The 72,089-nt window shown below is 33.6% G+C and overlaps 1 protein-coding gene across 4 annotated transcripts; it reads right to left on the bottom strand.

Moving 5' to 3' along the window:
• Positions 1–11,948: 11,948 nt before the first annotated feature.
• Positions 11,949–54,531, bottom strand: LOC149534955 (adenosine/AMP deaminase family protein). 4 transcript variants are annotated; one of them, XR_016357822.1, is made up of 11 exons: positions 54,362–54,531; positions 46,959–47,029; positions 44,297–44,388; positions 44,154–44,213; positions 43,798–44,031; positions 43,578–43,654; positions 43,393–43,462; positions 43,110–43,223; positions 42,882–42,977; positions 12,473–12,577; positions 11,949–12,397 (listed from the first exon to the last, which is right to left on the bottom strand). XR_016357822.1 is itself a non-coding variant. In XM_089806715.1 (11 exons), the coding sequence occupies exons 1-11, from the start codon at positions 54,439–54,441 to the stop codon at positions 12,267–12,269; spliced, it is 1,101 nt and encodes a 366-aa protein (XP_089662841.1). In that variant the 5' UTR covers positions 54,442–54,531; the 3' UTR covers positions 11,949–12,266. The 4 variants fall into 4 exon arrangements, 3 of the variants coding, with proteins under 3 accessions (XP_089662841.1, XP_089662842.1, XP_089662843.1); XM_089806715.1 differs by having other exon boundaries at positions 42,911–42,977; XM_089806716.1 differs by having other exon boundaries at positions 12,527–12,577; positions 42,911–42,977.
• Between the last annotated feature and the right edge of the window lie 17,558 nt (positions 54,532–72,089).

Raw genomic sequence — 72,089 nt, 5'->3', positions numbered from 1 at the left:
CTGAGAAAAAGACTCACAATAACATGCTGATAAATATAGCATCTGTTCTAAGTTATGAAGAGTTTGATGACATCAAGGATTGCAAAACTACCTTTGAAATGTGGAACAAGCTGAAAGAAATCTATGGAGGAGATGATAATGTGAGAAGAGCCAAAGCAGAAAGCTTGAGAGGACAATTTGATCAAATGAGGATGAGAGAGGATGAAAACATTGCAAAGTATGTTGAAAGGATTGAAGCATGTGTTAGTGCAATCAAAGCATCTGGAGGAGACAGTTATAAGTAAAGTTCTTAGAACTCTACTTTCCATTTATGCAATTAGAGTCTCTACAATTCAAGAAAGGAGATGTGAGGCAAATCATAAAATAAATTTAGAGGCCATAGTTGGAAGATTGAATGCATTTGAGCTAGACAACTATGACAATTATGTTTTAGCTGCCAAGAACGTTGAATCAGCATTTGAAACCAAGCTTTCACTCAAAGAAAAAGGGAAAAAGATGAAAGATCGACAATCAAACAGTGATGAATTAGAACAAAGTTCAGACAATGATCTTGAAGTGGTTGAAGCTTTACTAGCAAGAAAATATTCAAGAGGCAAGGGGAAATACAAAGGTAAAGTTCCTCTAATCTACTTTTCTTGTGAATAAATTGGACATATTGCTGCTAGGTGCCCAAATAAGCAGAACAAGGATGAGAATAAAGATCACAAGTACAATGGCAAGAAAGACTTCAAATCAATCAAGGATAAAGGTAAGAAAACATATTTTATGGCTAAAGATTCTAATGATTCTGATGATGAAGAAGAAGATGAAATTGTCTACATTGTTGTGAAAGATGAGTCTAATAATGATGAGGAAATGGCACTCATTTCTCATATGAGCATAAATGATACATAGATCATAAATAGTGGTTGTTCTCATCACATGACTGGTGATAAAACTAAGTTTGAATACTTTGAAGACTATGATGGTGGCAGTGTAAGATTTGGTAACAATGAACCTTGTTGTATAAGAGGAAAATGAAGAATCTCACTAACCAAGGAACTTGTATGTGATAATGCATATTAGGTAGAAGGACTAAAGCATAATTTGATGAGTGTGGCACAACTACTCAATAATGGATTCAAAGTAGAATTTATGCATAGAAAAGCAAGAATGTTGAATGGCAAAGGAAAGCTGATTGAATCAGACACTCAAACAAAAGGTAACTTATTTTATCTTGAACTTGGTGAATGTTCATGTTTCATTACTAAAATTGAAGGAAGTTGGTTATGGTATAGGAGGTTGTTTCATGTAAACTTTGACAACTTAATAAAAATCAATAAATTCATAAAAGTAAGAGGTATCCCTAACATAAAGAAACCTGAGGTTGGTCTATGCAAGAATCTCACTAACCAAGGAACTTGTATGTGATAATGCATATTAGGTAGAAGGACTAAAGCATAATTTGATGAGTGTGGCACAGCTACTCAATAATGGATTCAAAGTAGAATTTATGCATAGAAAAGCAAGATTGTTGGATGGCAAAGGAAAGCTGATTGGATCAGACACTCAAACAAAAGGTAACTTATTTTATCTTGAACTTGGTGAATGTTCATGTTTCATTACTCAAATTGAAGAAAGTTGGTTATGGTATAGGAGGTTGTGTCATGTAAACTTTGACAACTTAATAAAAATCAATAAATTCATAAAAGTAAGAGGTATCCCTAACATAAAGAAACCTGAGGTTGGTCTATGCAAGAATTGTCAAATTAGTAAAATGGGAAAGACTAGTTTTAAAGCAAAAACTATCATACTGAAGAAGTTTTAAAAATTGTGCATACTGATTTGTGTGGACCTATTGGCATTGAAAGTTATACGGGTGAAAAATTCTTCATTCTATTTGTTGATGATTATTCAAGAATGATGACTGTCATGTACCTAAGAGACAAATAAGAAGCATTTGAAAAGTTCAAATGGTATTTGGTCAGAGTAGAAAAAGAAACAGGCAAAAGAATGAAATGCTTAAAGTCTGACAAAGGTGGTGAATTCATTTCACATGAGTTCAATAACTTTTGCATTGAATGGGGAATCAAAAGACAAGTTTCAACACCTGGAACTCCTGAACAAAATGGAATAACGGAAAGAAGGAACAGATCTATCATGGATTGTGCAAGAACCTTAATGATTGAGAAAGACATTGCTATCAAATACTGGAAAGAAGCTACAGCACTGCAGTTCATACATTGAACCGAGTACAACTGAAAAAGGACTCATTCAAAACACCCTATGAGTTGTGGTATGGCTACAAACTCAATGTAAGTTATCTAAAAATATTTGGAAGCAAATGTTACATTTTGAAAGAATCTAGAAAAGGTAAATTTGATGTAAAAAGTGATGAAGGAATATTTTTGGGATACTCTTGCAAAAGCAAAGCATATAGATGTTTGAACTTATCTACTCACAAAGTCATTGAAAGTGCACATGTGAAAGTTGATGAGTTTGCAAAAAGAACAGAAGAAGAAAGCAAAAAGAAACCTGAAGACTACAGAAGATTTGTTTACATTGAACCTGATACAATGTCAAGTATACCTATTAATCAGGAATCCTCAGCTCCAAAGTCTTCATTAACCGAGTCATAAGAAGTTCAAACCGAGTCAATACCTACCAAGCTGCAAGAACCCGAGTTGCAGACAGAAGCTATAAAGTTAGTATCTACCGAGCCCGAGCAACCAAAATCAGAACCAGAAGTTGAGACACAGAAGGATAACAATGCAAGTCATTCAAAAGGCAAGGAGCTCGTGTTAGCCAAGTATGTCAGAAAGCATTATGCACCAGATTAGATCATTTGAGATAAATCAGAAGGAACAATGACAAGAAGTAAGTTGAAAGGCACTTGTTTACTTGCTGATTTTGAACCTAGAAATGTCAAATATGCACTAGACCATGAAAGTTGGATTGAAGCTATGAATGAAGAGATAGAACAAATAGAGAAAAACAAAACATGGACTCTTCTGCCAAGACCCAAAGACAAAAATGTGATTGGAACAAAGTGGGTATTTAGAAACAAACTAAATGAAAATGGTAAGGTATCAAAGAACAAAGCTAGATTAGTATGCAAAGGATACTCTCAAGAAGAAGGTGTAGACTATAGAGAAACTTTTTCTCCTGTTGCAAGATTGGAAGGTGTCAGAACCTTACTTGCATATGTTTCATTCAAAGAATTCAAAGTTTATCAGATGGATGTTAAAGTCAACATTTCTCAATGGCATATTAGATGAAGAGGTTTACATTGAACAGCCTAAAGGTTTTGTTGATCCAGACAAGGACATGGTCTACAAATTGCATAAAGCATTATATGGTCTGAAACAAGCCCCTAGAGCATGGTATGAAAGATTGCATAACTATCTTATTCAGATTGGTTTTCAAAGAACAAATGATAACAACAGTTTGTACATAAAGGAAGGATCAGATAATAAGATTGTTTTGGCAGAAATATTTGTAGATGATACTTTGTTCACAGGAAATGATGATCTTTGCAAAGAATTTTCAGAACAAATGAACAAGGAATTTGAAATGTCAATGTTTGATGAAATAAAAATTTTGTTGGTCTTCAAATTCAACAGAATAAGAATGGCATCTACATCACTCAATCTAAATACATCAAGGAGATACTGAAAAAGTTCGTCATGGAAGACTGCAAACTAGTTGGGACTCCTATGTGTACTGGATTAAAACTGACCAAGAATGATGAATCAAAGGAAGTGGATCAGACATTGTATAGATCTATGATTGGAAAGTTGCAATATGTAGTGCACACAAGACTAGACATTGCCCTTGCAATAGGAATTGTAATAAGATTCTCAACAAAACCAAAAGAAAATCACATGATGGCAATCAAAAAGATCATGAGATACCTAAAAAGAACTGAAGAATATGGATTATGGTATAAACTTGAAGGAAATCTGGATTTAAAGGTGTTCACTGATGCAAATTGGGCAAGAAATATTGATGACAGAAAGAGCACAAGTGGAGGAGCTTTCTTTCTTGGAAAAAAGTTGGTTTCTTGGACAAGCAAAAAGCAAAATTGTACATCTCAATCCACAGCAGAAGCTGAATATGTTGCAGCAGCAGTAAATTGCTCAAATATTGTGTGGTTTAAACAATTATTGGAAGGTATGAAGCAAGAAATCAAAGAACCTGTTGTTATGTTTTGTGATAACACAAGTGCAATTAATATCTCCAAGAATCCAGTGATGCATTCAAAAACCAAGCATATTGCCATAAAGTATCACTTTGTTAGAGAATTGGTACAAGAAAAATAAATAAGATTGAAATATGTCCATACAAAGGAACAAATTGCTAACATATTCACAAAACCTTTACCTAAGGATGCATTCTTGTATCTAAGAGGTAAGTTAGGGGTCATTCCCCTATCTGAAGCTCACTAAAATGCAGCTTTAGTGATGCATCAATGGGAATAGAATTGAAAATCTATCAGTTGATGCAGCAAACCAATGAAAACATTGCATATGAATCAGTACATCAGGTACAATGCTATTCAACTATTTTGAGTTGTCTTTGGCATGTGTTGTCAAAGAGGGAGAGTATACTATTATATCTTTCTGTAATTTACAAAATATAAGAGTTTGTATAAAAGGGAGAGATTATTATGAAAGAGGGAGTTTGTTGTATTTAAAAAGAAAGTAAAGTATTATGTCAGTAAAAGACTTGTTTTCAAATTTCATTCTACTATGACATGTTGTGTTGCCATCAATGCCAAAGAGGGAAATTGTTGGATACAATTGTTCAAATTGTGTGTTGTCTTTGATGTCACACAAATGTCATATCAGTCATCAGATAGTGTTTACCGAGCTCAAAAGATCAGCAAGGCAAAGGACAGTGTCTATCGAGCTCAGAAGGTCAGCAAGGCAAAGGACGGTGTCTACCGAGCTCAAAAGGTCAGCAAGGCAAAGGACAATATCTACTGAGCTCAAAAGGTCAGCAAGGCAAAGGACAATGCTTACCGAGCTCATATGGTCAGCAAGGCAAAAGGACAGAATCTACCGAGCTCACCCGATCATCAAAGGAAATGTGACTGAAGCAGTTCTTACCGAGCTCACTCGGTCATCAAAGGAGATGTGACTGAAGCAGTTCTTACCGAGCTCACTCGGTCATCAAAAGAAATGTGGCAAAAGCAGTTCTTTCCGAGCTCTCATGAAGGAATTCAGTTTTTACCAAGTAAACTCGATAGCCAAAGGATTTTACAGATATTGCAATGTTAACCGAGTTAAGAAGGTTAACTCAGGTAATTTCTGGAAGCAGTATTTACCGAGCAGGGTTGGCCAGTAAAGGATTTCACTATTTTATGAAATAACGTTTATTTGTTTAGAGTAATATCTGTAGCCGACTGATGTATGGTTTATTGGTAAATGTAACATGTAAATGGGCCGACTTGAAAATCTGAATGGTATAAGTAAGAGGTCAAGTCACGAATTCTAAGAGTATGGAAGTGGAATTAATGTAAAATAAAAATTGATTATTGTGGAAGCAAATTTGAAAGATGATCAAAGATCATTGAGGAGCAAGAGAGCCATATTTGATCAAGGAGGATCTAATGATGCTCAACAGAGACTTGTAACCAGCAAATTCAGTTGCATCTCGTTTAGGTCAATTCATTGTTGCTTTCTAACCATTATAACAGTGATTTCAAATCTCTTAACAGAGTTGGTATAATAGCCATTTTGTAAATCCTCTAACAAGGTGACAGTTCAATTGAATTGTTCTAAAGACCTCTAGCAAGGCCACTCCTAACAACATGATTAAAATCCTCTAACAGGGTCACACCTAACAGTATGTATTGTAACCTTTAACAAGGTTGGCTCCTAACAGGGCTCACTTCAGAAGAGTGAAAAATTGGTGACTAGTTACTTGGTGGTTTTTTCCATATTAGGTTTCCACGTTAAATCCGGTGTCTCTTGTGTTCATTTTGTTTTCAGTTACATGCATGAATGCCTGAAAAATAATTAATAGTTTAATTTACCGAGTTACAACATTTGTTTACCGAGTATCAGCAGTAACTAGATCTTTAAGACATCTAAGGGATTTGCGGATTAATTTTTGTAACTGATTCACCACCTCCCCCCCCCCCCTCAATTACCCTATCTTTATTCCAACAAAGTGGTCCGCCAACCTTTGATAGTCCTAAAGATTAGTGTTGATGGTTCTACAAGGAAAATCTTGGTCATGTTGAGATTGGAGGCATTGGCAGGTGTAGTGTTGGACAAGTTGTTTTTCTATTTTCTAGTTTATAAGAGGTATCAAATAATAACTATACAGAATCTTTTCGCTATCCTCTATGCACTAGAAAGAGTGTGCTCTCTTGGGTTGGTGCAAGATTGTGAATCAAATTCATAAGTAGTTATGAATATGCTAAGCAATAGCTTGACAATGTAGATTAACATCTAGTGGCAATTGTTGAATAGATCCTTTGGTAGAGAGACTCTTTTGAATCTATTTCCTTCTAGTATGTTTTGTGAGAATGGAGTGGGGTAACTAATTGTTTGGCTAGATAAGCCTTTGTGTGCCTTAATGAATGAAATGTTGAAGGTTGGGGTCAATTGCTCTAAATGTGTGCTACAATACTTATTAAGATCATGGGTGACATGGTCAATTAGTGTTGGTCCTTGTTGGAGCCTCTTTAGGTTGGTAAGTCTTGTTGTGGTGTAGGTCAATTACCCTTCTATTTATTGGTACGAACCATTGGATCGAAACCCTGAGGTGCTAATGAAGGCCATCCATCAGGATCATAACATCCCACCACGCTCCGCAATCTAGACTTTGGCTTGGATGTGCGCCCATACGGTGGGCCCTCCCTTGGCCATATGAGCCCTAGACAAACACTGCAATGCCGGCGTTGCCACTCACTCTAAGACTCGAACCTGGGTGGATGGAGGCTATGATACCACATGGTACGAACCATTGCACCAAAACCCCAAGGTGCTAGTGAAGGCCACCCACTAGGATCATAACATCTATATTGTTTTTCTAATTCAATAATTTTTTACCCTCTTTTCCAAAAATAACATCAAGGTGGTAACAGAGCCTATAATATGAGACCAACTTCAATTATTGAGTGATTGTATTCTCAAATCACTTATAAGTCACAAAGAATAGCTTTCCAAAATTAAAAAATAGTAATAAGATATTCCAAGAAAATTCTTTGGAAGGGAACTTGTTTACAAAATACCAAAATTCTGGAAATAGAATAACTTAAGTTGTTTCATAGCAATAAATACGAAGGGACAAAATAAACTCCCATCCACTACTTGAGAATAACCACCTTAAACAATATCATTGCTAAACATATTCATCTCACCATAAGTAAACTAAAAGCAATTTCGACATTTTAATCTAAAATCTATAAGACCTTGTAAATTTTAGTTGACAACATCATTTGTAAATTGAATATAGAATGAATTTTATTTTTTATATAAATCGTTCTAATTGGAAAGCTATTCATTAGGTTTGTTGGGGCTGAAAATAGTTTAAAAACATAAGGACATAAAAAAGTTTATCAACAAAGATATGGAAAATACCATGTTAAAAGTAGAAAAACATAATCACTTGAAGAGGCTTATCAACAAAGATATGAAAGCTACCATGGAATGTGCAATAAGCAAAGCATCTTATCTATAATTATATTTGAAAAATTCAAGTTTTACTAAAACTATTTTGAAATGATAACTAACAAGTAGTTTTTAGAAGGCTAGCTAACAACATATTGTAACAATAAGTAATAGAAGTCTACTGTAACAATAAGTGATAGAAGTCTTAAGTCCTTGTTCCTCCTCTAGATATGAATCTCAAGTCTTGCAAGGGAGGCTCTAAATGAAAGAGTAAATTGTATGTTCCCTTATTGTGATAGCCCTTTTAAAGTTTTGAGTTGGTTGGTGATTGTCTTTTCTATCACCGAGGTTGCCCCTCTACTAGGTTGGTAACCTGTTTCACCTAGGTCCGTTGTTTCTTTTAAGATAGTGCTTATTGAATATCTTTAGCATTGTACAAAGTTTCAAGCACCCTTCAAAACATGTTTTTCTTAATCAAAAACAGTAAGTAATAGAAGTCTCCATAGATCTAGTTGATACAATCCATAAACCTCCTTTCCATGTGAAAATCTCCTTATTTATTTCTAAGAAATGTTTATCTCTTAGTATGTTGGGCAACGCTTCAACACGATCTGGCCATCATGAAAGTGTCCCTATTTTAACTTTAGCCTTGTGTCATTAAGTTGGGAAGAGGATACAAGTGCCCTAACCACTCTACACAAGCACCACTAAGGTTTTCAACACCCTTTATGTGTTGAGTGGGTAAATTTGAAATAAAAGCAATAGAGATGTACACCATGTTTTTAACTAGAACATTGGTCAAACCTTTTTTTTCGATTGGCATGTTAGTTGGGATACTTTGTGGAGCTATTCAACAAGGACTCGAAAGTATTTAAAATGAGTTGGTAAGTTTAAGAAAGATATCAGCTTTGTTTCCAAGATACGAAAGAATTGGTGGGTTTCAAGTGTGTTCCTCATGTCCTTGGCTTCCACACTTACAAGCAAGATGGAGAACACATACAAGCAAGATGGAGAACACATATAATGGAAGTGCCAACAAAGAGCTTCAAAATTTAAACCTTAAGGGAAGTGGAGAAAAGCTTACTAATGATTCAAGCATATCAATGGCTCTTGCACTTAATCGTAGAATACAAAATGTTTTCTTTTTAGTCTATTGGAACTTTCCAATGATGTTAGAGAGTGCGAAACATAATTGAGATTCAAGTGTGTCCCTTACATTCTTGGCTTCTACCTTTTAGAATAAGATAGGGTGCACTCAATAGTAGTGATGGATAAGAGCTTTAAACCTTTTAGGGGACAAAAACAAACATATCACAAATTCAAGTATTCTGATGGCTCTTGTGATTAATCATTCAAGTGCTACTTTCTAGTCTCTTTGAAGATTACCAATGGTAGATTATTTTGCTATGCCAAAATGTTGGACATGAAATAGCCACAAAGAGATGACCTAATAATTCATATGAATCTTGCAAAATAATATGTGGTTCTATGAGTGTCAATAGTCTTCAAAATACAAATCTAGACAAAAAGAAGTCATTAACCCCTCTCCCCCACAAAGCCAAGTGAAATCAATCTTTCATACGACTTAGGCTTGTCCTCCACATACCAACAGCTTGCCAAACAACCTAAAGTTTATTGTAACTTCTCAATTAAAGTACAGATCCAAACTGAATCTAACATCAAATTTAGTTCCAGAGTTGTGCCATCATAATGGAAAATAGATATCTTGATGCCAAACTTCAATGTAGATTGTGAAAATGCTAGAAAGAAACGAAGAGTCGTAGGCTTCTTCTTGAACATGATTGCTATTTGCTATAAGAGTTAATTTTATCATTATGTTGTCAATTGTGTAGCTCTTCTGCAACAACCCAGACTAAAGTCTCGGTCTTGAATCAAACTTGAATTCTAAGGATGTACCGAGATTTTCAAAAAAAATCATAATAGCAACAAACAAAATAACCAAAAAAATAATACAAAGCTTGTTTATATTTTGGTTTTCTTTGTACAATAAAATATTACTATGACAATAAGAGGGTCAAAGCTTGGAGCTGCTCGAGAGAAACAAAAAGCTAATTGCATGAGGGAAAATATGAAAAAGTAGCCAACATCAAAAAAAAATACAGGAGCAACAGCAGGCATGTCATTAGAGAGTTGTAAAAAGGAAATTCTGAATTCTGAAAGAAAAGATCTTGCTGGCAAAGAAAAAATGTTGCATGCATAGGGAACTGTAAGAAAATTCTACAAGCAAGAAATGATTCAACACACTAGAAAGAGCTCGCATGCACTCAGGAAAATAAACAAGATGCGAAGGAACTTAGGCAGTGATCAGAGACCAGAGTTAAGAAGTATGTGCTGAAGTGTAAAGGCACTGCAGCAGGCAGAAAAATATGATCTAAATTAAGCGAACATCATGATCCAGCTAAAGAAAATTTCCTTATCATGCTGTAAAAATCAAGCCTACAAATCTTCACATTTCAAACTGCGAATTTCAGAATCAGTTTGTGAAAACATGAGATTAGATGAAACAATGAGCTGCAGATGATTAATAGTCATACTCAAAGCAACTATCAGCGAGCAGACTCATAAAATTTGGGTCATTCAGCCTTATGAGAAGAGTAGAAAAATTGGTCAAGCTGCTCAGTGGAAGCCTGAAACGGAGCCAAAACTAGAATTTAATGGCAGTGACTGCCATTCATAAGTGTGACAATCTGAAGTATAATTTGTGCAATATAGAGTATGTTCTGTCTAATACCCTCAACTGGTTATGGAGCTCGAATTTTTTGATAAATAAGTTGCACTCTGATCAACTCGAGAAAACTTTGCTAAGAGGATATTACTGCAACCACTGTACTGCTGTATTGAGTTTGCTTCCATAGACTTCAATATTTAATAACGCAGTAATAATCAGAAATGTGAAGTTGCATTCATTAAGATGCAACAGTTACAATCTATTTGAAAGAAGTCTCAAGACAGATAATGTAAAAATATTGACAATACAGGCATCACTGTAGTACTAACAAGAGTTTCTCAGCCTAGATCTTGCAATCTCAAACAAGTACTAATTGCAGCAGTATGATAGAACCTAGAGAGTACTGAAGCTGTTCCAACAATTTCAAGACCCTCAGTGAACTATGCACAGAGATACGCGGGTCAATTGAGGATGAGCCTGAAAAAGGTCGGCAAGATAATGTCCTGCAGTGTTCACTTACAACTCCCTTTCTACCATGTATAACAGGGATGATTGTCTAATCCAGCCCATGTGCAATGTCTGGTATTTGTAGTAATGTCATTTGCAGACAAGTCCTGCTAACTTCTGAATGCCAGCAATCCCAAACGATGAACTCACAGCTTTATCAAAACACAGCTATTGCCGCCAACTTCCTTCATTCTGTACGATACTCACGGTTAGGCTTCCTGTTAATGGGTTGGTCTTCCTTCCATACCACTCGTTTAGCATTAACAATATTTCAGTATAGTGACCAGATGTGTGTCCAAGATGCGGACAAGGTTATTTGAAGGGGGGTACATCCTTCAACAACAATGCTAGAAACAGCAGTTTGTTCCTGTGCAAGCAAAAGATGTTTTCTCTCTGACTTCGATACCTCCTCTCACACCCCCGCCCCTCCCCCCCGTCCTCCTAAATTCCTTTCTGAAATGATGCCAAGGTTCGTTACAAGGAAATGGGCATGCAAGCTCCTAAGGGAAATCGTGGCAGGAGCTGGTCGCAGGTTGGCAGACACATTACAACTTGGCTGCTGACATGTTAGAAGCATCTGCTTCCCCTAAGCAATCCAGTCAGCATACTCTGAACATGTCACCATGGGGTCCATTTTAGGATGAGTCAGACATAGTGCTTCCAAAGGATTCCACAACTTCATCCATAACATTCCACTCCAGCCCATCCGAATGAGTAATAGGCTGAGCCACATCTGAAATTAATCAAACTGGGCCAGGGAACATGACATTCTGGCCTCAACATAGGGACTCAACATAAATGTGGTTACAAAGCCAGAACTGAACTTGGCTCTTCCTATACCCAAAGGTCTCCCATTAAGAACAAAACAAAACAGGGAAGAAAACACATGAACCAAAAGAAACAAAGGAATTAAACCACCATAACTGATTGTTTCATACTTTTCCCGAGCATAGATTAAAGAGATGTACTGAGATGAAGAAGTGTGCCTAGATTTAACCAAGCACATGAGAAAAGCTACAGACGAATAGACAATACAAAAAATAATTCTCCTCTACCTAGCCCACGGTTACAAGCTTTATTTCGAAGTTAGATAACAAGTTTTTAGTTATTTCACAAAATTAGTACAGGAAACTAATCACATGCCGACAGAGCTTTGAACAAATTTCTTAAATTGAAAATGCAGAAATATTAGAAGTAGTGGCGGACTCAACTTGGTGAGGATTAATTGTCTCTTGAACCAACTAAAGGAATTTAATTCCTGATATAACAAAGGAAAAAATTTCCTTTCTAATACATGACATCAAATAAAGATGGCAGCTGTTAGTGGCAAACCAGATTACGTGTTCCAAGGGTAAGAACCAGCTGTTTCAGCATCCCTAAAGGAGGAATATGCCGCTGCATGCAATGTAATCATTCAAATTAACAGGACTAGTTACTAGTTTGGAAGCATATAGATTTTGATATGTTCATTTAGTACCAACATAAACACACTCTGCTTCCTCCATAATGAGCCTTAGGGTCTCCTTCAGTTTATTGTCAGCAAATATGAAGTTTACTGCATTCTTTGCCAGCTGGAACAACTCTGTTTTTGTAAGATCTGAGAATTACAGCAAGAATGGTTAAAAAATTATTTAACTGAAATGATGTGATTTTCATCAAGCAGTAACCTTACCAAAACATGAAGCAGCAAGGGCATATTCTCGAGAAATGGTAGTAGAGAAGACACCTGGATCATCTGTGCACAAGATCAAAGGATGTTTTACCCGGTAGAGATCAGCTGCATAGAAAATTAGTAATGACCATTCAGTATAAGATCCTTTTCTAGTAATCCACTGCCTTTCAACCAATCCCATGCTAATCATGCCCATAGTTATTAGAAATCAAGTATCCGAAGCATATCGTTGTGCAGATCTCTAGTACTTATTATAGTGAGAATACTATCAATTTCCTTGATGTCCAGAAACAACATTCCATTAGATGAATCATTTTCTTTGAGAAACAATCGTATTGAGCAATTTTGATAAAACCAAATTGACTATGTAAAGTTATTAAACTTCTTCATCTTTGCAAGAAGAATTATATAAATGTGTCCAAAGTAAGGTTGTAATGCACCAGTTGCTGTTTAAAACTCGTGAATATTTTGATTGTATTCATGTCATCCTTGCAAGCGCCAATTCAAAAAAGACAATATATATATATATATATATATAAAACCCAACGCATTCACCCAAAAGAAGAAGCTCAAAACAAATAGGGGGATTCAATGTTCCCTTTTTGAAGAGGATGCTTCTCCTCAAAAAATTAACTTTCATCAATCAATAATACTCGGCATTTAAAGATTAGTATTCTTGAATGTTACTACTACCATCTGTAAAGATATTGTAATTATGTATAAAGCAAAGTCAGATTTAAAGGTCCTAGAAGAAAAGCTGCATGTACACAGATATGGATACAAATATGGATACGGTATTGATACAGATACAGTCATTTTTTCAGGCCCCTAATATGTATACAGCTGAATACGACATTAATAAAAAACAAATATACACATATATAACACAATTTCCTAAGTTATTAAAGAAGATATTCATTACGTCAAAAGTGATATAGACACAAAAATGTTGCATGGGTGCTCATACCCATACCCCCTGGGTCATGTATCTTCAACTGGTACATGTACCCAAGTACCGGGTACTCGGTGGGTAGTATAATAGCTAAGAACCTTGATTAAGATTTCTGATTTTTTTTTCTGTATCAGCTGCTTGTTACAACATTATGCACCCAAGTACCGGGTACTCAGCGGGTAGTATAATAGCTAAGAACCTTGATTAAGATCTCTGATTTTTCTTTGTGTATCAGCTTGTTATTATGACATTAATAAAAAACACATACACATATATAACACAGCCTCCTAAGTTATTAAAGAAGATCTTCATTACTTCAAAAGCAATATAGACACAAATGTTGCATGGGTACTCATACCCATACCCCCTGGGTCATGTACTTTGTACTGGTACATTTACCCAAGTACCGGGTACTCAATGGGTAGAATAATAGCTAAGAACCTTGATTAAGATTTCTGATTTTTATTTGTGTATCAGCTTGTTATTTATCAAGCTTATGCCAATATGTAATCACTAATCAGTTTGACACTTTGGTACAATGATTGTATGACATTTCAATTTGTATACTTAATCTTCAAAGGTAATGTTTGACCAGTCTTCCATGGGGACATGTCCTCCCCCCCCTCCCAACCAATGCTTGTGTCTCCAGGAGGAAACATCTTAAGGACTTCTGGACGTCGTTCCCAAGTCCCCAATTGTGCCGCCAATCACTGCCTGTGACCCAACCTACCGAGGGATGATTAGAAGCCTCCCTTCACAACATTTTGTACTTGTTTTGATATCATGCTACTTTATTTAGTATGTTACTACTTAAATAGTTTTATACATCTTTCTATAACTAGCATTTTAAGTACCATATGTATATAATATAATATATACAACCCTTTAACCCCCCCCCCCCCCCCCCCCACCGGCTATGTGTCCCTATACCTGAATGCTCTCCCCCTATTTCGGCGTCCCCCTGTCCCTAACAGCAATGTCACTATATATTTGACAGAACTTTATCATTGTTCTTGTTTTAAAAACTCAATGTCATTATATTCTCAGATTTTTTATAAAAAATTATGTATATTAAAAAAAGTGTACCCAAAGTACCCAAGGCTCCTATTTTGAAAAAAAAAATCATTGCCATATCCATAACCATCTCCAAAGTACACCCAAGTACCCTCGTCTCCGTACAACCTTGCATTAATGCTACATAAATAACCATCTCCAAAGTTACTATTTACCCAAGTTTTCGTGCAACTTTGCATGAATTCTACATTAATAATTATAAATTAGTTTAACACTTTAGAGTATGCAAAAATAGTAGAATTGCAATGGAAGGTAAACCAAAAAATGGGTTGCTAAAACAGGAAAACATTTCATTTGTCTATCTCATTTGGTGTAGGTTTTGTTTATACCCAAAAAAGTTTAAAATTGCATGAATGAAATCTTTTTAAATTAAATTTGGCAAGATTTATGCCAACATATTTTTAAAAATCAAATCATATAGCATTTGGCATTGTTTGAAAATCAAGGTTTTTTGGTCACACATGGGTACAATATTCGATGTGTATTCTAATCGTATCAGATACATATCCAAATCGGATATGGGGATACAAGCACACGAAAAAGAATACAGGAGCTTCTAGCTACTCTGCCTAGAAGACGAGGGAGCATGTGCATGTTGTATGGATAGACCTCATCCGAAAAAAGATGTTAGTATATCTAATTGCCCAAAAGAGTGCAAAGGGGGTGACAACGGTTTGCATCTAAAGGAAACAATAAAATGTATGGCTATGAAATAGTAAGTATATAATAAGTTTAAATGATATTTGACGAAAAATGTGCCTACCAAGTGTTTTTGACATAGATAGAAAGGACACCAACATGTACTTTTATAAAATGAGTAAAAGTTTCAATAAAGAGTGTGGATGCACCTGTCACTCTTTTTCCCTTACAACATTCTCCTCAAGCACACATCAGACAATGTTTGCATGGGTGCATACTTAGGGAGCCTACCTTCCTCTAAAAACACCATATTAAGTCTTGGCTTATAAACTACTAGAACCCTCTTTCACAATTAGTGTGGATCAATTGTTTATGTTTTCTATGGGACAAATATTTCCCTAATTTCTTTAATTCATTCATAAAATTTCCTACAACACACATAGGCATGAAGAAAAATGTGCACACTAAAGGATGCCTTGCTCACGTTCAACCAAATCACCAGATACAATGCAGTTCAAATTGTCAAAATATCGTGTGCACAAACAATGTGGGGCAAATCAGCGTGTGTATTATAACTTCGGATTTATTTAAGGGCGGAGTTAAAAGACACATATGAGCCAAGCACCTGCTATATAAAAATTCAGATGAATCATTTTGATCTCTCAACATATTAATGCGGTATTAATGCTCCATTTATGAAGTGTACCCTATCCAATCTGTGTAAATTGCTTCAACTTATATTTTGAAACCCATTAACAAAAATATAGAGTATTTGGTTGTTTGTCAGTATGGCACCAATGTTATCTGCTTGAGCATGAGTGTGGTCAGCGCTCCATATTGCCCAAAGGATTGTTTCTCCTTTATACATGCCCTTTGTTCCTGATGGAAACATTCCCACAGTGAATACTTGATGAGTTAAATGCCTTAGATAAAAAATACCCTCTTTCATTGAATGGATGTGTTCACACATGGTATAGCATGATAGGCATGCACTTGCCATGTTCCTGTATGCAGTGATTTGTCATGCAAACAAGACAGTGAGGTTACTAGTTATTGGGCCCATCGTATTTTCTATCCAACATGTTCTCTCAAATTTTCAGTTAAAAACATTATACGGAGGTATAGATTGGAAAATGCTTAGTTGCTATGCTTGAAACTGTGAAGCATGCACTTGTGTGCCTGCCCCATGCTCTCACACATCGATTGTGTACTCTACCATGATAGGCATGCACTTGCCATGTACCTGCATGCAGTGATTTGTCATGCAAAGAAGGCCGTGAGATTACTAGTTATAGGGCCCATCATATTTTCAATCCAACATGTTGTCCCGAATTTTCAGTAGAAAACATCATATGGTAGTATAAAATTGGAAAATGCTTAGTTCCTATGCTTGAAACTGCGAAGCATGCAATTGTGTGCCTACCTCATGCTCTCATACACTGACAGTGTACTATGTTGGCATTTTCAACACACACCATGTGCCAACTGCTGTTAGGAAAAGCACACCTACGAAATGCTTTTGAAAGACAGAGCATGTCAGGGATACACTTATATCTTACTACTATTTTATTTATATGCCCTTCTCTTTTGTTATTTTACACAAATCAAAATAAGAAACCACAACCGCCTTAAAAAAAGATTGAGCTTTGAACAACATGATATTGATTGCTAGAAGATTGGAGAGCACAGATACACATTTAATGATGTTTTAGTGTTCAAATTAGTTTGTGCTAGTAGTTTGTTGTTCGGACTTGAAAAGTGAACTAACTATCCATATGAAACCAAGACACTCTTTCCACAATTGAAACATTTTTGCAAATCTGATCAAAATACCAATACCAATAAATGTTGTAGCAGAATCCAAAGACCAAAGGAATGCATATTTGCAAGAAAAATCAATTAAAAGCTTCACAAATAAGTATTAGAATTTTTTCATTTTTCAAAAAACATTTCTGGTCAATTAATGGATACAGAAAATAATCTGAGGAAGAAAAACTGGAAAAAATTCCCAAAAGTTAAAACAATTGGAAGAAGACCTAGCTAATACTAGAGCATTCAATGAAGATAAAATAAATCAAGTGATGGAGCTGTCTATTGATTTTGAGGAACAGGGACACTGCGAGTAAGATAAACTAGTAGTGGAAAATTAAAGGTTTTGAATGTGCATGAAGCCAAAACAAGAAGCATAGATCTATCCAATTCAGGACTTATAAGCAGCTGTCTAATTTATCAGGTGCATCCAGGGAAGAAAATAGTAGAGTGACAGGAGAAGACTTCAACATCAGAGAAGCCATCACCACCCTCCCGAAGAAACTTTTTTAGGAAAGATTTCACGAGATTATTTCAGACTTCCTGTACAGATAGCAGCGGCTATGACTATGACAGATTTTATTACTAGGTATTCAAGAACATATTTTCAACTCAAAGATAAGCTGTATATAAAACTTTTCTTTTCTTTATCTTGCCAATTTATTTTAATAGCAAACTTATTTTTAAAGAGATGCAATGGTTCCAAACTGCTACTTGGAAACACTAGTAATAGAAACATTGTGTTCAAGCAACTTAATTGTAAAATTAGCTATGTTTGGTGCAGAATTTATTGTCCAGCCTTGTGTGTTGAATGGTCAAAATTGTAATATGTAATAATAATTACTATTGTTTGAATCAAAGAAAAAAAACTCAAAGTCGGATTGGTATCGGCAAGGCCGACTCAACTCTTGAATTGGCTATGACTCAACTACAAATCAGCGAAGTGAAAAAACCCTTGAAATTTAGAGATTTTAACGATTTAAACCTTATTTCGTGCACCCTAGATTGAATATGACTTCAAAACACTATAACATCATCAAATAGAAGCTAACATACATAAAAACGGAACAGAAATGATAAATCCATCACATACATAAAATGATAAGTGCAGTCATTTAGAATGCCCCAAATTTTGTTGCATATGCTGCTGATTCTCATGTTGCTTCAATTTTTTATTTTTAGCATACTCCATTCAATGCTGTCATTTAATTATAGTTCATTTTATGTGAATCCAATATTTCAAATAACATTAACTTATTTCTCATGACTTAAATCAAGATGGAGATTTTTGGGATGCCACGTTTAAAATGCTTAGAGGATTGAGGAAATTTTCCCGAGTTCTCTCCCAAAATCTTACCCTCGAATTTTCTTAATGTATTCTGTCTGAATAGTAAAAGAAATTTGTTTTACTTGTTGGTGGTGAAGATCTGTGATTCAGTGAGAAAAACTATTAACCACTGGTAACTGTGCACATTGTTGTTCATTCTCTGTCTTTGTAGAAATTAATGTTCATTAGTTGATCTCAGTTGACAAGTCGTGTGATTAAATTTACCTAAACTGTATGAAATCTTGGATGCAAACAGTAACTGTTCTGATTCACATCTAATGATTATATAGTAACAAATTCATGGTAAAATACTCTCTGCACAATTTTAATCTTGCATCCCAACTTGTGTGAGATGGTGTGATTTTGGTAATATGCAGTTTTAGAATCCCGATTCATGGCAGTGATTTATGGCAATTTTTGCTTGAATCACTGAGTTTGGTGATTGCTGGCGATTAGTCACCGATCCGAGTTACCGAGTTTGTGAGTCACCAAATCTGGGCAAGCTTGAAACGAATCGTAAAATCACCTGAATCATGGCAATTCTGGGATCTCTGGTTTGAATGCATGTATTAGCCGTCTTGTGTATAATTAGAATGCTAGCATAAGGATTAAATTTTGTATGTTTTTAATCACACTCAGTGATCCATCATCAGGAAGAGGAATCTGTGGAATTGTAAATCTCAGATTGGATATAAGTTGATAGTCAGCACAGGCTTGGTATTGAGGTGATTATTAACTCAAATAGTTGTTGCTTACATGTTGTTATTCAGGTATTTACTTTGTGGGATTTTGTGCAAGTATTATAATTATATATTCAAATAGCTGTTTATGTATACTATTTCTGTTTTTTCGCCCTTTATCCAGAAGTATGTGTCTTCAATTAATTTCCATGCAGGTCATTAAATATAGAATATTTGCATGTGTACTGAGAACAAATAGTCTTGTGATTGTACAAGAGAAGCAAAATTAGTTATGGCATGTTATTTCAAACATTATACATCTTGTGAAATTTAGGTTTACAGTTTTGGGCTATTTAAACTTTTAGTTAACAAGAGAGCTTCAAATTCTAATTCAAATAGAGATTTCACCTCATCGTTACTTGTTTAGGCTTTGTCCCTAAAAAGAACATTTAGAAGTTAATACAACTATCTCCAAAGAGGAGAACCAAGAAAATCACTTATATTCCAAAACTTGCGCAAAGAGCCCACTCCCAGTCTCTTCTACAGCACGAAATCTACACCAATTCTGATCGTGCAAAGAAAATAGATGTCACTAACAAGGTTAAAGCTTAAAACAGGAGATGGATCTGTCAACCATATTAACTAAATCCAAGCTGTGGCAAATACATGCATTGTGCATCCTATTAACTCCAGATGTAGCCCACGGGTTTTCCACTGCATCTTTAAAGGGAACACAATCAGTGCTGGGCCATAGGAATGCAACTTTGTGAATTTTTCGAAGAAAAGGAAGACAACTTATCCCTATGGAAACATCTTGCCACTGTCAAGAGGGCTTCGCTGGACTCTATCTTAACTTCAACAACAGATTTTGAAGATATGGGAGAATAATAGAATATCATTAGAAGAACAAACTTATCTAATATAATCTTCTTTATTATTTAAAATCTCTTGACCTCCAGAAAGATACTATGATCTAGTATATGAAGCACCTAATATACCATGACCTTATATATATGATGCAACCATCCCAGCAGAAATTGTCTCTTGCTCCTGGACATGCACACCAATATATCCAAAAAAAGTAAAATTTGAAACCCTTCCAACTCTCCAACTACCCTCTAACCCCACCAATGAATATTGCACCTAGAACCCACATTATTATTATTACCAGAGGTCATGATCCTCCACAAATTTCTAGCGATATGGAAGAAAATAAAAATTTAATGATAGACTTTTCCGATGACCTTAAGACTGAAAAGTCAAATGGCTCAAAGTAATCAGAAACCATGTTACAGCAAGTATAAACAAGGTTATCTGTCCAAGAAGTATCAGCAACCTCTGCAAAGAGTACACGTTGTCTGCTTTGCCAATTCAAGTTTCTCCTACAGTACATGTCTCTCATAGTTAGCTTGTAAACATCTTGTACAAGAGGAGAAAATTGAAGAAGACTTTAAAATGTCTATCAGCTACGAACTTCCACCAGCTCCTAGAGGCGAGGAAGAATATTGAATCTATTTACAAAATTGGGCCACCGATTTGTGGGTGACTGCCAGGACCTCTGGCAAACCTTGAGGTTCAAATCCATAACCATTCAAGGTAAAGAAACTCCCCTATGATACCACCATTGAGCTTCCCACGTGCTACCAAGCATAGAGAAAAAAGCACCCTACTCAAACCAAGTGAGATGAATTGTCGAAATATCTGCAAATATGGCCATCAAGCCCATGTTTATTGATTATTTAATTGTTATCCTTCAACTTATTCTTAATTCAATATTTTGACTCCATGCCCAATGATAAGTCCAAGATTCTTTATTCTTCAAAGAAAAATCACCATTAGTCACCAGAAATGTACCATCTAAAACATTTCATTACAAGCTGTAGATCCAGCCAAATTGAAAGGTTCAGCTTGAAGTTCACTCAGCAGATTCTTCCTTGTGCAGGTATTGCTGACGCCTTCAAATATGCACACCATATATCACCTCCTTCCAATGGCTCACAGCCTCTTTAAGATGTTGCAGCTTGAGCTTAGTAAATAAAGTGCACTGGTCTCCCAATGATGTGGCACCTTTTTAGGATTTCAATAAAGAATGTATTTTTACAAACTACAAAAGTTGGCCCCACTGTCAACTGTCACCTGACAGAACACTAAAATTAACAAGTCTGCCTGAATATTCCTAAAAGATGTTCTGGGGCCCACCCCTTAAAAGAAATATGCAAAGGAGAGAGACAAAGTACACCAACATGAAATCAAAGAGACCTTAAGTTGAACATTGCATACCTCCGGTCAATCTACCCACATGACACAATCTAACATTGTAGAACTTCAAGGAAGATCCTGACCACTATGCCCACCACAATGACTCAACACCACATGGTCCCTCCCATGCAGCTCCTTAAGCAATCCAAGATCTTTCAAATATCCTTTTAATCACAATTGCTCCCCTTGGCAGCCCATTGCCATCCATCTAATTATGTCAGGCACTAACATCTGATCAAGATAAGGCACTCAACTCCTTGAAGCATTCATGAAGGATGGCTTGGAGTCGAAGTTTTCAGAGCGGGTTTGAGCAAAAGAAGACTGGATATCAACCAAACATCTTCATAAATCATCTATCAAGCCTAGTGCCCCTCTCAACACATTTCTTTTGTGCCTAAGTAATGCAGCTCAGAAATTGCATGTACCACAATTTTGCTGTCTTTCTATTGTATATGTGTGTGCCCATGCTCCCTTGTGAATATCTTTGATATTTTGGAATTCTCTAGCTCCTTTAGAGCTCTAGTTATATCCTTGCGTGCTTGCTACTTTTAGGGACCTCCCCTAACCCTTTATCTATTAATAATTGTACTAGTTAAAGGGTCATCCAGTTCAGTTTAATCGGTGTCTATATTTTCTTTCCAAACACCTCATTTTCGTCTAGGATTGCCACTTTTGCCCTTGTCCTTTGCTATAGTAACTGATTTACATTCCAATCCCCTTGAATTTTCTTTGCCATTCATGGACATCAATATAATCTGTCTCATTCTTTGCTTCTACATAAAGTCTAGTTTAGCATTTTTGTTCCTTTTGCATTTTGTATACTTCCTTGCATTCAAGACTTTATGTAATCATGTTTCGTTATTGAAACAAATAATGAAAGATCTCCTTGTCACATTCTAATCTTAGTCTGGAATTGTGTGTGGATAAAAGATTCAAAATACCAACCCGCTCCTGCTTGTAGACATAGACACCAACAAAAAGACAATCTTCAGTCTAGGATGGTTAATTCTTCTTCTTTTGTAGTACTAATTTTTCACACCTTATGCACCAATGAGATGATTTTTCATTATATGATTTCGTAAAATATAATAAAAATTTGGTGCATCTTACTTCATCATAGAGATCAAAGGTCAACTGACTTGCAAATCAACTTGTGTTTTATTCTGTTTTAGGATAGTTTCAATCATTTTTTCCCCAGCAAGCAAGTAGCATTAATAGTGCATTGAGATAACACAGCAGACTCTAGGGATTGCTCAAGCCTAGGACATTTGTGCCTAAACTTTCCATCTATCAATTTGGATTGACGAATGATGAATGCAACAAAGGTTTTCTGATCAACATCTAGAATAAGCATGTCATTGACATGTCCAACAATTATCCTTTTGATCCACAATTTTACTTATTTTGTCAGCCCAAAATATTTGTTACACCCATTTTTCTGTTTCTTTCTTAACACCATGAAGAAACATGGAAAAAAATGCTCCTTAAATATGCGTTTTGAATTCCATTTCAACTTGTATTCAACAAGCTAGTCCTGGTTTTGAATTCCAACCTATGGTGGAGAACTTGTGTTCTTAAAAGAGAGGTCACAAGTTCAAATCCAAAGGGGCTAAGGTATGTGCACCTCCTTTGTAGCACAGTCAGGTGCCTTTCGCTAGGAGTACAAGATGGTGTCATATTATTATGGGCCATCTGCAGACCCATATACAGACAGCTCAGTATCATGGAGTATAAAAGAGTCTCTCTCTTTGTTTTTTTCGTTCTTTGAGATATCTCCTACAGCAATCAAGCGAGATTAACGGATATTGCTATTCATGTTGAACGGGATGGTATAACTCCTGAATCACCAGAGAATGTGAATCGTGGTGGTACCAACCGGTCCAATTGAGTCACTACAGAACATGGGAATAGATTAGAGGTGAAAGACCATAGCCAAGGGAGGCGAGATAAGGTTTTCTATGGATACTAAGCTACGAGGGATCCTTCCTCCTATGAGACCAATATAAATGCTTGCAATTAAGTGCAAAAAGTTTAGGGACTACATTGGTATGAATAGGGAGATTTCTTGCCTCTACTAGTCAGACATTGCATTTTCCATGGCAAGGGTTATATTTAACTCTCTAGGTGTACAGTTACCTTCAATAAATTTATTTCAGTTATCGACATTAGTGGAGGTAATTGGATCTTCTTCCAAACTAATTAGCTGAATCTAATATTCACTTCAGTTCTCTTTTCATTGTTATTGTTGTTGTTTGTCACATCCCTCCAGATCACTCATATTTGATACGTTGGCTATGCTGATGCCCTAAGCGGTATCTGGTTTCTTTTAAACATTCTATGAATTTATGCCCTAGATGGTTTCAACTTTCTGGCATATACTAACCATGGTTTGTTTACTGTATGCCTGAGACGGTTCAGATGTTAGAAAGTGGTTTTAAATTAAATGATGCCTAGATAGTAACTTCTTTATTTCCATTTTATGATGCGTCAGATTATTATGATGCCTATATATGGAATTTCATGGTGAGTTCATATGTATCTAGAATAGATGTAATTGTTTATCTGGCATTATGCAATTTATTGACATTATGATGCCATGGTTTCAGACTGACTACTTTTGCTTTGGAAAGTGGATGCAAGAGCAATTTGGTCTCCAAAGAAGGGGGGGAGATATCACCAGGAAAGGAGGAAAAACTATGGTTATGGTCAATGATTGACTGGAATACAAACAACTGGTAAGTATTGTCCAGAACTGACTAGCACAACCTTTGGTGGCCTAGGTCTCTATTAGGATCATGGAGAGGAGTGTTCCCTGATGTATTTCATTCAATTGGGATAGCCTTGAGACGTCAGATGGCAATGTCTCTGACTTGTACCTTGTTCGACTAGGCTATCCTGGTAATTTTGATAATTATTTTGTTCCTTCGTCCCTTTTAAAATATTTCATTATTATCTTACCTAATGAGGATATATACATATTTGTGGTATGGAAATACATATGGTTATGCATTTACATATGCGTAAAATAAATGGGCATGTTACGATTATTTGTACGGTGATTATGTATATGTAAGTGTATAATTATATGTAGAATAGATATATAAACCTATATATACATCCCCGTTTAAAGGGAAAGTTGGTTACTTTTAACACTTAATTACAATAATAATATAAAATGAGCAATTACTATTCAAACATTTTTTTCTAAATATTGAGTAGACCACATTAGTAGTCGCTGCATGCTTTGGTCGGTGTATTAAGTATGAAGTGAACTTTAATTTCAAGCTACTCAATGAAATAAATAGGTCTTGTTAGGTGGATTTCCACGGGATAAGGAACCTTTGATTTCAAACAAATTAGAATGGTGTTTAGCTAGCAAGGAAAACATTTAGAAATTTAAATAAACTTGAGCAGATATGTTTGGAAAAACGTCTTCTTCAGCCACAATGAGGAATATAGCCCACTCATCACAACAAAAGAATGGTTATTTATTTTCTTGTTACCACCTTTCATTCTGGCACTCACAGTAGTTCTAACAGACTTTTTTCCTTTTTGTTTCTTTTAGGATTTATAAACAATCTACATCCGAAGGTTCTCAATGTTCTGAGAAAGCTCAATAGAAGTTGGAAGGATTGCTGAGCCGGCAAAACTGCACACTCAACAAGAAGGAAACAAGTTGGTGGAAAAAAACCTCCACGCATGTTAAGTTCACTGAGTTTCTCTAGCTTTCATGTTAGGAAAGAACTCAGAATTATTCTCCTCTCTTTGTGCTGGAAGTATATTTAGTTACAATATAAAAATATAAAGAAGCAAATAGCTCTTAATTACTGCTAAGGAATGACGAACCTTGAAAACATAATCTTTTTTAGCATTAATAAATCTATTGCTTGGTGTTGATTTCAGGAAGTAATGAAGAATCTTAGCTGCATAAAACTGTATATCTGAAAAGCTTTCAGTTACATGATTAAATGCAGTAAAGAAATAAAGAAACAAAGACTTTTTATACTGTGATTCTTCCTTAAGTTGAAAGTCCATTGTTAACAGGACAACCAGTTTAAGAAAACTAAACCAGAAATGGTCTTTCATTATTTCTTTTTGTAAATCTTTTTGTCCAGAAACTTTCACATGGGATGATTTGCACAGGAGAATGAGCTTATATGCAAGGAAGGATGGGAACCATCGTTACTCTGATCTGTTACTGTAATCAGCTTGTCTTGAATAAAAGTTGGCATTACCATTCTTGCAAAAACTGGAGTGTAGTATCAGACTTGTAATCTTAAAAGGAAATAATAGCGGACAATCTAGTCCATATAGTTATAAGTTCTGATAAACAGTAGGCAATAATTAAGATGAGTGATTGGAACTAAGCAAAACCTCCTGCTGTTCAATAAACCACAGACTACAGCTGTTAGTCACTAAAGGTCATCATAACTGAAAATTAATAATTCTGGCAACCACCTACAAAATGAGGTGAAAGAACACAATGAATGATTCTTGTTGCAACGATGTGAAAGTCTCAACTTAATGAAAATGGATCTTCTCCTTAATCTATTTGGCATGGACCAGCACAATGTGAGCAGAAGCCCCAGCACGTGTTCCATTGGATCAGATGACAACCCTGATGGAGTGCATCAAGAGGTGGCGTTGTGCAGTTCCATGCTGAATGGATCACATGCATAATATGAGTTCAAATCTATCCATAGCAATTAGCATAAGAACTGAAATAAATTGTCAATATTCATACAAAAGACCAGTGTATTGGATAGTATAGAGAACAAGAGAATAACCTCTCTACTCTAGAGCTTACCATTAACATATTGTCTCTAGGGGTGCAAATCGGATAAGGGTGAGAACTGGTCAACGTGATTATAATGTAAGATGAATCCTTTGCCAAGGTGTAATACCGATGAGCTAGAGCTTGCCAGTTCTAAGATACTGGATACAATCCTAGTCAGAAGTCAACCAAGATAGAAGTGGCTATAGAGTATGGTCCTACACCAGATCAGATATGACTTGTCATAACCATATTCCATCCCTTGCAGAGGGCTGGACCCACTTTGGTAAGAAGTGAGCAAGGGAGGATCAAGAACGATCCATGGTTGGGTAGATAAATGCCCCGGTCATATATTTCCCCCCTTAATGCAGAAAGAAATTAAAGATGCACCAATAATAGTCAATTACTAGATGTGAAGTAAGACTTTCTCCATCCTCTATACTTTGATTTTGATGTGTAAAGAAATGTAAATTTAGATCTTACTTGAATGTTATCATATGAAATGTTGTAGCAATGATATATTTAATTATTCAAAAAACAAAAAAGCATGTTAGAGTAGTTTGCCTTCCCATTTTATTAGTTTCAAATTTTTAGTAAAATATTAAAATGAGTTGTTACTTTTGTTCTAAGTTCAACGCTTGTTACATTGTTGATTGTATGGAGAACTTGATTCTTCGGTTCTTCTGCATGTACAAATTCGATCCTCCAAGATTCTTACCCCTAGATTTTTAGGAGGTCTTGCTTCTATTTATAAACTTTTCTATGTGCCTGGTTGGCCTTCTACGGACCTCATTAACCAAGGATTAAGCCACCATTGAGTAATCTTTCCTTGATTTGACTACACTAGATTGTGAAAATACCAACAACTCTTAGAAATTTTATTGATCTCAAAGGGCAGAGATTGAGCCGCCATTGAGTAGTCTTTCCTTGATTTTGCTACATTAAATTGTAAAGAATCACACAAGTCTTAGAAGTTTGAGTGTGAAAAGCCACCAAGATGAATGTGTGCAAAGGAAGGTGTACTAGAAATTGATGAGTCAAAATGTTGTGAGGATATATGAAAAGCAATTGAATGTTCAGGTGATGTTTGACATAGTTACAAAACTTGCCAAAAACTCAGTGAGTTTTTAAAAATTTGCGTGTTTTTTTTCTTGGTGAATATTTCCACAAAAAATTCAGACACTTTAGTCACCAAATTTTTGGCGAGTTTTGGCAAAAGCTTGTCAAGATTTTGCCAAAAACTTGGCAACAAAAGAATAATGTCTAAGATGCACAAAATCTCATTCTAATTTCATTTTGATTGATCTCTTTGGCTCCTCCTGTTAAGAATATTAACCAAGATAAACCTACAGATTTGACAGTACAGACCGTACTTCCTCTTAATAGTAATATATCTCTAATGTTGGCATTATATATATATCCTATAGGTGCCAAGTTAGGAAGGGTTATGTCCCTTGAGGGACATACCCTTTAGAAAGGATATATAAGTAGGTTGTAAATGCAGATTATAGGACACACAGTTACAGCAGTCTGCTCCTATAAGCATTTTATATCCTGCAATTTATATCTGAGATTCTCTATCACAATAAAAGGTTAGATATTCAGTATTGTATTTTCATTATAATAAGCACTAATTTCATCAATATTCATACTACTTAGAAGATCATTCTCCGCATATAAGACTGGATTAAAAGTCTGATTAAGAGATAAGGATTTAGCATAAACTTTACATGGTATCAGAGCTCTGGTAATCGAACCTAGGCTCTGCTAAATTTCAGTAATCAGACTTTGTACACATCAAGCAACAATCTTCTATCTTCCATGGTTCACACAATCAGACCCGAGGACAGGTTTGATGGGAAAAAGCACTTTGAAGCCTGGAAGTTCAAAATCATGACAATTCTTGAAGAGAACAACATAAAACAATTCATTGATGGAGCATCCAAACAACCCCCAGTTGAACCTCACAAATCTATCTGGAGCAGAGGAAATAGAAAAGCTATTCAAATCATCTTGGATGGAGTTAAAAATGATATTGAGCCTATGCTTACAAAACATCAAACTGCCTTTGATATGATGAATGCATTACGAAATGCCTATGAAGTAAACAAGGCAACCAGGGTTCTTGCACTAAAAAGGCAAGAAGAAGCATTTCAAGAAGAAAAAAGGAAATCAAAAGAATGGAAAGCCCAAGAAAGATCTATCTAAAATAAAGTGTTTCAAATGTGAAAAATTTGGACACTAGAGATCTAATTGTACTGAAAATTCCAAACAGGAGGCAAATTGTACAAATGTCATTAGAGGAGAAGATACTTATGATCTTGAGAACTGTGTTTTGTATTCCTCTCTATCAAATGAATTTTCAAATAAAGCATGGGTAATTGATAGTGGATCCTCTAGACATACAACGGGATACAAAGAAACTCTAGATTCTTTATCAAAGAAAAGACCACTTTGGGCCATTAAAATAGTTGAAGCAGTTCAAAACTTTGCTGCACCTTCCGAAACAGTTAGAGAAAACAAAAGACCTAAAGATTCTCTGGTTATACAACTAACATAAGTGATTTATCCAAAACATAGCCAACCAATCCCTCTGATGCTATTAAACATACAGCTTGGAAAGAAGCTATGACAAAAGAATACCAATCTATCATGAAAATGATGTTTGGAAAATTGTTCCAAAACCTAAAGGAAAATTTGTTGTTTCTTCCAAGTGGATATTTAAAATAAAGCATGCTGCTGATGGCAGTATTGAGAAGTATAAAGCCAGATTTGTAGCCAGAGGATTTTCTCAGAAAGAAGGGATTGATTATGAAGAAACCTTTGCTCCTGTTGCCAGATATACCTCCATAAGAGCAATCTTAGCAATTGCCACATCAAAGGGATGGAAGGTACATCAGATGGATGTGAAAACAACATTCCTAAATAGAAAGATTTCAGAAGAAGTATATCTGGAACAACCTGAAGGATTTGAAACTCATGATCCTAACGCTTTTGTTTGCAGGCTCAAGAAAGCTCTCTATGGGCTTAAATAGGCTCCCAGGGCCTAGTACGAAAGAGTTGATAAGTATCTCACTAGCTTAGGATTCTCCAAGAATGAAGCTGATCCAAATTTATATTATAAAAGAGATAAAGATGATATGGTAATTCTGATACTGTATGTTGATGATCTATTAATAACAGGTGATGATCATCTCATAGATCAATGCAAGAAAGATCTAACTAGAGAATTTGAGATGAAAGATTTGGGACTCCATTACTTCCTAGGACTGGAAGTACGATAGAATTTTGACAATATCATACTAAATCAAGGGAAGTATACATCAGATATTTTAAATAAATTTGGAATGTGGAATTGCAAACCTATGTCTTCTTCAATGGAGACTAATCTACATAGACTTAAAGAAGTAACTGTAGAATCACCATCCATAGATTCTACTCTCTACAGATAGATGATTGGGTCTCTTATGTACTTAGTAAATACAAGACCAGATACTTGCTATGCAGTTAATGCCTTAAGTCAGTTTATGTGTGAACCAAAGAAGATTCACCTAGTCACAGTTAAACACATTATGAGATACTTACAAGGCACTCTTAATTTCTGACTCAAATATGAGAAAGTTGCTTTAGACTTACATGGATTCACTAATTCAGATTGGGGTGGAAGTGTTAAAGACAGGAAAAGTAGTTCAGGATGTTGTTTTAGTTTGGGATCAACAATGATATCTTGGATATGTAGAAAGCAGTCTTCAGTAGCACAGAGTTCTAGAGAAGTCGAATACATTGCAGCAGCGATGGCCTCCCAAGATGCAGTATGGCTAAGGAAGTTACTTGTGGGATTATTTGGGCAAGCCATGAATCCCACGATTATTCATTGTGATAATCAAAGTTCCATCAAGCTCTCAGTGAATCCAGCTTTCTATGACAGATCCAAGCATATTGAAATTCTTTACCATTACGTAAGAGATATGGTAGACAAGAATTCTGTAAAATTGGAATACATTTGCACTGCAGATCAGACAACAGGCATACTCACCAAACCTCTATCTAGAGTGAAGATAGAACACTTCAGAAGGAGACTTGGTATGGTTGAGTTGTAATCCATTTGTACTCTTTTGATTATTAATAAAATAATTTTATTTTGTCAGGCTATTGACTATTATGGGCTCCACCATTTGTATTCATTATTTTAAGAGGTGACAATCTCTGAAAATAATGATCACTTGTATAAAACATTATGAGAGGTGACGATCTCTTAGATAATGTGCTAAACAATAGAGTTCTACTGTAAGATCTAGAGGAGTTTAAGATCATATTGCGATGTTGACATTGCTATGTTCATGGGTCACAAATTGGATAAAGGAAGAATCTTAGTATTCTCTGGATTTATCCTGTATTCTGGTAGATCTTAAAACTCAGGATCATGTTGTGATATGGAAATACCAGTTTCTATGAAATCATAACTTGGATAAATGAAGAAATTACTCTTCAGATTTATCCTGTATAATATCACTAGTGGCAGTGATTTGTCATATCACAGGTTTAGTAATATGACTTTGTATCATGTGTTTTGTGATACCACATACCAAGAAGAGACAAACAGATAGAGTATCAATTCTTTCTTATTCATCTGTATTGGTGTTGCTAGATATAATCTCTCTGAAGAATTATCAGGTTAAGAGAGAGTGTTAAGAATATTAACCAGGATAAACCTACAGGTCTGACAGTACAGACCATACTTCCTCTTAATAGTAATATATCTCTAATGTTGGCATTTAATGATATATATATCTCTCCTATAGGTGCCAAGTTAGGAAGGGTTATGTCCCTTGAGGGACATACCCTTTAGAAAGGATATATAAGTAGGTTGTAAATGCAGATTATAGGACACACAGTTACAGCAGTCTGCTCCTATAAGCATTTTATATCCTGCAATTTATATCTGAGATTCTCTATCACAATAAAAGGTTAGATATTCAGTATTGTATCTGCATTATAATAAGCACTAATTTCATCAATATTCATACTACTTAGAAGATCATTCTCAGCATATAAGACTAGATTAAAAGTCTGATTAAGAGATAAGGATTTAGCAGAAACTTTACACCTCCAATGAAAATCAAGAAACACCCTCCCAACATTCAGCCTGGTAATTTGCAACAATTTTGGGCCAAGGAGTAAAGTTTGTAGTTCATCCAACAATAAGTATGACTAAATCTTTCTCAAGGTCATCCAAACAAAGAAAAGGAATATGTTAGCTCATAAATGCCTCGATGACTCTTTGAGCAACATAATCTTCCTTTGTGCACAAGGTAGAGAAAATATTAGGTGGTCCAATTGAATTGAATGATATAGGTCCTTACAGTGATTGAATAGTGCAAGAGAAACCTCCATTGTTTATCGAGGATGACATTTATGATTTGGGGAGGCGGGCCATGGAGGAGGGGGAGGATTTGGATTCATGATAGATGACAATGAGGAGGATAAGAAGGATAAGGAATTGTTGTCAACACTAAAAGCATCTACATCCAGGATGGAGGTTGAGCTACAACTCATCATGTTGATCGAGGAGACGTAACCATAGTGAACTGCTAGGACTAAACCCTCTAGCTCTACCTCTCCACTAATTTTTACTAGAGTTGGGAAGAGAAAGATGTAAAACGTTTTGATGATGTATTTACTTTCACTTTTACAAAAACAATTTGCTATTTGAATTTTGCTTCAAACTACCAAGCTACCACCCATCAACACTCCACATGAGGATGTCATTTGTACCTTTCCACTACAATATACAGAATCAAACACTCAATGTTTCAAAACATAAAACTAAATATTCAATCCTCTCTTAAATAAGGTCACTTCTTATGGTAAGCTTGCAAAGTAAGATCATAAAATAACTTCAAGGTTCCTTCAATTGTGGATACTCCCTTGGTGAATTAATATGTGATATGTTGGCAATCACTTGGGGGACTTAGGATGTTCAATCAATGGATGTCAACTTACTTTTATATATTGCACTTCGCATTGTGTAACGAAAACATGCTTTTTGCTTTTCCAATTCTTGAATTCTCAACTTCAACTTAAATTCAAGTTCCAACTCTACTTCTAACTATGAAGGTAAGGAAGCATGTAAGAACTTGGACTCTAATAGATACAATCTTGTCAACGACTCCATCCACCTAGCATAAGCTTATAAGGGTATACTCTAATGATTTTCAAATCAATCTCTTTTGTAATCCCATCAAATCAATTGAAATTATCACCACACAAGGCACACTTACAATAAGCAAGAGGCTAGTGGCCTAGTTTATAATCAAGTCAAGCAAGTAAACATCCACAATTTGTTTTATCCAACTATTCCAACTATACTACTTCAACATGAAAATGAAATCTAGTCCAAATGAGGATTGAAGAAACCATGCAACTGTTCAAAGAACATTAAGCAATTCACCATGAAGACCGAAAAAATGAATCATTAATCACTTCGATAGCATTGTGGCAACAATTTCAACAAGTCCCTCCCTTAGCTAGTCTAGTCTAATCTGATCTTCTCTTCTAATCTAATGAATTACAACTAAGAAGGCGTTGGCCTTTTATAGTTGTTCAATTATAATAAAGGGTCAAGATCAAGGGCAAGGATTTATATAATTAGGGTTGCCACCTTATCAACCAATTACATGAAGGCACCGTGTTCTAGGCCAATAGGGAAATTATAAAGCTTTTGAAAGCTAATGAGAAAATTGTACACTTGATATGATGTGATTGAATGTGCTTCTAATTGAAATTTTCTGATTGGTAGCCACCTCAGCATCCTCATATTGTAGGCTTGATTAGTCTTTTGGTGATGAGAAAATATCTCTTGATACTCAACATTGTCAAGCCTTCAATTGTGATGGCATTTACCAAAATTGCTTCGTCTTCTCAACTTCTCTCCATCTTTGCAAATTCTCTCCATCTTCGTTTTGAGATCTTCTCACTATCATGACTTGAACTTGCATCTTGAACTTGTAAACTTGGTGTCTCTTTTGATTCTCCTTAAGTAATGAAATCCTTTATGCACTTGGATCCCTCAAAATAAACTTGGATTTCCCACAGAAATTCAAGTTGGTGATAAATTTCTTTCACTTGTGTATTTGATTTCCTTGAACTTATCTTGATCTCGATCTGAATTTGCATTTTGGGATTGGAGTCTTTCTTCTCATTTGGAGCCCTTGAGCTTCAGCTTACCACCATCCTTTGTCTTCTCCTCGCCTCCTTAGCTTCTCCTTGAACAATTTACCTTGCAAAACAAAAAGAGGAAAATACATTAAGGTCGTGGAATGATAAGCAAACACAAAAGAAATCTAAAAACTTCATGAAATGAAATCACCTTAACATCAAACAAAATGGATTTCTCAAGTTCGACATTAAATCTCTCTTTCTTCTTGCAATCCAAAACAATCTTGATCGAACAACTTAACATGAATCTACCCAAAATCTAGAAATATACTTGAGTTTTCAATGCATAACCTACCCAAATTTCATTTTTCTCACCCTTCTTATCTCTGCCTTTTTAAGGAAATCTTCTTTTATGTGCAAAAATTGGTGTCATTTGAAGTTTCAAATTGATGAGATTGTTGTCTCTACAAGATAGCTCACTGCCTTACGGGAATTTGATGTCCAAAACATGACGAAAATCACTATTACTCAAAATTTGCCTGTGTGATGTCGAAATAATTTCACCCTTCCTCCTTGTATAGATGATGAGGTGCTCGTTAAGTTGTGTATTTATAAGAGGCCGACATGGCCTTTTCGCCAATTAAAGCAATTAAAATTCATCACCTTTATCCCTTATAGTTCAACTTGCTATTTGTATGTTTAAACTCACCAATTATCAATTAAATCGCCCCTTTACTAATGTCATCGAGCTACTCCCAACTCTAGGAAGAATTTAGCCATGTGAGGATTGTTTATTCCTGGGGGATGGCAAATTACACCCTTAAGGAGTTTTCCTTAGTTTTCTCCAGATTTCAATTTCATTTCTTTCTTCATTTTCTTCTCTTCCATGTGAACTTGGCAACCGAAGGCAAGCATTCAGCATCATTTATCCAAGAGCGGAATTTAGAAGAAGCTTGAGGATTTTTAGTTCTTTCCATATTTCTCTAAATCATTTCATTTTTCTTTAAACAACCTTTCATCTCCTCACTCCATCTTCCATTTTTGTGGAAATTGAAAGCTTTTGTTTTGAGTTTGTTTCCATGACTCCTTGGCGAAAAAATTGGTATGAGGATTTTTTAATCCTTCGAGGCAAGTAGATTTCGAGATACACCTAGTATATTCCTCTTTCACTCAATATAATCCTCATTTCACCTCACCACATGAAACATATCCACGTCATCTCGTCTTGCAAATAGATTTCTAAATCGGTCTCATATTGATTTTTCAAACTAATCTCTTTTCATGCCATCAAATCACTTTCTATGCTAGCTTCCTTTGATATTTTGATCTCAAAACTATCTCATTTGCCCATCTAATTGCCTCAATAACTTAACTATAGGCGGATTTGAGGATGAAGAGAGGATTTTAAACCACAAAAATAAGGATCGAAATCAAAGATATTAGAGGATTATTTAATTTTTGGAGGGTGACAGAGTCCACCACCTCCAAAGAAATTTTGTTTTGATTCAAAACTCGCCATTTCACACCTCTTTCAATCCTTAAACTTTTATAAGTTTGCCTTTTGTTTGATGTTGTTTTGACTAGGACTGAACTAGGTTTGTGTTTGATCACATTCTAAGGGGGTGTAAATCACACCCCTCCAAGGACTAGGCATCATGGGAGGTAGGCAGATTCTGCCACCTCCTAAGGATTACTTTGGTTTCACAAATTCATTTCCATAAAACAGAAATTTTTGCCTTTTCCTTCAATTTTCTCATGAATTTACACTTGAAACTCACTTTCAAAAGGGTCAGAATTTTGAGCGGTCACAATGATTGGAATCCTAGGACATGATTGGATCTCGACTTAGAGTCAAGAATTTTGACTCCCCATTTCAAAAGTTAGTCATTTTCTCAACTCAGGAGGTGGAAGGATTTATATGAAATATAACGTTTAAGTTTCTTTCATATAGTTTAAGTTACATAAATATTGTCAAGATGTTTGAGATAGGTTTCAGCTTCATAGGAGTTATAATAAAGCTTCTAGATTTTGGAAGTTTTCAAAAAATTCTATACAGCTCAATTTCAAGAATCAGCACACAATTCCAGACTTAACTAAATTTCAAGATTCAGCACTCTAACCTCTCATTACCTTTCTTGATTTTCTAAGATCAATTTCAAGTTGGAACAAGGATTTTCAAAATGTTGTAACTCATTTCGTCACAAATCACTTGGTTTTAACTTGTAAGAATATGGCTCTGATGCCATGTAAGAATTTGCCAAAGGCAAAGAATAAAAATGCCAAGATCTAGAGGTTCAATTGATAGCATATGAGAGACAAATGATACGATCAAATGATTAGCTCAATATTGATCAAATGAATAGATAATCAGATAATGAGATACAATGTAGATATGTCTCAATATATAGGCAATGCATGAAAACTAGGAGTGATGCAAGTGATAAGGATAACAACTAAGCACACGTCCACCAAAGGATGTGATATCCCCATTTTAACATATAATTTAATAAATATTATATATAAAGTAATACTATATTATATTATAATCATATTATATTTATCAATATTATATTATATTATAATCATATAATAATATCATATTATAATGATAATATAAATATGAATCTAATAAATAAAGATATTATGATTAAAGATATATTTAGTATAGCAATGCTATAATATAATATTAAAATATATTATAGTTGATATAATATAATATTAAAATTAATATATTATAATATATTGTTGATATGTTATTAAAATAACATATGATATAATAATTAATATAATTATTAATATAATGATATTAATTGATCAAGCTTATTAATGTATAAATATATAATTGATATAATTAATATAATTATATAATCAATATAATTAAATTATTGAGGAGACGTGACTCTTACAATAAAAAAATATACATAGAGAGAGGATAACCTATAGAAAAGAATCATCAGATAAGAGGATTATGAAGTTCATACAGAGGAAAAAGGGAAAATATATGAGCAGTCGAAATTAAACCCCTAACATCCTAATTGGGGACATTACAAGTGGTACCAGAGCACTGTTCCTGCCAGCCTGTGGAACAATATGCATAGAGATGATTATGAAAGACTATGGAAATAAGAAGCAAATAAATAAATGTCTCAAAAGGGATATGAATTAGGTAATGGAAAATTAAAGGAATTAGGTTTGTTTAGAAGAACTTAAAAGGAAGAATCGGGATTCAAATCAGTGAATGACAGAGAAAGTGCAGAAGAAAATATAAAAAAATACATGCAGAATCAGAATTATAAACTAATACAAGGACATTACAGTGGTCGAGGAAGATCCCAATAGATAAATAAATAAATCCAGACTGCAAGGAATAGAAAAGAGAAAGCAATGGTTTAGAAGCGATCAGATGAAAGACAACATTCACATAATGAGAAGTTAGAAGAGTTGCAGTTATAAACAAGGCAAGCTGGAACAGATGGCAACGAATGATTACATGAGTTGATAGCATGAAGTAATGACCAACTTCCCAGTGATTCTCAAGAGAACACCCAGCACTGACTACACGTGAATGCATATGCTGTATAAGGCAAAACTGATAAAGCAATAATTTGATCTACAAATTATTGTGTGCTTGGCAGTATCAGCATAAAAATAAAATCTATGGGACAGACGGCCCTCCTATAAGTCAAAATTCATACAGATGTCAAACTCATGTCATCGAGCAATGATTATTATTATTGATGCTAAAGGTATTCAGAAAATACTCCATAAAGTGTTCTGACATATGCACGTCCCCCCTTAATAGAAGAGATGCACGTCAGCTTTCCACTACCCTCTTTACTGCCATTGATTGGCCCCATACGCAAATAAAGGTGGTAGATAAACAACATAATATCTGATAAAGAAACTTTAAAAACTAACGTCCGATTTAAGCATTTCTAGCGAGTGCAGAAAAGGAATCACAATCCAAGGGAAACACGAGGAGAACCTATGGAATACAAATCAAATAGTTGTATGATTTATAATTCTTGAAAATCGATTCGAGTCCCAGAATATGTGCAACATTTGCTAAGTAATTGAGAGCAATCTCCTTGCGTGCTACTAATGCCAAAAAGTGATAAATCCGTGACTATATTTCTCCAGGCACATGGATATGGTGACAAACGAAGGCAATTCTGAGATGATTCATATACTGTAACTAAGTGCTCGATGTTCGTTTGGATGGATAGTGCTTGTGTATCCTTTTGACATGATTTAGGAATTTGAAATTTAGAAGGAAATGTGAACGTAAGCATGATATAGTCATAAAGGACATTATCAAGAAACTTGATCAATACAAGCATATGAGACACGTCAAGTCAAGAAAGTGAGCTTCTTTAGGAGTCTAATAACCACAAAGATATCGATATGGAAGAAGTCTAAAGGAGAGGACCTACTATTCATATCAAATGGATGGAATAGAAGACCTCAAGTAGATATAAAGATTACTTCATAATTCTAAATTGCCACTTCAACCATAAAGGTAACAAGGTAAATTATATGTTTTCTTCATATATTATGATATAATTGTTAGTGTGTTTGTTATTATCAACACATTTTGTTATTGAATAGTTTAAATATTTACTATCAATAATTCTAACCAAATAAGGAAGTGACATTGATTTTTAAGCTGATAATAATCAAAGAACGTTGTTAAATAAAATTAAATTATCTAAGATCATCATCTCCAAGTCGAGATAAGGCCTGCGATGTAATGGATGGGGCGACATCACTCGAGGTACCGGATAAAGCCTACGAGTACCGGGTAAGGCCTCGGTGACGGGATATCTCAGGGTACATCATACAAAGGCGCCTTCTTGAAAGAATAAAAATTACATCCTAAGTAGACCACCTTGATGGGTGTCACAGGCTGCCATCAAGGCCCAGAGGGCCAAAGTTCCGCGCTTGGGCTTAAGTAGGAAGAATAAGATTACCATCTAAGTAGAACACCTTGATTGATGTCACTGGCTGCCATCAAGACCAGGAGGGCCAAAGTTCCGCTCCTGGGCTTAGATTGATTAAGACTTGATATCATGTCAACTCTATTCAGTTGAGAATCTTCCAAGTAGACCACCTTGATGGATGTCAATGGCTGCTATCAAGGCCAAGAGGGCCAAAGTTCCGCTCTTGGGCTTGGTAGGATATTGGTTCAGAAGTAATTTATCATGACTAATATTTCTTGAAGCTACTATATACATGTACATGCTAATAATTGTTTGTGTTGCAGGAATTATGATAAAAAAAACGTGGTGGAGAAATATATTTTATAATTTATTCCCTTTGCTCTGCTTCATTTGTGAAAAATAATGTATGATGTGTTTGCATCGTGTTTGCTTCATGTCTTCATTTGTCTGCATCGTGTCTACTTCGTGTTTTCATGATCTGTCTACATTGTGTATGCTTTGTGTTTTGATGTATATTTCATAAATTTATCTTGTCTTTGAATGCAAATATGTTTTATGTCTATGACAAAGTTTGTGTATGAAAGGTTGTGCTTGAGGGCAAGCAAATTCGAGAGGGCAGGACTGTGATATCCCCATTTTAACATATAATTTAATAAGTATTATATATAAAGTAATACTATATTATATTATAATCATATAATAATATCATATTATAATATAATATAAATATGAATCTAATAAATAAAGATATTATGATTAAAGATATATTTATTATAGTAATGCTATAATATAATATTAAAATATATTATAGTTGATATAATATAATATTAAAATTAATATATTCTAATATATAGTTGATATGTTATTAAAATAATATATGATTTAATAATTAATATAATTATTAATGTAATGATATTAATTGATCAAGCTTATTAACGTATAAATATATAATTGATATAATTAATATAATTATATAATCAATATAATTAAATTATTGAGGAGACGTGACTCTTACAATAAAAAAATATGCATAGAGAGAGGATAGCCTATAGAAAAGAATCATCAGATAAGAGGATTATGAAGTTCATACAGAGGAAAAAGGGAAAATATATGAGCAGTCGAAATTAAACCCCTAACATCCTAATTGGGGACATTACAAAGGTGAATTATCCTCCATTTTTCTTGAAAGTATGCGCAACAATGAGAGGATAAGAGCACAAAGGTGTATCAAAAAGAGGTGTGAGAAAACATGTGCTCAAATAAAGTGCAAACTCCTATGTGTCTACATGACAACTAATATAAAAATGCATTATCCTAAATAAACTTAAGTAAAGTGTAATTAATGATATTTAATTACACCAACATAACTCCATATACTTGACTAGCTTACCCAAGCTTTTGCACATATCCCTAACAGACTTGACTTCATAGCAGGCCACAATTGCTCAAAATCACTTCCTCGACTTCGAGACTTCAAAATTCTTATCATCTAAAAGCACCTACAAACATCTAGAAGTGTCTAAGATCACTACTCCTGCAAGAGCAAAAAAGAAGGGTCATTTGCAATGGGGTAGTGGTGTCAAAACTTCAAAACAGTACCCAATTTACATTTAAACCAATTAAATATATCTAGACTCTGGCTTTTTATTTTATGTACTCATTCATAGACTCATTGTACGTATCTCCTCGAATTTTGCAAAAGAAATGCATTTTTAATCAAAAGTAAAACAAATTTTAAATTGTCGAGTTCTTTTTTTCAAGTTTTGGTGAGTTTTTCAACTACGATTTATGATGCTACAAATTTAGAACACACTACATCCTTACTCAACTTGCTCCAGTTTGATTATGAGTGATAAATCCTTGTACTTGAAGGTATTACAGCTAATGCTTTGCCTAACTTTCTATGTTAAAATTTTAATGTAGTATGATACTAAAATGATGCCATGACTTATCCATTGATTTTTTGGACAATGAAACTGAATTAGACTTCAGGGAATCAAATACTTTGTCCCGTGTGAAGCCTTCATTGCCTAGCTGGCAACATGTGAGCTAGGTGTCAATTGTAGTAGTATTGATGATAGGTGGCAATAAGGGTTCACTTGGGACAAAAGGTGCGTACATTAGGAGCTAAGATTAAAGTACCAACTTGGATTCAATATGTTGCAGGGGATACATGGCGTAGCTGAGAGAAGGGGAATCAGGATTCACAAGGCAACTTAACAAAAATTCACCCTATTACATCAAAAAGTTTTGAGACAATAGCTCTTTTCTTCAAATCTGAAGTCTCCTTCATAGTGATAAGTACCATGCTCATTACTACAAGTACGCATGATTCATGTGACTTAAGTACAATTCATGGGCACCCATAAGAGTTATGCACCATGAAAGGCTTCAGAGATCTTCTTTATAACATGTGACTCTATAACCAAGGGTAACATTTCGTCTAGCAATTAGTTATATTACATGTATTATTAGTTAGGTATTTATATCTTGTGATAAATTGTGTGTTATTAGCATAATTTAAATTGATTGTGACATATAGTCGAAATCGCGAAATATCGCGAGTCCATAGTGGAGACGAAATAATCGGAACATATATTGGCACCAACATTTTCCAAAACTCGTTGCGTTTTATTTTACTTGATATCATGCAAAAAACTAAAAATTGCTTCCAGATATCATTGACTGGTCACCACATGGTCAACATGAAATAGTAAGGAAAAGTTAGAGTTGCTGCTGCAAGTGGGGAAAGCTTCCTAGGAAGCAAAAACCACAGAGGAAAAATGACGCACATGCCACAGCCAGATGCCACTCAGAAATGACATCCTAGACTCACGCTATCGCTCAGAAATGATAGCCTGGACTCGAAAACAAAAGCCAAGAATCTTCTATATAGTCGGGATTTCTGATTTTTTTTTTTCATATTTCTCAATTTATTTTTATTTCATTTTTTTCAAGTTTCTTAGTATTTATCTGTAATTAGTAATTATGAATATTTTTCTGTATTTATTTGCAAAACAGTGTTTTGTGTTACTGTTTTTTAAATGAATATTTATTATTTATAATTATTAATTATTAATCTTACTGTATAATACTAAAGTCTAGTATAATTATAGTTATTAATTTAATTGCATAATACTATTTATAAATTGTATGATATAAGTAAAATAGTATTTATAATTATCTATTTTATAACTTTTTATCTTAGTTACTGATTCGGGACATGAATCTGATTTAGGCACATGAATCGAATCCGTGGATTCACAATTTTTTTTCCCAATTAGGATTCGTGAATATATATATATTTATTTATTTATTTATTTATTTTATATATAAGAGAAATATATAATGAGAGAGCAAAATAGAGAGCAAATTTGAGGTGAACTATTTTTGGATGTGAAATAAAAGGGTTGTTTTAGGGTTAGAAAGCAAAAAAGGTATTAAAAAACTCATCTTAAATAAGTTAGACCCACTTAAAACCTTGGCTTGCCTATCGATCCTTGAGGATTCGTGCCAGATTCGTGTTGATTCGGGTAGGATCCTTGTTTCACACAATGGATTCATCCGGATTCGCAGACCGCGAATTCGGAAGAATCCTGTGTAAAACAAGGATCCTACCCGGATTAGCACGAATCCAGGCACAAATCCGGATCCGAATCTGGATCCAGCCTCTAGGGCACGAATCCAGCAACTAAGCTTTTTACAGATATACAGTTACCAGTAATATTTACTGGTAACTAGATAACTATTAAAAATTATAAATAAAGTTTAGTTTATAATATATTTAATATTTATTATTTATAATTTATATACTTTATATTTCATGAAAATATGAATATGAGATATCTATTATTAATTATCAACTATCAATAAATATAAATTTATTAGATTCATTTATAATTGTATTATATTGTTACTTATTATATCATTATATCTTCTACAAATTTGGTGTGTATATGTGTTTTTAAGAATATTTTAATGTTCGATAAAAGTGTCGATTTATTGCCACAGATTTTTGGCCAATTCCAAGATTTTCAAAAAATTTAGGCCAGCCAAGTTACTGCCAAAACCGAATTTTTAAATCATGGTTATTACAAATGAACTCTTCTTCAACTTCACAATAATTGCTTCCCTAACTCTATAAGGAGCACCTTTAATTTTATAAATGTCAGAAAAAACAAAATGTGGTACATGCCAAAAGTTTTTTATGCTAGGAGAAAAACAAAGAAAAATCCAAATGTAAAAAAATGTCTTTTGTTTTGTTTGCCACAAAAATAAGACTGTCTTTTATGGGAGAGAGGAAGACAATGGGCTCTCTCTCTCTCTCGCTCACACACACACAGACACCTTAGTAAGAATGTGTTTGCTTGTTGATTTTGTTAATGTTTTTGGAACACTAAGTTAATGCATTTAGAACACCATTGAGGCATTGTAAAAATTGTTGTCTATTTGTAATCTGCATGTAGATTAGGTTATTGATGTCCTTCATCACAGGAGATGCTAATAATCTGTGTGGAAAAAAAACCATTACTGGACCATGTTTTGGTATATCTAATTGAAAAGACTTATTTTTTCCCATCCATTTTTCCAAATTGATTCACTGGAGCATTGTTGACATGTTTTTAATCCTTGGCATTAATTTTTTTAAAGGTTTTATCACTAGTGTTAAAGGTTATACCATTGAAAACATTCTAGTAGAAGCAACCTTCTTTTGTAATTCAAATTGAGTCCCTTTGTTCTCAAGGATACAAAGAAAGTGGAGGAATGAAGCAACTATAAACAGACTGAGAGGTTCACCAGAGGGCAAGAGCAAAAGAAATTCGAACCAAAATGATGATCAGCAATTGAAGCAACACATTCCGTACGCACATTAGATGTCAAGCAGACCTCAACCTAGATCCACGTTACCCACAAGCACAAGAACAAGACGACTTAAGTCAATTTTTTTCTTAACTATAGCTGAAAGACCGATATCTCAAAATTGTCTTGCTATGAAAATAAATGTAAGTATTACTGATTATTCACCGGGATATCTAATTCCTTCAATGTTTTCCATTCAAGATCTTCAAGGCAGCACACATGACCAAGTCTCTCAGGGTGAAATTCCAACATGCCTTGGATTTCCTCGCGATTTGGTACCTACATTATACATATACGAGGTTATGAATATTTATTTTTGACATAAAGAATATATCCACCATTAGACAACTCTTGTTAGTCATTCAAAACTGTATCAATTAATGCATTTATTCCTAAAATTTATCCGTTTTGATCATTGAAATAAAGATTTTTTTGCTATCCAACTTACCTCTCCACAATGAAGAGTAATTGGAAGCCCTTGCTTTCTAGCACATGTTAATGCTGGCAAAAATGTCTGCCTACAGTCATATCAAGGAACAATTAGTAATCTTTACATACTACAGTTGCAATTAAATACCTTAGATAATTGCTTCCAACCACTGAAGGAACTTAAATTAACACTTCGCAATGTACCACTCTCCAATGACAGGGTTTCCTGAAAGATCAATACCAACAACACCAATATTTCTCATCTCCAAGGCTAGTTGAACCTGTTGAAAACCAAAAATCCGGTGAATGAGTTATTGTTTTTGAAATTTGGTTTTCAAATGGGCATTGGGCAGTGGTCCTTGAAAAGTTCTAAAATTAAGGGAAAATGACACATAATGTTACAATTCATATCATCTAAACATACAGTTTCCATCGCTCCGTCTAGACTCTCACGACGGTCAATACTTAGAAGAAGGCGTACAAATATTTGCTGCATTCTAGGACCTTCAGATGTACTTTTTTTGTGCATGACCCCATCAGGACATTGAATACTTTCATCTAAAGGAAGATGTATTGCCTTCACTGTTTCTACCGCCTTGAACCCAGCTAGAACTGCTTCTACATATGAACGCTTAGTCATACCTACAGCCTCATTTTTCTGCAGTCACAAACAACAAAATCAGATTCTACCCATATATAACTGCCATGCATTTCACAAAGTGTTTTCTATATAAGGTGTAGATAATGCAACAAATTGAAAATGGGAGAAAATTTTATTGCCTTTGGTGTTGTCCGTAACTCCAAATAAATCACATTTTCTGCTGCAAAGTCTTCAATGACCTGTTTCAATATTGTGAAAAAGTCACGAGTCCAGAATATCGAACTCAAATGCTCCAAAACACTGTAAGCACTTCTTAACATACTTCTTTGGTGATTCTACTGATGGTACCATGGTCAGTGGTAAGAACATGAATCAAATCAAATAGCTTGAAGCATTCCTGCAAAGATCGATCATCTGCAACCAGATCCAAGACTCTAGAATCATTTGCAGGACAATAAAATGGATAACTAAAATTAAACTAAAAAAATTACTTACAGAATATAGCAACTGCAAAAGAAAGCCATACTCGTTGATTAGCACTTCTATTGTTTTTCCAATTTGACCAATAGAATTCAATAAAACCTTTTCCACATATGAATGGCGGAAAATCTATCTATAGCTGATATAGATCTTAACGACTGTTGCTGCCCAAATATAAGAGAAAAGGATATAACTTTCAAGAAGCACTTCTCTAAATAGCAATAACAGTTCCTAGTCTATAGGCAGGGCTGGGGAATCCAGATTCAAATTGAATAAAGAAGGTTAGTTGGTCAACACCAGCAGAGGGCTGGAGTGAGATAAATTTTGATGGAGCTTCCAAAGGCAATCCTGGTCCTTCTGGGATTGGCTTTGTGGCTCGGGATTGGCCGGGTAATATCATTGCTCTGGGAGCAAAAAGGATTGAGAACAGGACAAATAATGTGGCAGAGCAGTTAGGTTTGGCAAACGTATCATTCAAAAATACATTTGGAGGGAGATTCATTAATTACCATTAATGCAATCATTACTGGAGATGTGCAACCATGGCACTTGCAAAAGCACATTACAGCAATCAAAGATAAATTCACCACCGTGGAGAATTACCATGTCAGTCATGTTCGTAGATCAGGAAACAAGGTGGTGGATGTCCTTTCAAAGTGGCCACTATCATTTGGAGATAGTGGGGATGTATGAATTGAAGATTAGCCTAAGTTGCTGATTTGGATTCAAGGACGGATTAAGGTACGAGAATCCGATTTGTGGGTTTGTGATTTTTTTCCCACTATGATTCAGATGGATTAGTGCATGTGTGTGTGTGTGTGTGAATAAGAGAATGCAAAAAGGGATGCACTGTAAGTTGCCCCTTATCTAACGATATAGGCCCAACTGGACTGTCTATCATCCATCACTAGCACTGGCTGCTTCTCATCATCTATTGATGGAGCTTTCCAAGTTTCATGCAGGTCCCCTAGTGATCTGTGTGGATTCACGCCAGATTCTCCCAAATCTGTGTGGATTCACGTCAGATTCTCCCGGGTTTGTGGAGACTAGTAATGGATTCGAACAGGGTCCAAATTTGACCCTGTGCATTTGTCCCGATTCACGGATCACGAATCCGGTACGTACCAGTTCATGAATCTGGACCCTAGACAGGCCCGGATCCAGTCTGCAGGTCGGCCGAGAAAATCCAGAAATATAGAGGTTATCGGAATTTCACACTCAACAAATGACATTACCTGCCTGCTACTGAATAAATAGTGCATTATGAATTTGCAAGGGAATATGTGCGATGGGATTTTGACATTGGGGAAACAATAAAAGGTAGAGAGGAGCATTTTTTTTTTAACCCAGTTTCGGGAAAGCAGTTTTAGGGAATTTTCAAATTCACAGACATAGATTCTGTGAGGGTGGTCAAGAAGCTGTCTGGTGATGTCTTTCTCCAAGCCAAGCATCAATACAAGTTGAACATGGACATTGTTTATTTGGTCATAGCATGAGGTTTTGAATTGGGGAGCACACAGATATTATCAAGTGGGTGAAGAGGGCGACTCTAGAGGAGAATTGGTTGTTTGCTATGGCAACCATTCTGGAAGGAGCTATACCAGGTGTAGGCTTTGATGTCCAAGAGGGCATTGAAAACCCAAGTGCGGAGGTGTATGAACTAGTCCATTTATTCGTTAACCCACTGAATTTAACAGGGATGAGCGGAGGCTTGAGGCACTTTCTATAGGAGTCTTTGAATCTTTTCATCCAACAAGGGGGGGTTCGGTGAACCACGAGTTGCTGGTGGTGGAAGCCAAGGGTAATGAGAAGAGAAGATGACATGCAAGTAGCAAGCAGCAGACTGTGGCGCTGAAGAATGCATGTGCAGAGGTGGGTGACATGGGCACACGGCCTCTGGTTTTCTCTGGTCTGGGCTCGTGCCCATTTTCTCTTTTTTTAAAGAAATGAGAAGCAACAGTTGAATGCCTGTGCTTGGTCGAGGGGGAATGTTTTGATTCTTTCTTCAGGGTTGTAAATTTGGTAGTTGAAACTAAGTAGTTTCTGTCTCTGTGGAGGTCATGGCCCAATGTAGCAGATAGTTTATTTTGGTAGCGTTGTACTCGGGCTGTAATTTTTCATCACGAGGGTTGGTGGTAGCAATGGGCTACTGATCATTTTGGATCTCAGACCAGTCATTTTTGGCGATGGTGTAAACTTTGTATTTTCCTTAATATTAATAAAATATATCATTATTACTGATAAAAGAACATTACCTAGTTTGAAAAATGAATGAATTTTCGTTCAAAAGCAAGACTCAAAAAATTTGAAAAATACGAAATTTTTTAAAATTTTGGGAGTGTTCTAATATCTGGTGCCCAAAAAGATATCTGAATTGAAACACAAAATTATTATTACAGAATTTCTGCTCAAACAGCTATATTACAAATTGTAGCATCTAAAGTTTTGTACATTTGCACATGGCAATTAGAATTATAACTGAGAGATAAGAGACAACAATTCACCTTTCAAGATTACACCCTCCACATTTGAAAGCACTAGATCTCCTTTCTTGCTCCTTTCCTTCGCAAGTTCCCTGCACAAGATAAAGGATTATTTGTAAAAGTACAAGGGCATATACGTAACTCCTAAAACAAACTGTCATCAAAACTGCTGAGGCTAACTATGATTACAATTTTTAAAATTGATAAAACTTGACTGTGGAACACCTTGTGTGATCAAGAAATACCTAGCTCAAGTGAAGAATTATAAAAATCATTCACAGATTAATGTTACGGTACCACAAAACAGAACTAAAATAAAATCATGAATTAGATTTTTGCACATCAATTCCAAAAACTTGGACAGTCAAAAAACAATTATAAATTATAATCTGATTTCAACACAATGATGTTTCTTTTTTGGGTCACTGGTCTTGGTTTTACTGAGGTTGCTGATCTGATGTAAGGTAGCTGATCTGTTGTGAGGTCACAGATTAGCATTCACAGCATTATAGGGCTTGTCTGAGGTCACTGCTCTCCAAATAATCACGAAATTGCATAAGAGTGTGCTGAGGTATCTGCATGTTACCTTAAAAGTGTACTGTAATTTTTTTCCATTTCAATTTTAAGGGCTGAATATTTATTTGCTGAATCAAGTATGTGCTAGGCTAAGAAGCTTATATAGTTTTGATTTTATTTTATTTTTTAAGTATGGGGAAGATTATTTTGTTAGTGTCAACTGTCAAGGAGCTTCATAATTTGTTTTCTAATTTTAATCATTGTCACAGAATGTAGCCTGTAATGAGTATTTTCTTAATTTATTTCTAGCCTCAAGGCTGCTAGCGTTTTAAATTCTTTTTTCATTAATTTCATTTTACCAAACTTTAATTCCATTTTACTTACTCAAGAATATGGCATCCACAATTACAAATAAGAGAACTAGCAAGGGTAAAGAGTCAAGACCTATGATCCACAGCATTTCAAGGACGGAGACAAGGGGATGATAGGGAACATGTTTCCAGGACGCTTCCTGTTAATTCCATAACTTTATAACATACTGATCTGTTCTTGCTTAATCCTTACCGAAGTCTCTATTTATATGAGCTTATCCTCCTAATAGGGATCGGTGCAAATCCTGAAGTAACTATTTTATAACTAACTAATTTCCTTGATTAGTTTGGGAACTAAACTATTCTTCTTGGAAATTCACCGATCTTTAGGAGAAGGTTTTATTTTGACTTTGGAAGGGACATGTCCTTTGTAACGACATGCCCCCTTGGTTCTATGCTTATATAGGGTGTGGTTGAAGGTTAAGGATACACAAAAACAATTAGAAGTCTGCTACTTGATCAACTCTGCCTTCTAGACAATTCGCAGATACAGAAAATATCTCCAGAATTATAAGTATTGATTCACACAAGTCTGAACATTGAAGATTATACTCCGAAGTATAAGAATAAGGCATAAACTAACTCTGATATATATTGCAGAATTTGCAGAAACTTTACATGGTATCAGAGCTCCAGTAGTCAAACACTTTGCAAATTAAATAATCAAACTTGATATATATCTAGCATCATTCTCCTATCTTCAATGGCATACACAATTAGACCCGAGGACAAGTTTGATGGGAAAGAACACTTTGATGCTTGGAAATCTAGAATTATGATGATTCTTGAAGAAAATGATGTAAAACAATTTGTTGATTCAGCATCCAGACAACCTACTGTTGAACCGAGTAAAGGAAATAGGAAAGCCATTCAAATCGTATTAGATGGAGTGAAAAATGACATAGTAACCATGCTAAAAAAACATCAAACAGCATTTGATATGATGAATGCATTACTAAATGCATATGAGGTTAACAATGCAACTAGAGTTCTCACACTAAAAAAGCAACTAAATCACATACAAATAAAGAAGGGAGAATCAATGAAATCTTACTTCCTAAGGGTTGCCAGCCTAAGAGATGAACTTGCAAGTATAGGAACCATCATTAATGACTTGGCTATAGATGGATTGCCAGATTCATGGGAAACATTCGCACAAAGAGTAAGTGCTAGAGATAATCTTCCTGACTTCAATAGACTTAAGAGAGATTGTCTTCAAGAAGAATCTAGAAACTTAAGAAAGGACGGAAATTGAAAATGGAAGATGAAGAACTTCATGTTCTTAATACAAATTCCTATAAAGGCAAGAAGAAGCACTTCAAGAATAAAAGGGATAATCAAAATAATGACAAACCTAAGAAAGATCTATCCAAAATAAAATGCTTCGGATGCGAAAAGTTTGGACACTACAGATATAATTGCCCTGTGAATTCTAAACAGCAAGTGAACTGTACAAACATTACTAGGGAAGAAGATAACTATGATCCTGAGAATGGTGTATTGTATTTGGCACTATCAAATTAAGTCTCAAGTAAAGCATGGGTGATTGATAGTGGATCATCTTGATCTACTACAAGATACAAAGAAGCACTAGACTCTATATTAAGAAAGGTTAATGGCGAAGTCACCATCGGTGATAATTCAACAAATTTTGTCAAAGGAATTGGAAATTGCACCTTGAAACTAAAGTCAGGTTGCTTTCTTCTTCTCAAAGGAGTACTCTATGTACCAAGAATAAAAAGGAATCTAATCTCGGTTACAGCACTTGAAGATGATGGACATAATGTTGCATTCATGGACGGTAAAGTCATAAAAGAACTCCTCATTTAAGAAGGCAAAATTGATTGGTCAAAGAAAAGGGTATTTGTATGAATTAAATTCAGAACCTAGTCGACCTATTCAAGCCTTAATTCATGAAGTTGCTGATATAAACAAAATATGGCACAAAAGGTTAGGACATCTAAATTTCAAAACCTTATCAACTATGGAGAAGATGGTTACTGGTTACCTAAACTGAATTAAGATCACTCAAGCATATGCAAACGATGCACTTTGGGTAAGAACAACAAACGTCCATTTCATAATAGCACTAGAAAAACTAACAATGTTTTGGAATTAATCCACTCAGATTTATGTGCACCTATGTTTGTTCCTTCTCTTGGAGGATTCTGGTACTATACATTTTTTATAGATGACTTCTCTAGAAAAACTTGGATTTACTTCTTAAAATGCAAAGAATCAGAAGGAAATCCTAAAGAGATTTAAAGAATTTAAAACCTTAACTAAAAACTTACCAGGACATAAAATTAAAACTCTTAGGACTGATAATGGGAGGGAATACACCTCAGATTTCTTCAAAAGGTTTTGTAAAGAAACAGGAATTAAGAGGGAGTATACCATTCCTTATAACCCGCAACAAAACGGGGTAGCAGAAAGGAAGAATAGAACAACTATAGAAGCTACAAGAGCTATGATATTTGATCAAAATCTAGAATATTATCTTTGGGCAGAAGCCTCTTGTACTGTTGTCTATATTCAAAACAGAGGACCTCACTCCTACCTTAGAGATAAAACTCTTGAAGAAGTCTTTCCTAAGGTTAAACCCAATATAAGTCATCTTAGGATTTTTGGGTGCCCAGTATATATACATGTTCCAAAAGAAAAGAGAACTAAGTTAGAACGCTTTGAGAGGAAAGATATTTTTGTAGGGTATGGTAAAACATCTAGAGCATATAGGATTTTCATAGCTGGTCAAAAAAAATATTGAACCTAGTAGGGATGTAATTTTTGAAGAAGATTTAACATTCAAAAGACTCTAAGTTCTAAAGAACCCTCTCCATTACCTAATTCTAAAAAAAATACTAAATCTAAGTCTCAGAGGGAGAACATTGAAGAAATTGAAGATGAGATTCAAAATCTTAATCTTGAAGAAACTCAAAATTCTATGAAATGACCACTTTGGGCCATTAAGACAGTAGAGGAAGCACAAGACTTTGCTGCACCATCCAGAACAATCAGAGAAAGAAAAAGGCCCAAAAGATTTTCTAGTTATACAACAAACATGAATGATTTGTCTAAATCAAAACCAACCAATGTTTCAAATGCTATTAAACATACAGCTTGGAAGGGTGCTATGACGGAAGAATACCAATCCATTATGAAGAATGATGTTTGGGAAATTGTTCCTAGACCTAAAGGAAAATCTATTGTCTCTTCCAAGTGGATATTTAAAACAAAGCATGTTGCTGACGATAGCATTGAAAAATATAGAGCCAGATTTGTAGCCAGGAGATTCTCTTGAAAAGAGGGGATTGATTATGAAGAAACCTTTTCTCCTGTTGCCAGATGCACCTCTGTAAGAGCAGTCCTAGCTATTGCAGCATTGAAGGGATGGAAAGTACATCAAATGGATGCAAAAACAGCATTCTTGAATGGAAAGATTACAGAAGAGGTATATATTTGGAGCAACCTGAAGGATTTGAAACTCATGATCCTAAAGTTTTTGTTTACAAGCTCAAGAAAGCTCTCTATGGGCTTAAACAGGCTCCAAGGGCTTGGTACGAAAGAATTGATAAGTATCTAACTAGCTTAGGATTCTCCAAGAACAAAGCTGATCCAAACCTATATTATAAAAAGGATAAATCATAAAGATGATATAGTAATTTTGATACTGTATGTTGATGATTTACTAATAACAGGTGGTGACCATCTCATAGATCAATGCAAGAAAGATTTTATTAGAGAATTTGAGATGAAAGATTTGGGACTCCTCCATTACTTCCTAGTACTGGAAGTATGGCAAAATTTTGACAGCATTATACTCAATCAAGGAAAGTATACATTAGCTATCTTGAAGAGATTTGGAATGTGGAACTGCAAGCCTATGTCTTCTCCAATAGAGAGGAATCTACATAAACTCAACGAAGCAATAGCAAAATCACCTTCCATAGATTCTACTCTCTGCAGAAAGATGATTGGATCTCTTATGTACTTGGTAAATACAAGACCTGATATTTGCTTTGTTGTTAACGCCTTAAGTCAGTTTATGTGTGAGCCAAAGGAGATTCACCTAGTTGTAGTTAAACACATTATGAGATACTTCTTACAAGGCACTCTTAACCTTGGGCTCAAATATGAGAAAGTTGACTTAGATTTACCTAGATTCACAAACTCGAAATGGGGTGGAAGTGTTAAGGATAGAAAAAGTACTTCAAAATGTTGTTTCAGTTTAGGATCAACAATGATATCATGGATATGCAAAAAGCAGTCTTCCGTAGCACAAAGTTCCACAAACTATTCTTCTTGGAAAGTCGCCGATCTTTAGGAGAAGGTTATACTCTGGAGTATAAGAATAAGGCATAAACTAACTCTGATAATATATTACAGAATTTGCAGAAACTTTACACTTTCTAAAGAGCCAAAAATAGGGGATGGCAGGGGGCAACGATATCAATTTGTGTATGTGTGTGTGTGTGAATTTTTCAAAAAATATTAATATGTTATAGATTGAGAGAGAGAGAGAGAGAGAGATGTCAATAATTGATTATTAACAAGACAATATGCAAATAAATCACTGATTCACAAGTTACAACAGTAGTATAATAACATAAATGATAATAGCAGCAGTATAAGTCAGTATAACCCCATGTTGCCTGTATATGAGCTAAGCTGTTGATTTCAGTACAGCTAAGGCAAAAGCTATGAGATAAGGATACATGGGTATTGCAATTTATTTTCCCTTGGGTATGGGTTCAGGTACATAAGTGTATACAGAAATACATACATATACAAATTTTAAAAAATTTAATATACATGTTCAGACATTAGAGTTATAAATATAAAATATGAGTGATGTTCATTAATTCATTATTTCCAACAAAATTATTATGTAAAATATTTCATATATCATAGTCATAATTTCCAAAAATGATAATATTCAAGTCTGAAAATGTAATTAAGTTTCTTACACACTGAAAATACAAATTACAGTCCATATTTAATATTCATATTCTTCTTCATCAGAAGAATCAAGCTCAGCATCAACAAACGATTCAATTTTGTCTGCAAGCATTTGATAAACTCCCAAATGATTAACAATACAATTATACAAGGAAAGTGGTTTCACAAAACATACACAAGCAGCTGCTATATATGCATAATATAAATCAACTGAAATCAATCCCATATGTCAATATAAAGTTTACTAACCCTGTGTTCACAGGTGCAGCTGAATGGTCTTTAATTGGTTGCTTAAAACGCTGCTATGAAGTCATAATACAGCTGGGACTGGGTGGATAAGGGAAACTGCACACTAAAAATAACGTAGCAAAACTGAGGCTATAATTTATAAAACTGGGCTTTGGTACAGCACGCCTGGACACCTGAGTTCACTGTAGGTCCTTCGCAGGACCCATAGCGAACCCAAGCATCCCAGCCATACTGACAGTACCCATGTTGCACCTGTACTAGCACCCTGGCTTTACCAGCATACCCGGTAACATAGTATGCGAATCATGGAGAGGACCAAAGAGATCCCTGTTGAGAACATTGTATCTATACAACCAAATTCAACAACACCTATAGGCTTTTCTGAGCTTTAATTGTAAAAAACAAAAATATGATTTTTTAACTTTTATTTTTTATTAGTATGGAAACTTGAAGATCCTGTGTATTCAAATTTTGAACTTGTTTTCTAGTCTAAGATGCTTACTCATATTCAACTTACTTTGATCCATATATGAAAGAAATTAATTTGATATTCCAAAAATTCAATAACGTGCATATATATTAAAGATTTTAGACATTTAATGTATTTTTATGTTTAATATATTTGTCGAATATTTGCCAAATCGATTTTCGTTTTAAATTTTGGGTTAGCTGAGTCAGAGTTTTCCAACTCTGCATACAAATGCTGATGCGGGCTGACAGAAACGAGTTATGTAAGAATGATATAGGCTCTTTGTTTAGGCCGCGGGTTGAGTGAAGGATACATAATACCCCATCTTTCACACATCTTTCCAGACATCATTTTTGCTTCAATTATAATGATATAATTGATCTAGGCATTCTTCCTTGAGAGCACTTGCTAATATATATTCTTGTCTCCATATTTTATAAATATGGTATTTATGATTGATAAATTGAAGAGATGTCTTTCTTTGTATCATTCGATTAGCTTCCACAAGTAGAGTAATATGCTATGCGTTTGGTGTCGTAGCTCCCACTTTTTTTGACTGGTCGCCTAAGAGTCGCCGGCCTAGATTATTTGCAAATACACTTATTTCTTTGGAAATAAGAATGTAAAATACAGCCAAGCACAAGAGGACATCAATTTCTGAAGCCCGCTCTAATTAGAGGACTGACACTAATCTTGAAATGGCAGTAACCATATAGGCTGGTTGCAACATGCCAATCTCGACTATAATCATATTTCATCTATAATGACCTCAAGTTGCATTGATCAATTGGGGTTTTCAGTTTATGAAGAGAAGAATGATCCGAAAACAGAAACGAAAAAGAAAATGTAGGCCTACTTACAGAAGCGTAGAACTGCGGATGGAACCGTTGAGATGAGCATGAAGCTCCAGCTTGGGAACCCCACGCCACCACTCCGCCATTGTCAATTAGCTACATCGATGTCCTGCCCTAAGCTGTTTGCTCACTGTTTACCCACTCATTCAATGGGTCCTACCCACTCGGATTTCCCTCCTCTTCTCTACTCCCAGCTTTTGGCGTCTTCATCCGCACATTTCATTAACTCGTTGAAAATCAAGCAATACGTCCGGCAGAATGCGGATCCTCACTTTCGGATACCTAGCAATTTTCATGTTTTGATGTTTGGTTTTTCCACGTTTTGATGTTTGTTTTTGTTTTCTTTCTACGGGCAGAAGGTCTTTGCAAATTAGTTTTTGCAAGATGGGCTTTGTTAGTATAGGCTGAGAGTAATGTTTTTGTTTAGCGATTGTCATTTTATTTAATCGTTATGAAATACTAAATCAAGCTAACATTTAAATTATTTATTTATCTAACTTTTTTTCTATTGTGTAAATATGTATTTTTGTGGAGAACAATTGTTTTAATTTAGTGATATGTAGCAACACATGTAGAACTCAATTTTAAAATCTTAATGAAAACACTAACCCCAAGAAAAATTGCAATCATAAAAACTTGAAACTTTTTCTAACTATTATTGAATTTTAATACTAATTGTAACCTTAATATAAGCCTAATACTATTCTAAATTTATTCAAGCCTTAATCATAATTGTTACTACTATTTAGAGTCATGATGTTTCAAATTAAATTAATAAGAAAATATTTAATTAAAAATATTATATAATATGATTAAATTTTTATTTTTTTAAATTAATTAATTAATATTGTAATTAATTTTTAAGTTTATAGAATTTTAAAGATTAAGTTTAATAACTTTGTTGAATATAACAATGTAGTTTTCTAAAATGACAACAATTTACTTTAAAATTGTAATTTTTTAAAAATAATTTGACATAAAAATATTAAATACTAATTTGAATATTATAAAGACAAATAATCTTATTATCTTGTAAATTCATGGAAATTGTCTTGTAGTCAGACAAATTCCTTCGTAGTTTCAAAGTTTCGATATGTCAATCTATGAGATTCATTAGACATCCTATTTTAAAGAGTGCACTATTTTTTTTGTTTAAACATTCCAATTGTTGAGAAGTTTGCATGAATCTCACTTGCATGCAAATCACTCTAGATGTCAAGTGAAGTTATATTGTAAGATAGTTTGACTACAGTTCTTGTAAGGAAGAGTCTTTTGGTTGAAGGTTGTTTGGCAAAAATATATATACAAGCCATCCTCTAAATCATTAATTAAAAAAATAAAGAAGCCACCGCCTTTAGAAAGAAGTCATTGTCGAATGCCTTATCCTGCTTGTAAAGACTATTCCCAAAGATAAAATTAACATTTGATCATAATTTAGGGGACATGGTACAGTTTTTGTCCACTGTTAAGTTTGTGTCACGTCTCATCTTTTAATACTCCTAGTTTCCTACTTATGTGGTGACTTTGTTGACCTTTGACTTGTTCAACTATGTTTGAACACTGGTTAGATAGATAATTAAAGTTAATTACATTATTCTTATGTTTAATGAAACTATGGTATGTATTGATTAATATGATTAAGATGTTTTAATTTAATGCACATATGTATGTTAGGATCATGATGTTAATGAAATTGTAAGAATTGAAAACCACTAACATTGCCACAAACGCAAGTGAACCATAAAATGCAGAAATCTAAAGTTGAAAGTCAAATGTCGACAACATAAGCATAATTACTTGTTCCAATTTATACTGAGTTGCAATTTTTGACACAATGGCAATCAAACAGGTTACATAGACGAATATTGTCGTTATTAAATTTCATAATTGAATATAATTAATGTTTATAATAGTAGATTTCCACAATCCATTTGTAAAAATAGTGATTTTTGGATTCGATTGTGTGTGTGTGTGTGTGTTTTTATACATCGCTGACCACATGTTATTTTTAAAAATGATTAATGTTGTTTAACTCATACAAAGCTGACTACATGTCAGTAATACAAATGCATAAAATGTTGAAATGTACATAAATAAACATGTCGATCTTAAGTCACAAACTATGTTGACTTGCACACCGAACATAAGCATGGCATCAATACATCATATGCTATCAAATGTGCAATAACATAAAAGTATCAAATGTAACATGCCATCAAACCTTTAAGCCCATCCACATGTAGTCCAATCCCCAAGCTATCCAGGTGCGGTCCATCTGCTATCATGGGATAGAAGAGTGGCTCAAGCACTTTTACTGCCCACCCGTGGAGTGGTTGGCCCCCTGAGGTTCTTCGGTTAAGAAGAACTACCTGACCCTAGCACGAGAATGCTAGCAACTCGGTACAATTGGATTGGAAGAATCTGGTGCAACCAAGTGCCTAATTTTACTTTCAACTTATGCCTAGTAGAAAACATACACGTGGATGTGGAAGAGGGATGACAAAATAAATTAACCTTGCATTTCAAATATGCATAATTATTTTACCGAGCTTGGTCAAGCTTCATGAACTAGCATAGTGTAAAAGACTGGCAGGTAGCAAATGAAGGAAAACATCACTAGTCTTCATTAGATCTACCCTCCCCTTTATACTCACATTCATCACCCCTTCTTTTTTAACACAGAGTCAGAATATAGAACAACGAATCTCACTTCGTTCATCTATTTATCTATCTATTATTACTTTCAGATTTATGTTTTCCATTTTAAAACAAGATTTTATCGTAGAATACATTTCTTATCTCATTATTGACCTAGCTGGTCTGAAAATGTTGATACGATATAGAGTAATGCTATTTCAAACTTATAAATAAAAGAACTTTCCCTTTAAATTTATCCCTTAATCTACAGCTCTATTTTATCATACAGTCGGATTATCAGAAAAATAATATACAAAATTGATAGAGATTTGAACTTTTGAACTTTTCTATAGGGCTTTAATTTACAACAACGCACATAATTCAGCCATATTAACTAGCTCTTATTTATATAGAAATACTATATCGAAAGGAAAACTATATGATCAAAATGATTCCCATTCAAACTTATCAATCTGAAGAATAATGTACATCCATCTACGTTGATCGAAACCAATGATTCACCTATGAAATAAGTTTATAAGTCGGTTTGGTGAAGTCAAAACCTCTTTGAATAATGCATAAGGAAAATCAAATCCTTTTTAATGTTCAGGCATTCCATTCGATATTCAACCAATTATCTCTATTGAAAACAAGCAATATAAGTTTTCATTCCTCAAAAATGCAAGTCGTACTCCTCCTACGTTTTACTTAAGTACACCAAGTTTTTTGATTAAGACCCATACAACTATCAAAACGTTGGGAAAACACTTACTACAACTGAAACCACCCAGACACCCATTTTATTTAAATCAGGTTGATTGTATATTCCTAAAATTGGTAGCCAAATATAAGCTATCATTAAACCATATGTTCCTAAATCAGTAGCTAAATATAAGCTAACAATTAAACTGCATAAATGATGGCTTTCTATTCTTTTTCTACTCCGATTATCTATTCTAAACATTGCCAAATTCTAATATGAAATGTAATACGGGTCTTGTTAAAGCTAATCCCTTAGCATGCAAAAATTGATAGGAGTATCAATGAGAGTTCTTGGTTCCAATTGACAAACAAAGATAAACGAAGTTCAAGAATTTTGCGTGAAGATTTAGAAAACTGGTATTTCTAATTTTTTTTCTATGAACACAACATCATAGTTCTTAAAAACAAAAATAGAGCCTCTCACTTATCCAAACAATGGTTATCTAGAGGGGATTTAAGAATGTTTGGTTTACATTGCTACCGTTTCACATGGAAGATCATCGAATTGCAAGAAGATAAGAACTTAATTTGCTAATGGAAATCGCAAATGAATACTTTATAAATGCACCTAAGACAAGGTAAAAAACCCATAATAATAAAAACATGGAGAACCTGGATTTGTAGTTTGCTTTCCAAACCTTCTCTCTGTCTCCCAATCGCCACCAATGAATCCTCCAACTTCCCTTGTTGATTAGTCTTTCTCTCCCAATCAAATGCCTCCAACCCCCCTTTCCTTCCAGTCGTTGTTCTCTTTCAAATGAAACAGAAACCTCCCACCAATTTTTTTTCTTCCTGTGATTTCCTATTCTTAAAAGAATAACGCCTCCCTCTTTAAGGGCCCGTTTGGCTGTGGGAATAGGAATAGCTATTCTAGAATAGAAAATGGGGCTACGTATTTATGTTTTCTGTTTAGTTCAGCCAATATTTGATGGGGAATTTGCAAACCCCAAAATTTATGTTTTCTAAAATAAATAAAAGTGGAATAGGAATACATATTCCAATAACACCTATTTGGGTGGAATTGTAAAACCTCATTTTTGGGCCAAAATTGGAATATGTATTCCTATTTTACTTCATATTCCAATTCTAATTTGGTACATCCAAACAAAGAATTCAAAATTTTAAGAATTTACATATGCTTATTCCGCTTGTATTCCTATTGCCAAACGGGCCCTAAACGAACTCTTTTTTCCCCTCATTTTAAGCAACTAACATGATGGATGCTTAATGAAAGTCTCCTACCATCAATTTCTGCTGCCCATCAATAATGATTTTGACATACACTTGGCTTAAGAAAGTATAATTACTTCTAGTTCTATTTAATTCATCTTTATCTAATTCATGACCACAATTTCAAATTTGAAAATTATTAATTACTAATTCAAACTAACTTTGAAATCACAAGAGAATAGATTTAATACCAAATAAAATAACTAAATGTGTGTACACGATTACACCATACAAATTTCAGGCCAACCCTGCTAACAAGTTAAACTCCTCTACCTCAACCACTCTTCCTCTTTCAATACCTGCACACTCACAACTTCAATATTGTCAACCATATTAATAAGATTACATTATAGAGTAAAATAAACTAGACATCTCATATCGTAATTCATGATTTCCTCATCATTTATATAATATGAATTGTAAGCATTCAACTTCCATATATACAAACACTTTTGAAACATGATTTTAAATCAACCATTTTACATAATCTAAACAAAACATAGCAACTTGTAAATATAAAGATACAATATCAATCATGTTGCTAACCCATAAAATTGAACATAAAACAATATCACGATAATGACTAGCAAGTTTAAATTTATCCATCTAATATCATTGACTAATAAGTCTAAACAAAATATAAAGGCATTTGACTCAAGTCAAGTCATACATAGTCAAACATAGAGTAAGAGTCGAACTCATAATATGTCCTAATAAATAAACATGTCAAAAAGTGAGTCATGACAGAAATGTTGTTACGTCATCTCATTATATGGATATGATCCCATAGCAACTCATTCTTTGTTCAAGTGTTTGACTAGTTGCAAGGACATTGAGACAAGAGTGTGGTTGAGGTAGAGAAGGTTAGCTCCTCAGAAGGGAATGGTCAGATATTTGGGCGGTCCATACACTGCTTAGGCTTCTAGATGTTGTGTTAATTGTAATTTCAGTTTATCTCTTCTTTAACCTCCTTGAGCCATGATATGTGATGCAATAAAGGTAGAAAATATCAATGTGGGTTATGAATTAAAATTTGATAAGTAATTGAATAATGTAATGTTAAAATAAAGTAGTCAAATGGTTAATTTTTATTGTTGATTTTAACATGCACTATTTATGTAATTGAATTAGATATGAATTTCAATTTTTTTTAGAAGTGAGTTCTCTTAAAAATGCTAATGTTAAAAAACAAGTAGAAAATAGCTAACCACTCTCTAGCTTATTGGATGAGAAGAATAATTGTGTCAGATATGTTTTCAAGATTAATAAAAACATATTGTTATGCATAAAAAACACATAGAGAAGTGGTAGCGGCTGGGAACAAGAGAATGAGAAGGACGATTGAAAAGAGTGTTGACAACAAACTAACAACTAGGTTCCCCTTTTTGCTTGTACAAATTTCTAAATTTTATGTTTTCTTTCAGAGCTTCAAGAAGTATAAATAAATCGGAAATAAATTACACTAGTTTTTTATTTGGATATATCTGCCAACTAGCTCTATTAGCTAAATGAGTTCCCCTATGTTTGAATATTGTTGCATGCTTAGGTCTTGTTTGGTTGTAGGAATTGGGCGGGAATAGGAAAATCTAAATACCCACATTCATCAATCAGACATTTGTTTGCAAAACACAAAATTAAAATTAGAATTCGCCTATCTTAATTCGACCCCAAAATGAGCATAGTGGTATTCCTAAAAAAGGTGGAATAATAATAGCTTATTCTTATTCCAATTTTTAATAAACCCAATTTGATGGGTCAGATCCATGACTTTGTCGTTCAATTGTATTCTGCCACTTGAATGCATTTTTGGACTATTTTCTCTGTTCATCATAAGATATAAACTAGGTCAATAGTATTTAAAGTTTAATATGTATTTTTTTTAAATGACAAAAAAGACTATTAGATTTTATATCTTTTATAAACTTTCATTAAATTATCTTTACAAATAAATGTTGTGTTTAATCTTATAATTAAAACCATGTTGAAAGATCATTTAAATCATATTAATGATCTCGACTTATTTGTTATTTTTTCTTTAATATATTTAAAAATAAAATGATTTTAGTTTTGATCTTATGCTTATTAAAATAGTTTGATTTAATTTAGAATTAAAATTATAATTGACAACATAATATGTCCTTTGAATTTTGAAGAATTTCAAAGGTTGTGGTATACCTTTCAGTAATAAAGTCAATTTAAAAAATAAAATAAAGGCTAATTAAAATAATTTGGCTTTTAAAAAATTAATTAAAAAACTAGTTTTAATAAATAAAAAATTCTTGTTTATTTAAAATATTACCAAACTAAAAATAATAATTTAATTATTAAAATTTTAAAACAAAACTTATTCCAATGCCTATTTCAATTGTTGCAACCAAACATAGAATATGCATCATTTGACTCCTCTTCCAAGTAAACCAAACATGTCTAAATGATATTCCAAAACTTATTTTAAGAATGCATGAATACCAGAAGAGATATTATTCCAGCATAGATGAATGTCATATTTGGGAATTCTTGCAACCAAATGGGCCCTTAAGGAATTTTGCCCCTAGAAAGGACTATGTGCTTCTAAATATGAAATCTTGCCTTGTTAAACATGTCCCTAGAAGCAAATCCCTACACACCATTAGTAACATGTTTGGGTCACTCGACAACGTGATTGCATGTGTCTTTCTATGATCTATCACTTGTGAGTTCTGCAATAACCAATATGTGTTAACAATAATTTTTCTTTGAGAGATTAAAACTACGTTCCAAGAATTAAAACTATGAATGTCTAGTTGTTCTAATCTTTTTCTCTGCAAGGAATGTGTGTTCTAGAATTGCAATATTAGATAAATTATTCCTTTTATATCATACCAGCAAGACATATACACCACTAAACTTGTAGGGTGGGTGATTGTTTTTAGTAGTATAACTTGGATATGGGATTTGTCATCATAAATTCCAAAATAGCCTATTCCAATTCTTTCCATGAAGTGTGTCATGCATGAATAAGTGATTTATCTATTTTTTTACATTCTTGTAATGGATGACTTCCTTTATTGAAAAGTGTAATTGTAGAAAATGAGTGTATAAATCTTTTCTGCCATATAGTCTTGTTCATTGACCTGATTGAATTTGAACATAAGTACCATCTTTTGCAGTTAACATACTATATATTTTGATACTAATTAATAACCTACATTAAACATTGTCTTGTTAATGTTAAGCTTAGACAAAATTATTTTGACTATGGCTATTCTATTTGAGAAGATGTGGTATAAGAACCATGAGTTAAAATAACAATGAAGTTACCACTTATGAGTTGTATCTTGCATATTAAAAATGAGCATAGTATAAATGATTTGTGCATGGTTTTGTTCCAGCAAACAAATCATAGGTGTATGTTTATATGTAGGCTAGAAGTCAAGAAATACAAATAACCTTGCATACACATTTACCTATTAAGTCAAGATTGTAATTTTTATAAAGAGTTGTTATTGCTTATGTGTTAAATAACGTGAAAGGAAGTGTTTGATATTAGCACATGTTATGTTATGATGTTGCATAACAACTTCTAGAATGTGCATATGGAAATGTTAGTGCATATGTATTCATAGTTGAATTCTGAAATTATTATACTCCTTGAAATTCCTTGTTTGAGTGTGTTTAGACTTCCTTATGGTATGGGTGTAATGTGGAAAATTGGGATGGATAGAAATGGTTACAATATGCTTTGTTCCTTTTTACCTATCAATTATCTAATTAGAAATGGATATTGTTTGTTTTGTTTCTTTCTATTAGTAATGATAGTTAAGTTATTTTGGCCAAAGCCATTTATCTTATTGCATATGTGTAGATATGTTGTTATTGTATTTCCCTGCCACATTCTGTAATTAGGCTACTTAGAGATATGTGGAAAGTAATATGTTTCATGGTTGCACTAGATCCATCTGATCCTCTTCTTCCAAGTTTTTGGGCTTCTCATGCTAGGGTTGGAGTGTTCTTCATGTCAAGGAGAACCCTGAGAGAGATAAACACTTTGTGGTTGGCGTGGTAAAAGTGATTGGGCCACACTCCCATATCAAATAATGGATGAATGATGTTCGATGGCTGAGGAGACCAGGACTTGCAAATAGATTCTTGTTTGATGCAACTTGTTAAAATGCTCATATGATGTAGTGTATGTAATCATCTTATTTTTTGCAATTGATGAAATCATTTTACACTGGATGATTAGATGTAATTGTGTATATGGTATTATTACGTATTCAAAATGTATATTGTATAATCAAATAGATGGTTGTATTGTTTATGTCATGGATTTATGACGTATAAGTCAATATCATTGAATTTGTATTCTAAGGCCTTGTTTATAAGAAAATATTGTTCATCTTTGATTTTGGTTAATGAAATGGATAACTATTTGTTAATTTGTGATAATGGTTAAATGGAATGGATGGTTGAATAGTCAACTAGGGTTCCATGAATTTTTTTCACTTTTTTCATACTTTACTTTTGATGATGTGGTATTGCTTGGTAGGACACAAATCTTAAATTTTATCTTGAGCCTCTAATTTTGGCACAAACAACAAAGATGTTGGCATAGGTTTTAGAGTTTGGTTGTATTCCTGCCCACTACACTTTCTTTAAAAATTGTAAAGCATTATCAAATTTATTTTGTGCATATCATGTAATTATTTTATTCCACGAGACATCTGTTTGTGGCATTCTTGTCTAACAATTAGCAAGTCTTATTAATGCTCCCATTCAAGATGCATATCTACCAAGGCAATCCCAACTATAATGTTTGGTAAAAATTGGCATTCCCCTGGGCCTTGATGGATGTCCATACCCTGCTCCAAAGCTTTGAATTTGATGCACGTAGGGAGGATGCTCAAAAAGTTGTGGAATTTAGACTTTACACTTGCCAACTGCATTTGATTAAAATTTTTGCCATCATCAACCACCATATGAAAAATAATGAAGTCAATCTTTCTTTTTCCAATTGATCAATGCTGTAAAAAAAACTTTTTTAAGACTTTTTTTAAGGATAACAAAGGCCAGGTGAAATCGTGACGTGCCTCATAATCAATTACATACTCATTAGAAAGTGAGTCATTGGCTTTTGCAAGTAAATCTCAGCTTGAACGCATGGAGCAATTGTTTCCCAAACTCATGTTATAACCAACAACCAAAATCCTTTTACCATTCACTTAGCTCATTTTGCTGGCAAAGTGGAGTTTCTTGTTAAGGACAATAATTAAGCCGATAGGCTTATATGTGGGAGCTTTGCTCCCAAAATAATTTTTGTTATCAAAAAATTGTCAACCCCTTACCGGCAATTTATTTTTTGGGATTTGAAATCAAAAATAGAAAGTTACCATATTTATTATTCCTATAGAATCAAAAGTTAATAAATAAACTCAAATGACTTTTGAAAAATAAGGTTGTTTTATTTCTAGAAAAATAAAAAGAGAAGAGGAAGTTTCTATTTTTTGTAAGGAGAAATGGTATTTGTATGTGTGGCACAATCCATTTTTTTAACATTCTATTTTCAAACATGCCAAAAATCTTCAAAAGAGTGTGATTGCTTTTGAAAACATTGTGTGTGTTAATGCATTTCAAATGAAATATTGGTTTCATTCAAGAAAATTAATTTTAATCTTTTTGATTGTATGATATAATCTAGATGTAAGTATGCATTATCTCAAATATTCAACAGTAAAACTTAAATGATAAAATATCAATGTGAACTTCTTTGTTTGAAACCAAAAAATAATAATATGGAAGTTTTGGAGATTTTTGCCTAGTTTGAAAATAAAGTAGTTTGACATATGAATAAGAGGATTGAGAAAATGTACAAAGGGGGACACAAATGAAGATTGAAGGCAAAGAAAAATTGTAGTGGAAATTATGAAGCTTCTAAATCAGCTAGCTTTTTTCAGGTTTTTATTCCTTTAGTTGAATGGAATTCTAAGTGTTTTGGAATGTTGGAGATATCGGATCTCTCTTATTTTTATTTATTTTTCAATCCATTTTCTTATGACTATTTTTTGTTTAGCGGTTCTCAGCTTAGTGGCCTTGCATTCCAATCATAAATGCAAAAATGTGGATTTTTCTTTTGTGCTCTTACATTCCTTTCCTCACATCTACCTATAGCGCCCAACTCTCCCTTACCTCCATTTCCACTTGGAGCCTAAAGGAGACGGGGGACCACTGTCTTGATTTGTACTAGCAAATCCCCTCACCAACACCGCTCCCTCCATTTTTTTTTCCAAAACTGCTCATCAGGAACATTTTTAGGGGGCATTTAGACTTGCTTTAACCCATGGAAATGGGTTTGCATTTTCTGGCCACCGACTCATTCCTATTGAGTAGTTTCATAGGGCTTGCGGGTGGGAGTCGACCCCATTTTTTTATTGTAGTAGACCAACCTGCAAAGTTACACCCCCTTCTAATCTATATTTTGGGCACCTGTAGCTGCTATGGGACGCTTAGCATATAATTTCACTTGCATGCAAAAAAGTGTTTCTTCAAACAAATTTATGGTTGGATTCTTGTTTTCATTACTTTTTGTAAATATATATAATGATTTAGTTTTTCTTTATCATAGTAAATCTAGGAATAAGTAGATGTGTTGTTACATTCAAGAATATCAATTATATTTATTGCAATTAATTAATTAAATAGTAAATTTGATAGAATATGTTTATTTATTGGATGGTGAAGGTAGAAAGCAAATATAAAGTTATTTTATTTATTTATTTTAATATAAATTCTTTTATTAATGCTATCTTATAATGTAATTTGATAGTGAATTTATTTTATGTTATGCTAGCAAGTTACTTAGCTATTCTTCCTAAAATTAAGATAGTAAAGATAAATGTGAAAGTCATTATTTAAATGGTTAGTAGAATTAAATATTTTTACTTTGGTTGATCACCAACTTTTACTCTATTGTATAAAAGAAATCAAATAGTGAAGTTTGGAACATCAATAGGGAATTTAGTTCCATGTAAAAAAATTAACTTCTCTTTGAAAGATCTTGTGAGAAGGGTGGTATAATCTTAATTTTAAATTAATTATTTTGCTTCTAGAAGAATTCTGATAGAAATTAATGTGTATATTTATTCATTAACTAAAACTTTTAACCATCAAAGTTAAAGAATAACATATGATAAGCTTAATAATATAACCAAGCAAATTAGTCTATATAGAAAAATAATGTAGCCAAGCAAGACAACATATTTTGGATTTCTAACAGTGCTAACGTGTTTAAATGAGCTTAAAGTTATTGGTAGTAGGGAGGAAGAGGAAACTAATATTAATTCTATCAACTTGAAGGACATGAGGACCTCTAATCCTACCCATCTTTACTTGTTACAAATGGAGTTATATCATATGTCATTCTGTTTATTGCTAAAAGTAGCAGACAAATAATCACAAAGTTATTACTTGATCAATGTTTAGTTAAGATGGAAGTATCCAATATAAACTGGGGTATGCCCCTTTTAAATTTGTAAAAGTGTATAGGATGAAAGTACTGGGCAAGATTGGAGGTTTTCTTCTCTGATCTTTCCTACTAGTGCCTATTTGAATGGAGATCTATCTATCTATCTATATATATAACTCAAATGGCTTTGGCCTTTTACCGATAAAAATAAAATAAAATTGTTCAATTGACCCATTTTAATATACTTCTTTAACTTATTTATCTATCTTGTCAATATATGGTTGTGATTTATTGAATAAGAACACTAGATGATTGTGAGTAGAAAATTATAAAGACAAGGTAATATGTGTGGACTCTATTCTAGAAACATAACCCATAATTATATATTATAATTTCTTGAGAGCTTTACTAATCAAATAGATTTATTTTGTATTCATAGTTTAAGGTGGAGAACCCATCAAGATCCTCCCATAGCACTATATTTTGATGTATAGAAATCTTCAACTTTTGCATTTTGATACATAGAAATCTTCAACAGATGCATCATAATATAGTTGAGGTTATTTATTAGGATTGTTGAATGATTTTTTTTTCAAAATAGAAGGATGTTAGTGTGAAACTCTTTTTACTTTACTTTTAATATCTTTTTAAAAAAATTATTTTAAAGATAAATTTTAGATTTATTTTTTAATATGATTAAGTTTTATTATATCCACTATTTTTTTTTTGTTTATGATTGTGTACATTTATTTATATGAATGATATAAAAATATATAAGAGATATGTGTACACTATGTACATGTTGAAGTAGATATATTTCTCTATTTGAATTTTATTGAAATTTGAAATAGAAACACTCCTTTTTGAAAAAAAAAATTATTTGAAAAATATTTAGTATATATATGTGTGTGTGTGTGTGTGTGTGTGTGTATGATTATTAGTTGATAAACTTATGAGAGTTTAAAAATAAATTGTTGATTACTAAACAAAATTTGTGAGCCTCCCCTTTTTCCTTTCAGTTATTGATTTTTATACTAAAAACTATAGTCTGTCTTTTAACATGAAGGAAATTTACTCAATATATCTCTCATGTATTACTTATGTTGATCTATTGATTAATATAGAGTTCACATTAATTATTTGGTTTGAGATTTTCAAAACTAGTTTGTGATTTCTCAAATTTTAATACTCTCTTATTTTTATTTTAATAAATAATTAGACTCACATTAACCACAAGTAAAATGTAGTTCTTTAAGGTAGGATATTGTGATAAAAATTTAGAATAATCATAAATAATTGGTTTGTATATTATTATAGACTATTAAAAATAAAAAAAAAGAATATTAGATGATTCTCTTTTAAGACTGGTAAAAGAAAAATAAGAAAGAAAATTAGGTTTTGATACCTTTTCAGAGATATATTACAATTAATTAAAAAAATGTTCAAGTTTATTATTTTTGTTATAAAATATTATACACACGCACGCACGCACACACGCACACACGCACGCACACGCACACGCACACGCACACACACACACACACACAAATATTTTCAATTTTATCTCATTTTTAAAAATATTATATTGCAAATTATTTCCCAACACATGAGAATTTCTAATAAAATTTATTGAAATAATTTAAAATCTATAAGAGAGGATTATATATTATTCCAAATCATTAAGAGTCTATAAATATTCCTAATTTATTTTTATATTAATAATTATTTGATCAAAAAAGAGTTACGAAGCAAGGAATGGGGAGGCAGAGCCTCAACCCACCAAAGTAGCACAACTAATCAAAATATTACAACACAATAAAGATCATCAAAGTATATAAAAAATTTCATGAGTATGGACACAAAAAAAAGATCTAGGTAAACTCTTATAGTAGAATGTCATCATAAAATTCAACCCAAGAGTTCCACCCTTGAGCACCCTCCATCCAAACCACTTTCTTTCTTTCCAGAATATGGGTGAACATCTCAAGCTTGTCAAAATAAGGACCTTTGGTATCCTTGATATCCTTAATCAGCTTTTTAAGTGCATCATTAAAGGTTGACCGATTCTCCACAATACTGGCCCATTCGAAGCCATTTTTCATTTTGTAGATGAACATAGTGGTGTGACCATCTTGGAGGAATCTTAGCAACTTTTCCTTTTCTAGCCTCATAACACAACAAACTTGTGAAATAATTTTAAAACTTATGAGTTTTCTAAGAAAACCAGTAAGAAGTCTGTCATTGCCTTGAAATTTATCCTCATTTCTAAACTTCCATATAAACCAAAGGATGTAAGAAGAAAGAATTTTCTAGAACAAGTTAGCATCTTTTTTGAGACCATGTATAAATCTAGTAATATCAAGAGTGCAAGCATGTTCAGTAATAGATATTCCAAACATCAACCACACTTCCTTGGCAAAAGAATAGTAAAAAAAGATGTGTCTCATAGTCTCGGGGATCTTATAGACAAGGCAGATGTCAGAGTCAACATGATGACTTCTAATAGGCAATCTATCAAGCATGAGTTGCCATTTGAAACATTTAATTTTGGGGGGGATGGGGGATTTACAGAAATTTTCAAAGGTTTTCTGCTAGTCAAGGGGACTAGTACCAACATACCAGATGGTGTTGATGTGATCAAAGATCGAAGAGTCATGGTTGAGAAGTCTGTAAATGTCCTTATTTTTTGAATAATATTTGAAGATAATGTAATAATTTTTATATTAGAAAGAAGATTTTTTAAATTTTATTTTTATTAAATAATTAAAAGCCATACAAAAATTAATTAAAAAGTGTAATTGTTTAATAGAACATTTAACCCAAATTTATTTATTATTTCTTATTCAAAAATTAATTGGAGGTGATTATAAATTAATTTCATAACTATTTAGTTAAAGAATATGAAATAAAAAGTTCTCATTTTATTTTAGAAAATAATTAGGTGTAATAATAAAATTATTTTATACTAAAAAAATTTAATCTAATCTTAAACAAAACTATAATCCTAAATGTCCTTATGTAAGTGAAGAATAATTGTCATAGTATTTTTTAATTCTTTAAATTTTTTAAATTTTTAGACATTATGTATATGGATTGAAAATATTTTTAAAAATATATTTTTATATCAGTGCATCATTGTATACAACTGCTAGTATTTTTTTGAAGCTAAGCCAATAGGAGTAAAAGAAGTTTGAAGTGAGAAAAAGGATGACTGGTTTCCAGTGATGAAGTTTAAACCACTTCGCCATGCACATTGAGATCTTCGGACTAACTAAGAAAAGTTGCATTCAAAATTTTTGAGAAGCGGGCATCCTAACAAACAGAAAACTTGAGGTTTAACATATTAAATATAATTGTTCCCAATCAGATTGTTTGTCCACGTGGATTCTACAGCCAGATTAAATATTCTTTTTTTTAGTAGATTCCTAGGCACTCGATGACTTTTCACCACCTTTTTAATATTCCAGGTGAGACATTAAATTTGGCGACTAAAGTCTCCTCTCTATATCTCATTAGCTAATTAAATTTCAATAATGGTGCAAAGAAATATATATGCTACATAATCTATAGTTTGCACAAATTATATTTTTCATATTTTTAAAATTTTTATGGTTTGAATTTGGCTAGTTCATATTTTTATGTTGTTTTCAATTTATCATTTAGTCAATGGTCCCTTGGTCTATTGGTGTGAACCCTCCATAAAAAAAATATGTATCATTTAAATAATTTGATTTGTATTAATAATATTTTAAATTTTACAAATATAGAATGTAAATTAAAATTTGTGTCAAATAATTTTTTGTACAACAACATATTAGCTTGGCATTTTGTATTAATAGTCTAGTTCCAATTTGAAAATTATTTTAAAACCATTATAAGTGTAATGTGTAATTTTAACTTTAATAAGACTAGCAGTCACACGTGGAATGATAAGGTGATATACTTTGTATATTGTGTAAAAACAGTATAGAACAGTAATAATATTCCACATAAATAATAATCATTTTTAATATACCTTAAAATCAAGATTTTCTATATTTAAGTTGGATGGTAGATTGAATTATTTTTTATCATAATAGTAGAAATATTTTCAAGACAAGCAACCAATAGAATGTTTTCAAGATTGAGTTTTTTAAACATAATAACAATAGATATGCTATCAAAATCAAATATTTTCGAAGTTGGTCCATAGAAATATATTTGAGATTGAACAATAGATTTATTTACAAGGTCGAATCTTCTTCAAGCACAGAGACATGTTTTCAAGAAAAAAAGAAAAATTTCCAAGATCAATTTTTTTAACATAACATTAAAAGTGTATTCAAGATGTAGCCTTTTTAAAGTAAAACTTTTTAACATAATAGTAAAAATGATTTTTTGAGCACAAGAATAGAAAAATATTTAAGATCAAACCTTTTTATACTTGCCAAGGCATAGTACTATTGTAATCAAAATTTTCTATGATTATTATTATTTATTTCTACCAATGAAATTCAATTATTTTTAAATATGATTATACAATTAACCTTTTTATTTACTTAATTATTATTATTATAATATAATAATCAATTATCTTTTTTTTATCAATAAACAACCGAAGCCTTAAATTATATTATAGAAATAATAAACAATTACAAGATTTTCTAATCTGATGGGCGCTGGTAGGAAAGAATGGAGAAAGAAAACCTCCAGCCTAGCCCAGGACCAAAGTCCTTTATTATACAAAAATAAAAGGGGCATACCCTAGTAAAAAAAATGATCAAATAAATTTCATAACTTTCTGCATACAATTATACTTTTAGTAATTTTGGTGTTGGTAATTCACCTACACTCTGAGGAATATTGCCTAGTGTTTGGAGTAAGAGCCCTAATAACATAAGAAACACCACCAACTAACCACCAAACAATGTCAATTGTTAATCCAAAATTAGAATATAATCAGAGACCATACTTTATAATCCAAAAGGGGGAATAATTGCAAAGGAGCTAGAGAGATCCAATGTGTAATCCTTCATTGAAAATATGAGTGACTATACCTTAGCAAATAACTGCTCTCCTTAGTTTACTAATTATTGGATGGCTAAAAGTTTTTGTCTGGATTGATTAATAGATTAAATTGCAGATAAATAAGGGTGAAGGTACTCTTCTATAGATTATAAAGAGTGTTAAAATAAGTGTATTGTTGTCAACTTTATTATAATGTTACTTGTATTCCATTTTAATTCTGAGATCTTTAAGTATAATTAAAAATCTTGTTTGCCCTTGCCAAGTTATAGCCTTGCAATTTAGATTAAATGTAAAGATATGAATAACTAAGATTAATGATAGAATGTAGACTCATTGAAGATTTTTCGGCTAGGAGCCAAACTAGACCTAATAAAAAATGAATCAAAATAAACTAAATATGGATTTCATATTAATATTGTCTAAATTATACAATACAAACTATCTAGCCTTGATTCCCCAAAAAACTATCCTAGCTGCCTAAGTAAAGCACAACATGACAACATCTATTTGTATTTATATATATACACTACCAAGGTAAAATGTAGCTAAGTCATATCTAAAACTTTTTACAATATATACGCTGTCAAGGAAAATAGAATCAAACCAATCCTCAAAAATTATAGACTAACTACAGTAATATCAGCTTCAAAGTTGCAT

The sequence above is a fragment of the Cupressus sempervirens genome, chromosome 10, assembly GCF_028749045.1.
Source record: "Cupressus sempervirens isolate cs-2001-9-10 chromosome 10, ASM2874904v1, whole genome shotgun sequence".
Taxonomy (NCBI): domain Eukaryota; kingdom Viridiplantae; phylum Streptophyta; class Pinopsida; order Cupressales; family Cupressaceae; genus Cupressus; species Cupressus sempervirens.
The sequence above is the reverse complement of the archived record's forward strand: the minus strand, read 5'-3'. Positions and strand labels throughout refer to the sequence as shown.

Coding starts and splice junctions, on each gene's coding strand:
- LOC149534955 (XM_089806715.1), bottom strand. CDS start 54,441: ATGGCGGAGTGGTGGCGTGGGGTTCCCAAGCTGGAGCTTCATGCTCAT. Junction 44,389..46,958: donor GGAGGGTGTAATCTTGAAAG/GTGAATTGTTGT, acceptor ATCTGGTTGCAG/ATGATCGATCTTTGCAGGAA. Junction 12,578..42,910: donor AATTGCTGATCATCATTTTG/GTTCGAATTTCT, acceptor TTTTCTATGCAG/CTGATCTCTACCGGGTAAAA.